Source organism: Amphiura filiformis, chromosome 19 (genome assembly GCF_039555335.1).
Source record: "Amphiura filiformis chromosome 19, Afil_fr2py, whole genome shotgun sequence".
NCBI lineage: Eukaryota > Metazoa > Echinodermata > Ophiuroidea > Amphilepidida > Amphiuridae > Amphiura > Amphiura filiformis.
This window is the reverse complement of record NC_092646.1, coordinates 27,679,817-27,751,905: the sequence shown is the minus strand read 5'-3', so window position 1 is coordinate 27,751,905 and position 72,089 is coordinate 27,679,817. Positions and strand designations below refer to the sequence as shown.

Below are 72,089 nucleotides of genomic sequence, written 5' to 3'. Positions count from 1 at the left end.
GGTCATTAAGGGGTCACTTCCGGTATAAAACCAAATTCCTTCAAAAATATTTATTAGCTAAGAAAAACATAGGAGAGTAACGGTATGTTCACATGAATTATGTTTACCTAATGTATATGTGGTATTTTTTTGTTTGAGGTCGAAGGTCATTAAGGGGTCACTTCCGGTATAAAACGAAATTCCTTCAAAAAATTTTATGAGCTAAGAAACATAGGAGAGTGACGGTATGTGCACATATGAATTATGTTTACTTAATGTATATGTGGTATTTTGTGTTTGAGGTCAAAGGTCATTAAGGGGTCACTTCCGGTATAAAACCAAATTCTTTCAAAAATTTTTATTAGCTAAGAAAAACATAGGAGAGTGACGGTATGTGCACACATGAATTATGTTTACCTATTGTATATGTGGTATTTTTTTATTTGGTTTCAACGGTCATTAAGGGATCACTTCCGGTACAGACAAAAACATTTAAAATGTCCCTTCTGTCACAAATAAAATGGCAGAGTGATATTATGTGCACACATGCATTGACATAAGCCACTGCCTATGGGGTTTTCGTAGATTTTGGGGTCAAAGGTCATTAGGGGTCACAACACGGCTGTGTTCGTGGTCTTAGACCACAGCTAAGTCTGTTACACAGCCGTGACGTTAGTCACGGCTGTGTCTTTTTTTCTTACAGGATCTTCTTCTTCTTCTTTCTTCTTCTGCCGACCATTACATTTGCTCTAGCATTTACATGCATGCATCGATTTTGACCTAACTTGGTCACTATCATCACTGACCATGCCCCTATATGTCAAATGAAATTCGTGGGGACAAAGGTCACGTAGGGGTCACAGGGGTCAAAAATGTGATTTCAACTCAAAATGCTACTTCTTCCACAAATTTCTCAGGACAGTAACGCCACTTGCACACATGCATTGTTATTACCCAGTGTCTATAAATCATACACAGATTTGAGGTCAAAGGTCATTAAGGGGTCACTTCCGGTAAAAAACCAAATTCCTTCGAAAATTTTTATTAGCTAAGAAAAACATAGGAGAGTGACGGTATGTGCACACATGAATTATGTTAACCTAATGTATACGTAGTATTTTTTTATTTGGGGTCAAAGGTCATTAAGGGGTCACTTCCGGTATAAAACGAAATAACTTCAAATGCTACTTCTCCCACAAATTACATAGGACGGTGACGCAACTTGCACACATGCATTGCTATTACCCAGTGTCTATGAATCATACACAGATTTGAGGTCAAAGGTCATTAAGGGGTCACTTCCGATATAAAACCAAATTCCTTCAAAAAATTTTATTAGCTAAGAAAAACATAGGAGAGTGACGGTATGTACACACATGAATTATGTTTACCTTATGTATATGTGGGGTTTTTTTTGTTTGAGGTCAAAGGTCATTAAGGGGTCACTTCCGGTATAAAACGAAAAACCTTCAAAAAAATTTATTTGCTAAGAAAAACATAGGACAATAACGGTATGTTCACACATGAATTGTGGTTACCCAATTCATATGTGGTATTTTTTTATTTGGAGTCAAATGTCATTAAGCGGTCACTTCCGGTCTGAGACGAAAACCTTCAAAATGCCCCTTCTGCCACAAGTAACATAGCAAAGTGGTGGCACGTGCACATATACATTGACATTAGCCAATGTCTATGGGGTTTTCATATATTTTGGGGTCAAAGGTCATTAAGGGGTCACAACACGGCTGTGTTCGTGGTCTTAGACCACAGCTAAGTCTAGTTCTTTCTTCTTCTGTCGACCTTTACATTTGCTCTAGCACTGACACGCGTACACCGATTTTGACCTAACTTGGTCACAATCATCAATGACCATGCCCCTACATGTCACATGAAATTCGTGGGGTCAAAGGTCAAGTAGGGGTCACAGGGGTCAAAAACGTGATTTCAACTCAAAATGCTACTTCTCCCACAAATTTCGTAGGACAGTAACGCCACTTGCACACATGCATTGCTATTACCCAGCGTCTATAAATTATACACAGATTTGAGGTCAAAGGTCGTTAAGGGGTCACTTCCGGTAAAAAACGAAATTGCTTCAAAAAATTTTCCTAGCTAAGAAAAACATAGGAGAGTGACGGTATGAGCACACATGAATTATGTTTACCTAATGTATATGTGGTATATTTTTATTTGGGGTCAAAGGTCATTAAGGGGTCACTTCCGGTATAAAACGAAATACTTTCAAAATGCTACTTCTCCCACAAATTACATAGGACGGTGTTGCAACTTGCACACATGCATTGCTATTACCCAGCGTCTATAAATTATACACAGATTTGAGGTCAAAGGTCGTTAAGGGGTCACTTCCGGTAAAAAACGAAATTGCTTCAAAATTTTTTCCTAGCTAAGAAAAACATAGGAGAGTGACGGTATGTGCACACATGAATTCTGTTTACCTAATGTATATGTGGTATATTTTTATTTGGGGTCAAAGGTCATTAAGGGGTCACTTCCGGTATAAAACGAAAAACCTTCAACATTTTTTATTTGCTAAGAAAAACATAGGACAGTAACGGTATGTTCACACATGAATTGTGGTTACCCAATTCATATGTGATATTTTTTTATTTGGGGTCAAATGTCATTAAGGGGTCACTTCCGGTATAAAACGAAAAACCTTCAACATTTTTTATTTGCTAAGAAAAACATAGGACAGTAACGGTATGTTCACACATGAATTGTGGTTACCCAATTCATATGTGATATTTTTTTTATTTGGGGTCAAAGGTCATTAAGGGGTCACTTCCGGTATAAAACCAAATTCTTTCAAAAATTTTTATTAGCTAAGAAAAACATAGGAGAGTGACGGTATGTGCACACATGAATTATGTTTACCTATTGTATATGTGGTTTTTTTATTTGGTTTCAACGGTCATTAAGGGATCACTTCCGGTACAGACAAAAACATTTAAAATGTCCCTTCTGTCACAAATAAAATGGCAGAGTGATATTATGTGCACACATGCATTGACATAAGCCACTGCCTATGGGGTTTTCGTAGATTTTGGGGTCAAAGGTCATTAGGGGTCACAACACGGCTGTGTTCGTGGTCTTAGACCACAGCTAAGTCTAGTTCTTTCTTCTTCTGTCGACCTTTACATTTGCTCTAGCACTGACACGCGTACACCGATTTTGACCTAACTTGGTCACAATCATCAATGACCATGCCCCTACATGTCACATGAAATTCGTGGGGTCAAAGGTCAAGTAGGGGTCACAGGGGTCAAAAACGTGATTTCAACTCAAAATGCTACTTCTCCCACAAATTTCGTAGGACAGTAACGCCACTTGCACACATGCATTGCTATTACCCAGCGTCTATAAATTATACACAGATTTGAGGTCAAAGGTCGTTAAGGGGTCACTTCCGGTAAAAAACGAAATTGCTTCAAAAAATTTTCCTAGCTAAGAAAAACATAGGAGAGTGACGGTATGAGCACACATGAATTATGTTTACCTAATGTATATGTGGTATATTTTTATTTGGGGTCAAAGGTCATTAAGGGGTCACTTCCGGTATAAAACGAAATACTTTCAAAATGCTACTTCTCCCACAAATTACATAGGACGGTGTTGCAACTTGCACACATGCATTGCTATTACCCAGCGTCTATAAATTATACACATATTTGAGGTCAAAGGTCGTTAAGGGGTCACTTCCGGTAAAAAACGAAATTGCTTCAAAATTTTTTCCTAGCTAAGAAAAACATAGGAGAGTGACGGTATGTGCACACATGAATTCTGTTTACCTAATGTATATGTGGTATATTTTTATTTGGGGTCAAAGGTCATTAAGGGGTCACTTCCGGTATAAAACGAAAAACCTTCAACATTTTTTATTTGCTAAGAAAAACATAGGACAGTAACGGTATGTTCACACATGAATTGTGGTTACCCAATTCATATGTGATATTTTTTTATTTGGGGTCAAATGTCATTAAGGGGTCACTTCCGGTCTGAGACGAAAAACCTTCAAAATTCCTCTTCTGCCACAAGTAACATAGCAAAGTGGTGCCACGTGCACCCATGCATTGACATTAGCCAATGTCTATGGGCTTTTTCATATATTTTGGGGTCAAAGGTCATATAGGGGTTATAACACGGCTGTGTTCGTGGGTTAGACCACAGCTAAGTCTAGTTCTTTCTTCTGTCGACCTTTACATTTGCTCTAGCACTGACATGCGTACACCGATTTTGACCTAACTTGGTCACAATCATCAATGACCATGCCCCTACATGTCACATAAAATTCGCGGGGTCAAAGGTCAGGTAGGGGTCACAGGGTCAAAAACGTGATTTCAACTCAAAATGCTACTTCTCCCACAAATTTCGTAGGACAGTAACGCCACTTGCACACATGCATTGTTATTACCTAGTGTCTATAAATCATACACAGATTTGAGTTCAAAGGTCATTAAGGGGTCACTTCCGGTATAAAAACCAAATTCCTTCAAAAAATTTTATTAGCTAAAAAAACATAGGAGAGTGACGGTATGTGCACACATGAATTCTGTTTACCTAATGTATATGTGGTATATTTTTATTTGGGGTCAAAGGTCATTAAGGGGTCACTTCCGGTATAAAACGAAAAACCTTCAACATTTTTTATTTGCTAAGAAAAACATAGGACAGTAACGGTATGTTCACACATGAATTGTGGTTACCCAATTCATATTCAATTCAATTCATTATGTTTACCTTATGTATATGTGGTATTTTTTTGTTTGAGGTCAAAGGTCATTAAGGAGTCACTTCCGGTATAAAACGAAATAGCTTCAAAATGCTACTTCTCCCACAAATTACGTAGGACGGTGAGGCAACTTGCGCACATGCATTGCTATTACACAGTGTCTATGAATCATACACAGATTTGAGGTCAAAGGTCATTAAGGGATCGCTTCCGGTATAAAACCAAATTCCTTTAAAAATATTTATTAGCTAAGAAAAACATAGGAGAGTGACGGTATGTGCACACATGAATTATGTTTACCTAATGCATATGTGGTATTTTTCTGTTTGAGGTCAAAGGTCATTAAGGGGTCACTTCCGGTATAAAACCAAGTTCCTTCAAAAAATTTTATTAGCTAAGAAAAACATAGGAGAGTGACGGTATGTGCACATATGAATTATGTTTACCTAATGTATATGTGGTATTTTTTTTAATTTGGGGTCAAAGGTCATTAAGGATCACTTCCGGTCCAAGACAAAAACATTCAAAATGTCCTTCTGTCACAAATAACATGGCAGAGTGATACTATGTGCACACATGCATTGACATAAGGCAATGCCTGTGGGGTTTGCGTAGATTTTGGGGTCAAAGGTCATTAAGAGGTCACAACACGGCTGTGTTCGTGGTCTTAGACCACAGCTAAGTCTAGCTTTTATTTATTTTCTATGTGGTATGTACATACAACAGTTTGTAAGCAAGGTCTACAATGAAGAGAACTGTGGTAAGAAACGCGGTAGTAAAAAAAGTTGTGTACATAACATAAAGGGTTAAAGATAACCCCCTAAAACATTTTTAAAATCTGTGAATAGAATAATTCTTTTTCTTCCCTCCAAAAGTTGTTTCATTTCCAAAAACAATTTCTTTGGTCAAAAGCAATCAAATTTTCCAAAAATGATGCCTTCAGAAAAACTTGCATTTTTCAGCATCCCATACATGTAATGTACATGTTCTCGATATCAATGTTATGATTGATTTAATATTTTCCGTTACCTTCATGTCTCTGATCCCTCAGTCACCTATGTAACCTCAATTCAATACAAAACAATGATTCGTTGAAATGAATTTTGACATGAATGAGGTTTTTAATCAGCAGTTGTTTCAAAAGAATAAAATCTCCAGGGCAGAGAAATCAGTTCTCCACGCATACATGCTTAAGCACCTTGCATCTTGATCTAAAGTTATGGTTTTTCTAGGATAAAGGCGTAACAATCATGATATGGGTTGGTAGCGCCCGGGGCAAGAAACAAAATTTGCGCTCCTATACCCCTCCCCCCGAGAATATCTTAGAGGCGGGCAATTCTTAAAACAATTGCGCGCGGAGCTTGCGAAATTTTGGACAAATAAGACCTACCACTAATTAATTTTGGTTACTAGAAGTTGAATATTGGTCTTAAAATGTTCTTTCAATTGATTTTGACTTTCATCGCTTGGAGGGGCGCAGAATCGATGCTGCATTGGTCAATTTGGCGCTAAAGGGTGGCGCCCGGGGCACGTTGCCCCCTGCCCCCTAGTTACGCCACTGGTTAAAAGGCTGGATGATGGCATCCATCCTCTTAATTTTAACGAATCTCTAATGGCCATTTCTTCTTTGACTTATTCGCCTTTTGTAAACCATGTTTAGATAAAACCCATCGCCTAACTACGGAAAATCGTATTTTGTGGACCAACTTACCCTTTTCGCTTGGTGCGAAGCATTTGCCATGTTTCCAGCAACAACTTGTAATGATGAAAATCAATACAAGGTTCAGAAAATACATAATGAATATTTAGGAGAACGACATTTCAAGAATTACATGTATGACTACAGGCACCATATTGTGAAATGAAGTTGATGACGCCTCTAACGACGTATAAAGTAAAGCGATACTTCTAGAGAGATATTTAGGACTACAGAGTCATGTATACTATAGCTGCTTGGCTAGGTGAACGTTTAGTATATTTAAAGGCTATTCACTGATCCAAACGAAAGTGTTAAAAAATTAGAATTGTGTATAAATATATATTTTTTTAAGTGAAGGATAAGTCATTAAAGTAGGTAATTTTGAAATGAAAAATTTAGGAAAAACAAGAAAAACAGCAGTATTATTTGATTTGACGAAGTCGGTGCTTCATTCAAATACCTATATGTGACCGTCCACATCGAAACGCTCGTAAAGTCGGCCCCTGGTCAATTTTGTTTTCTTGCGTATTTAGAAAATATATATCATAAGCTTTACAATGATATATCATATTTTGACTTCAAACAATATCCAGAAGCGGGGTTATGGCTTGTTAAACTTTGCTACTTCAGTAAAAAGGTACATTATTTTGGTGCTACAATATATCTCTTTTTCTACATTGCTGGTATTAAATATCAAATGGTCATAGTTGGCGGTCTCTTCAAATCATCCCCAAGTCAACGAGGTTCAGGAATGCCCTCTGATTGTTAATTGTTGGTTAACTCACCACTTGAACAGGATTTAGCCAAAGCAAACAAAGACTAAAGCTAATTTAGAGGTTTAAACCTTTGATCACAAGGGGTGTAGTATGTGACCATCCAATTTGGCATTAGGCTGTCTGAACATAAAAAGGACGTGGACAGAGCTTGTTCTAGAAAATACACCAGATCAGAACGCAAAGTTTCTGAGAGCGAACAAAATAAGTCAGCTGTTGCTGACCATGCAGCAAGAAGCAATCATTTAATTAACTGGGAGGAGTCGAGAGTTATTGATAAGGAGGAGATACGTATCAAGCGATGGATAAAGGAATCCATATGGATCAGGAGGAGAGGAATGAGCAACACCATGAACCGAGACGAGGGCACATACAACCTGAGCAATCTCTACAACCCTCTGCTACAAAGCGACTCAAGAACTGGCAACACCAGGTCGTACAGTAGCAGAGCTTCATCACAACTCTGAAGAAATCCGACTGAACAAGACGGATGAAACGTCAGCTGGTGAGTTATTACCATCTATTCAACCCAATCTATTGGTTTTGTAAAAACAATCTGTAATTATTTGAATCACTGAAATTTCAGTTGAGTAATTGGATTCCTTGCCCCTATAATATACATAAACTTTTGTCACCAGTGTTTAGTTATTTTTTGAGAAAAATACAAAATTAGTCACAAAATTTAGCGAAATTACAGATTCATGTAAAATGTGTTATTTTGTCTTTAATAGGCTACACGGCTTTTGACTTCAACACTAACAGGCTATATGAGCATATCTATGACACAGACAAAGGTGCCAAAATCTGAATTTTGATGATTTCTACGATTGCTGAATATGACCCAAAAATACTATACCTCACTAAATCTAATATTATGTAGTTTCATATGAAAATAAACACTGATCCAGGTTTTGGAAAGTGGTTAAATTACCGTGGTGCTGAAAGGTTAAATTACCTGAAATAAGCTTCAAATGTCTAATTCTTGGCGAGGCTGCCACTTGACCCCTGCTATTATTCTGGTACTGTTGACTATTCTGTCCTCATGAGTATATCATCTTGCCTATACCGATGATAAATATGAGAATAATATTATATTAAACGTGGGATGCTGCACATTGTAAAAATCAAAGGATTCTTTGCATGTTTTGATACCTACGATTTGCTGCAGTCGTATAATAGTGTAGGCTATTGACGAATCCAACGAGCCAAGTCATGGTCAGGATTTGGTCGGCCATCTTTGGGTCCCCGAAACACCAAAAACCGCTTAAAATCGATGTTAGATTCTTTTGTGTTGTAAACTGTCATCATTCTTTTGTCTACGTGTAACACGGGTGATAGAATGCAGTTAAAAATACCCTCCAAGGCCGCATTATTTCACATTTTAGGTGAGATTGAGCCGACGGGGACCCAACTTTGGCAGCCATTAAGGTTTAGGAATACGTGAAATTGGATTCGTCTATAGTGGCTGTTAAAAAGTATGTTCCTCTCAATTACTTATTTCTCTCGTTCTCTACTTCTTTTCCATTTTCAGCGAACAACGGAACAAATCATATTTATACTGTAAAACAAAAGGCCTCATCTTGACAGAACGCCGTTTTATACCCCTAACAAAAGGAACAAACCCATCCCCTCTGACAATTTGTGATACAATACAAAAAAACACACACTACCATCTCTTAATTTTGAGTGTATTGTTATAAATTTGCTGTTAACGGATAAAATTACTATACCTAGAATATAAATCCATTAGTATACCTACACCAGCCATGTTCACCCGAGCGTATTTTAATTTTTTGCTAAAAGACTTCACAACAAACTGGATATACTATTCTTGTTTGTTCTTTTTTAATGCATTTTTTTATTTTAGAAATCATACAATAAAACACTATCGCGCTTCGACAGGATCGTTTATGGATTTTTTTAATTTCCAGACTTTATGTTTTCATATATCTTGCAGCAAATTTTGGAAATTGTAAACTATATTTTTGTTTGTTGTTTATTACAAAACTGAACAGAAAACAAGATTTAAAACATGACTAGATAATAATTAGACGCGCACACAAATATCACACAATCGAAGCTAATCAAGCAATACATTATTCAAATACAAAATTACCAGTATTACTGCAATGTACAAAAAATCTTGCAACAAACCTGCTAACGCGCTTTTATAAAATTGTTCAATTTTGATCTGGTCTGAGCTGGTTGAACGCTACAAAAGTAGCGCAGTTTTTATACAAAATTACGAATATACTAATTTACCATAAACTAGATTCGAATAGATTTCGAAGCCTGTCTGTGCAGCCATCTGTAGCAATGACCATCGCCATATAACTCACTTTTGCAATACGCTGTCGAAATTACGTAATAATCGGATTAACTACGAGGGCCGGTCAAAAAGTTCGTAGAACTCGGTATGCTACTTTGTCGCACGGTATTGAATTTGGTCTCATTTGAAAGCTTGTTCCTTCAAACCATTACTGCAAAGATATTATATTTTTGCATCACTGTATATGGGCAGGACACTCTTCAGAGGAAGCCTACCTCCACGAATTCACAGGTACTACCAGAAATGAATACAGGGTCATCATGGAAATTTCTCCCGACGGTGGTGAAAACTCAGATAAACTTTAACAGTGTACAGTTGTTGCAAATGGTAATGAAGTCCTTGGTATTCAACAGCAACGAAATGGTTCTTAGAGTTCAAGAATGGAATGAGCGTCCTTGAAGATCATCCAAGGTCCAAAAGACTTGCTGACGTCACCACTAATGATATACGCGCTGGTACAGTGTCATTGATAATGAATAAAGAGCCAAATAAGAAAGATGAGATAGCCACAAAATATGACAACTCTGATGAATGTGTTTTCAATATTAATCCATTAACATTTGGGTATTCCAGGGTGTCTTCTAGATGGGGTCCCGGAATCTTCATGTACAAAATTGATACCAGTTGACATATTCAGGTCTACACCTTCTATACACTTAGGATGAGGACCAAGGCAAGTTTAATCTACATGTGGCTAAAGGTGATAAGGCATACATTAATCACTGGAATTATGAGTGAATTTAGTGGAAGCACCTGGATCTCACGCCCCTAAGAAGATCATCACTCGGTCACCGTAGTGCAAGGTCTTCATCGCTGTTTCTGAGATCCAGGGAGAGTCTTGATGACAGATCATTTGCCAAATGAAAGTACAATCATAGGCATATATCATACAATTTTGATAGCAAAATTGAGGCAAGCCATCACGTGAAGAAGGTTGATGGTAGGAATGTGGCTGTTCTCGGATTTTGTCCCGTACGCTATTCTTAGTTTGTCAAGCTGCCATTCACGACAGAGGGGTCAGTTAATTAAAGTAACCATATTGTGGTTCAGGCATGGCCTCCAGGTAGTGAAACCTATTTTAGAATTTTAAGTCCTACCTTCATAATATCAGGTTTACTGGTGATCAATGCTGGTGAGCCTTCACTGAAGAGTGGCTCAAGGAGCTATCGGAAGACTTCCATTTTGTTGACATAGAAGGTTTCAAGAAAAATTGCGACGGGCACATTAAGGTATTTAGTGACCATGCTCAAGAGAGAGATAAAAAGAATTTGGCTAGTACTCTTTCAAGTACCTTGTTCTACGAACTTATTGACCGCCCCTCGTACCATAGCAATCGATGAATACAATTTTTGAATAGATCGCCCTGCACTACAGGCAGGTTGCACTCATCATCTGTGTATGTCTGCAATCATAGATTGAATACAATACCGCTCTTTTCAAAGATGCTAATCTTACAGGTGCGAATGATTAGTACTTCATCTATGGTTCAATGCATAGGTACCGCGTGAACGTTGTATTAACATATTGAAATTAGACGTTCCAAATCGGTATATTTCCGAAGAAAACGTCAAAAACTGTGGAATTAGTCTCAAATGTGATATGGTATACCATATTTTTGACTAATTCAGCAGTTTTTTGATGATATCTTCGGAAATACACCGACTTGGAACTCCTAATTTCAGTATGTTAATATGAAAAATAGGATGTTTCAGTTGATATCTATTTATTACATGATCATGATAATAATCATTAATAAAAACACTGTAGACTACCAGTTTTACGCTGTATTAAATGTCGGTAATTCCATGAAGAATTAGTCGCATTTACAATGAACATTTACATGATCTTTGCATGAATTCTTGAAAGGGACAGCAGTTTATATTATACATAAGTTCATTTACATGATCTTTGCATGAATTCTTGAAAGGGACAGCAGTTTATATTATACATAAGTTTTAAGAATTTGATTTTCCAAATATATCAGGTCATCTTCCTTTAAGATTACATAAAATGTTTGGCTGTTAGTACTTTCATGGTTTGTTATTGTATTTTATTAAACATGATGCACTTATGGTCCATGGCAAGCCCGATTCGACCTTTGTGGCATTAAACCCAGTTAACAGGAAATTAATCCAGTAAATCGATTCAATAAAGCAAATAAGCTCATGCATTCGATCACTAACGGCAACCAGCTTCGGTCGATTACCCCAGCTGCAGCGTGTGTAAACTCTAATTTGCATAGAGGCTGTACGTGAAATTATTGATTGGCTCCAAACAAAGGATTTGAACCGGTGCACGTAATCATGGCGCAGTGCAGTCCATTCAATCAAATGTTGTCATCAACCTATTTGATCGCAGTGCATTGTTATGTTATGTGTGAGACGAACTGTCGCGGTGATTGCAATCAAACAAACGATGTCTTATGTATTACTTTGTTCCGTGATGAAAATCGTGATGTTTTATTTAATCACTCTCGAAAAATGTATTTCTTTTGTAGGCCTATTACTTTGTTTTGTGATGAAAATCGTGATGTTTTATTTCATCATCACGCTCTAAAACAAACGATTTCTTGTGCATTATATTTGTTTTGTGATGAAAATCGTGATGTTTTATTTCATCACGCTCTAAACAATAATTATAGTTACATGCATTTCAAGAAAAAAATCTTATTAAAACGGTAGGCCCTATGTTGTTTAGAAAAAATGTAGAAAGTGATGATGATGATGATGTCGATGATGATGATGATGATGATGATGATGATGATGATGATGATGATGATGATGATGATGATGATGTCTCCAAAAGTGTCCCGGTTTTTTTTTTGCCCTAAATCGTGCGTATCTATTAATAAGGCACTTCAATAATCAATAATCAGTCCCGTGACGGCCTCCACTAACTAGCTACTAACTTGGGTTATGGGCCCTGATTTTCATGTTCACTGTCACTTACTCATCAGCGAAGTACGACCCTTTGTCAATTACCTACAGTACCAAATTTCGGCATACTATTTAAAAAACTCATCATGATGATCGAACAGAGAGTACTTTAAATGTAGCTTGTACCGTTTTCGTGTGGCATTCTTCAGAAGTGAGCGGTCCGCTTACCAAAATTTTCGGTCAAATCTCCATTCAATTAACACGGGATTTGGCTAGCTATGCCTTGCCCTCACTCACTGTTTTACCAAAGTACGAATATTTCTGAACATCTAACCTAGCTGTAATTTTAGGTCATGTTAGAGACATATATTTGCTAGAAGTTTTTGAGAGTACTTTTAATATTGGCCGGTTATTTTTCACACATTGACGTTAACTAGGCAAATGCCTATCCTTTTAACGTGGCACGATTTGTAGAGGTCACAGCTCAATGGTGAGAGCACTGTGTATTGTGTATAGGAAAACGGACAGTAACTGCAGTATGAAACAGAAACAATACGAGGGGGTATCAAAAAGTTTTAGAAATTGCCCAGAAGTGAAAGAGCTATATAAATGAAATTTGGTCAGTGCAATCATTGGTCCTTATGTACACTATGGTGCAAAAATGGTCTCATAAGTATGTTTACTTTTTTTACAGGCGACGCTAGATGCTAATAACCTGCTGTCCCAGTTACTGCGCATAAACTGCAAGATTGAGAAAATTGAGGCAAGCAGCGTTATTAAGATCATGCATTTGAAGGGTTGCAGTGCCTAGAAAATCGATGATGAAATGAAAGTTATCTTCGGTGGTGATTGTGATATTGTCACTGTTGCTCTTTGGAAAATGAATTTTTATTTCATCACAGATTTTTTGGGCACTGTAACCCTTAAATGGAACTGAATCATGCTACATGCATCAATTTTCTCCATTTTGTTGGTTATGCGGTTACATAGGCAGGTACTGACATCTAGCGCCTGTAAAAAAGTAAACATTCTTATGAGACCATTTCTGCGTCATAGTGTACATAAGGACCAGTGATTGCACTGACAAAATTTCATTGATATAGCTCTTTCACTTCTGGGTGATTTCTAAAACATTTTGATACCCCCTCGTATAATGCCGTGCACAATGATTTTCTCAACAGACTGTGATGTTGTTATACAAATATTGAATGTTTATGAGTACAATGGTAAGAATATTTTCATGAGGTGAAATATGGAATGTTCCATTCAACGAGGCTTTGCCGAGTTGATTGAATGGAACAATTCATATTTCACCGAATGAAAATATTCTTTTAATTAAAAAAAAAAAAAACATTCAATATTTGTTATATATAACTCATATAAAAATTCCTTTTCTTCCTCTTAATTTTCTAAATCACCAGAAAAAATTTTATAAAAATATATAAAGTGGATTTATTTTAGAAGCGACACCCACACCAACACCTATAATCGGCGAGTTGAGGTGGTCACCGTTCGCGCTATACATTGCCAAGGTAGCCATGCGTGAATGTAATGGCAAATGAACTACTGCACTCGCGCGGAGTGCAATAGTCTTTTTTTCTAAAAATTGTTCCATCAAATGATAAGAATCTTTGTATGAGTTATCAGGATAACTAACATAGCAATAGGTTAAAACAATTTTTGAATAGCTACTGTCCTAGTTATACCTCATTCCTATTCAATGGGTGCGTCTTGTAAAGAATTCACGTAATTTGATGTTTTCTGGTGTATAATATCTCACAATAGTTGATAGTGATTAGTCAGGGCGCGCGCCGCCACGCAACGGCGGCATGCTTGTTGCTCCTCAATGATCGCGCGATAATGCGTTCGCGTAATACACGTGCGAGAACTAAGATCGCGATTCCGCGGCTTAGATGTTCGTGATGGTTTCGTTCATTTAAAACAACGGGGATGTCCTCACAAAAGTAACTTTATTTTTTTCTGAAAAAAGGCAGTTTTTCTCGCAAAATTACATTCAAACTGAATAAGAATGAGAATAAAAGATAGGATTTTGTCTTTTGCCTATCCAATATCGTGTCATAATGGATGGGGTGGCCAATATTTTTTATCGTAGTGGATACCGGCTGCGCCGGCATCCACTACTCAAAATATTGGCCAGCCCATCCATTATGACACGATATTGGATAGTAAAAGACAAAATCCTATCATTTATTCTCTAAATCTACTCTAATCATTAATTTCTACTTATCAGTAATATATTTAATTTACATTCTAAAACTCGTACTGTCCATCTATTCATTTATAATCAAAGCAGACGTCTTCTGGGCTGGGTCCAGGGAAATGGCCTGCAGAGAGAAATAGTGAGGATGGAATGTAATTATTAACGTTTTAGCCATAAAGAAGGTGCTCTCACATATCTTTATAAACTCTAGAATTAAACCAACTAGCGATACACCCGCGCTTCGAGTAAATTTGGTGCATTTTCTACGTGTTCGCACGTTCATTTCGTAATTCGTAGCTGCAGAATCTTCATCCGACCTTTCTTCGTCACAGGAGAGTGATTTTGAATAAGTAGGCGGGCGCAAATTACGTCGTTTGGAAATCGCAAAGTCTCTAAAATTAAACGTATTCACTACATCTTCGGGTTTAGACCTACCGTGTTGCTCCAGCAAATCTCTGCAAATAAGTTTGTACTCGGCAGAAGCACGTAGCTTAGCAAAAGCTGGGTTCCACCATTGCCACAAAGTACTGTCTTCACGCATCATCAAAGCCCGGCCAGCAATAGCGCATTCAGCTCTAAAATCCGGAATGACGTCCACCATATCGATATTCAACCAATTCAGAACTGCATCGAATCCGGCATCTACCTGTAGTTGAAAATGATGAAATGGAAGAACTACCCATTTGTAACAGATACCATTTTTTTTTGGATAAAATGTTACTTTTTACTGTCAGATATGTCCTCTTTTAATTTTGACCCAAACAGACGAGGCAATACAAAGAAAATTGCCATTTAATACCAGTGGATTATGTCGCCAATGCGAGCCACTCATTCGAAAGTGAGTCGTGTCGGCTCTTCTGATCTTCAACTGCCCGCACGCCATATACGTACTGTGTTATGCAAATCGTGTACGCGTTCGACTAATATTTCCATCGTAATAATAAAAAGACGGTTCCTGTGGTTTATTCAAAATCTCGAATTTCGACAAAACTACAGCACCTAAAGTTTTGATTTTTGCAGGGTATTTTAGTTTACTAAAGTACATAACAGTCGTGTAAAAATAGAATTTTGAAAAATATTGAGGGAATCCTCATCAGCAAATTTCGGTAAATTACGTGTTCGGACTAGCGAACCTTCGGACTAAGGAGCCTTCGGACTAGGGAACCTTCGGACTTTGAGTTGTCACGGCGATACTTCCTCTTGCAAGCAAATCACAAGGTAAGAAAGTCGTCATGAAAAGTCTCAAATGATAACATCAGTTTATTGTAATGATTGTCTGAAATTCAAATTCAGTCATCAAATGATACAGGGTGTATCAAAATAATTGGTGCCCAATTCTACTCATATCTAGTGACTATGGACATGACTGGCCCATCACAATGCAGTCAAACAACCCCTTTGTAGATTTATGTAATGAAAGGTCATATTACTATTCATTGTATATAGTTATTTCAACAGGATCTAATGTTGAATTTGGGAGAAACAGGCGTTTCGTTAGATAACAAAGCAGATGGGCAGGGCACCAATCATTTTGATACAGCCTGTAGTTATCATCAAATGGCCAACAGATTTTCATGAAAACTGAGTTCCGCAGTCTACCCAGTTTCATACAACATGCTGAAACTCACTTCTTCACTTTGTATGCCGGCCAGGAGTTCTTCACGACCAAGATAATGGACCAAGTTCCCTGGTGGTATCGGTACACCCTAAAAAAGGAAAACAAAATTTGTGTTGTATTCGTGTTGTGACAACGTTAATTTCGACATTGAATTTTGGACGTTGATATAACGTCATTATGACGTTGTAATGACGTTGTTTCGACGTTGATGCAATGTTTGACCAGACCTGGTGAAACGTTGGAATAATACGTTCTGAAAACGTTACACAAATACATATCTGAAACGGCAGGGAATAGTTTGGATGTTGACACCATGGATGTAAATTCTACCATTTCAAAGAGATTATTATTATTATTTTTCCATCGTGTCGTCTGACGATCGCCTTTGGGTGTGAAACTCAGAGTAACATCTTCTATTCCTGAAGAATACAGGGCTCTATTAAAATGCATAACATTTGTTTACTTTTCTATTGAAAGGCATAATACATTATTGTACTTCTCTTACTTGTATATCTTGGCGGGCAACGCAAAATTCATCAAATACAAATCCGTCAATGAATCCTATCTTCTTGTTGCTAATATCTCGATAATCAAAAGCCCCTTGGTTGCCATCTTTGACGATAAAAGCAGCTTCCTCGGTAGTGGTGTATGGATCACTGAATTGGAAGGTCCGGCTTCGAACATAGGTGTGAAACCAACCTGAAGTAGTAAGAAAAATAAAGACGACAGTCCCAAATAGGTCGTCCGAAAATATTAAACACCAAGTTTAGTTGCAGTCAGATTTGAATTTTCATATGAGACCATTTAAACACATTTTTCAGCCTATTTTATAAGTTGACCTCAAATGACCTCCGTATGTGACTTAACACAATTAAGAAATGAAGGTTCCCATAGTGCATGCAGCTATGACCCGAGTAAGGTTGAAGTAGGATATGAACTGTTCATTATGGGCCCATATTTGTGATGCGATCAAGCAAAATCAGTCGGAACACGGAAATATTGATTTTGAGATATAGCCAAACAAAGGAAATATTTTCTTTTGTTTCCTCTTGATTTGGAAATTCTTTAATTGCTCATATCTTTGGAACTGGTTGTACAATTTCAGTGTGGTTTTCTTTTATTATCCTAAAAGAAACTGAAAATTCAATATTTCCGAGTTCCGACTGATTTTGCTTGATCGCATCACATTTAATCAAAAGTACTACATGATTAACAATGTTTATGAACACACCAACGCATGACTTATACTGACATGTGGTCTCTCCTCCAGACGACTAAAAATGTGGCATCAATCTGTACCACGAGCTGCTCAATGAATAAGAGGGTATTTTATTCCCACTCATTAAATTGGTCGTGTCACCATAAAATTAGTAAAGAGTGAAGTACTTACTGTTGGCCTGTACTCCGTGTATCCGCGGGTACTCATGCTCGTCAGCGAACTTTGAAAACACCCTCTTTTGCATCTCATTTTACGTTTTCAGGATAAAAAACACCCCTATTTTTAGCGATTACGCGCATTTTTTGCCTATCAACAATGCACCTATTTCACTAAAACGCGAACGATATTTCTTATATACCCTTTTCTGACAGAAACGCGTGGGATATAATATGATATAACCAGATGTTATATGCATCGTAAAATTGATGTAATGTGACGTAATGTGCACCGAAAGGAATAATGAAACTGAGCTGATTTGTGCATGGGAAGAATAATGAACCTACGTTGATTTAATTGATGTGATTCGTCAACAAAGAGCACCTTTTTGCAATTTCGCGGAATGTCGCATGAGCATGGGTACCCGCGGATACACGGAGTGCCAGAAGCGGGGACCGGTGCATGCGTCTAAAAATCTGTCAAAGAACCCGCTGAAACTCTTCGCGTGTATGGCCAATAAGAAAAAGACCCTATCTGCAACTGAGATTCTTCTATAGAGTACCATACTCACCAGTGCATGCATCATAATATCCTGAATAAAGCCCCTCGCCTCCTCGTTGTGTTTCGCCAATCTCGGAATTCCAGCATCGCGTGTAAACATCGGCAGACCAACGGCAGTTCTTGCCTGCTATTCTGCACACTGTGAAAAGGACAAAAAAGGCCCAGCTTTCAACATACAAAATATCTGTATTAACATTATGGTGGATTTGCACATGTCACTTCTGACATCGAATCCTCCTTAGCGAAAACAGACCTTCGTAATGGGGGTCGAAGAGGGCCGGATGGTGTCTATTAACATGTCAAAGGGATAACATCTGAAGACTTCCATATAGACTGTCAGATCATCTACAGGCATTAGCGCTAATCCGGCTTGAAATGGGGTGGGGGCAATCAGCATGAAATGTGGCTGAAAAGAACCAAAAAAAGTCACTTTGCCGGGATAGACGCCCATGTCTGCAAGGGGGCAAGTGCCAAGAAAATTAGTTTTTAGGCTGCAGGGCTCTTGAAATACATGTCACCATTTCTTACTATGCATTAAACTACTATTATAATTTGCCTAACGTTAACCTTTAATTTCCGAACTCTCCAATAAAACCCCCTGTGGACTGGTAGGGTTATAAATCTGCTTACCTGCGTTCGTAATGTCAACATTAAAGCCCATAATCTGTCCGCTGATTTCATCACTAGTAATGAAAAAGCAAAAATTTATTGTGCAAAAGAAGGGATAATAACGGCGATTGCGCTGAAGAGGAGACAGTGGCATAGCCAATACTATTTCATAGGGTGGGCAAAGGGGGGAGGCAAGGCAACTTTCAGTGGGGGAAATTATGACGAAAATGATAAAAAATGGAGAAACTACAAAAAACTATAAACATCTTGAATAACAGGGCGGTCAGCACTGTGGGCAGGGGGGCAAGACCTCTCGGGGTGGGGAGCTGTCCTCTTTGCTCCTGGCTACGCGCCACTGAGAGGAGAATGTTAACCAAGGCTTTTACAATAATTGTACAGGGATACCGGATGTCATTATGAATGTGCATGCAACTTTTTTTGTAAAAATAATTCGCCAAAAATAATTCAATGTTTTTCAAGATCGGAGCAAGTTAAACGCTTGACCTCTGACCTATTTGGTAATAACTCAATAACGGTACATCCTAGATAGTTTAAACTATACATTTTCTGAATCCTTATGACCAGAGGAATACATTAATAATGCTTTTGACACAATTTGATGAAGTTTGAAATTTGACCCCATGTAAAGTTTAATGACCTTTCCCCCACCCATGGGACAATATTTTATTATGGGAACAACAAAATTTGTGTACCAGGGATTTTTAGGATTACGAAGAAGTAGGTTAGGAAAAAAGCCGGTACATTAATTGTTTTGCGGACTGTATTTATACATTTAAAATATTACTTACATATATTCCGTGTTTGACGCTCCATGTCCGGTCGCCAAAACCCATATTTTGTCATCGTCATTCACTCCATCATTGCCGCTTTGGGCACCAGTACTCCCTGCATCTGAGTCTACAAATGCATAAAAACACCCCAATAAAAAACGTCCGCAGTTGTGTGCACCTCCTAAACCAAAACCTGAATTTGACTGATAAGATCGTCTGCAGAATCTTGTTAGCTCCAATTTGATACCACATTTGCTTCCAAGCACACTTTGGCAAAGATTGATACCAGTATTGGTGCAAATCAAAACGATGCGCGCGCTCGAAATTGCTAAGCGTGATCAAACGTATTTACCCGCGATGGGCCGGCTACCGAGTATCTCATGTGCCGATACAAAACGCGGTTTATGCAATTGTGAATTGAAAACGCATGGGTTAGAGATGAGAATGAGCCGTGTGCCGTGGTAAACTCCAATGGTGGACATACAAGATATTGAGTTGAACCGTTTTTACAAACAGCTGTATACAAACCAGCAGGACTCAAATGACAATTAAGCTTCTCTTTTATCATGCTTAAACTGTTTTAATAACATCTAAACACATGGTTCCACTAAGTGTTTTTTTAAATGTACGTGGTTTGTTTTTGTTATGCTGTCTTAAATTGTAGAAAGTAAATTGTTAATACCCAGTTAAAAGTTAAAACGGTTCTAGAGCTCGGGTACAATGAGTTTACGTTGGATAGAATAGGTAAGGCTGTTTAAACTTTAACCGGGTCTTTACTTTTACTGTTTTCTCCCCGTTATCATAAAAGTTCCTTTCTAGCATTGTCTGCTTTCGATATGCCAATTCTTCATTCCGACCATTCACCCATGCGTTTCAAATAAGCAAGTGAATAAAACTGGTACTGGCACTTGGGATAGTCGGAAGTGGCCCATCGCAGGCAGACAAGCTTGACCACGCTTTAGCAATTTCGACCGCGTGCGTCGTTTTCACCGAATTCCATATACTAGTATCAATCTTTGCAGTGTTTGGTTTCAAATTTGGTATCAAATTAGATCTAACAAGATTCTTGCACACGACCTTATTGATCAAATTGTCAGAACAAGGTCAGGCTTTCTTTATTTGAGGTGTTTAGTAGTCGAGAGAAAATGGTGACTTCAAAATTTCGAACTTCATGGCCTTCAAGATTACTGGATTTATGAAATAAAATAAAATTACAAAAAAAAAAAACAACAACAAAAAAAACCACGAAAAGCCAAGGCAACATTGGAACACATTGACATTACCGAAAAAGCAACACCAACAAAAAACATTTAAAAAGGATCTGAAATTCAGCTTATGTCAGGTATTGTGGCCAAAATAGCATAGAAAATTGAAAGAATGACGGCTATGTGCTTGTTATTAGTTAAAGTCACACCCAATTACCCCTTTGTGTAAGTTCGGCTACCCAATAACCCCCTAAATTCTAGATCTTTACATCAAAATGCTATAAGATAATGCAAAACTTTCAATTCTCTTATTTTTTCAATTACCGATGTCCCTTTGATCAAAATTGTATGCCCAATAGCTCCCTTTTTAAAAATGTTATACCCACGAACCCCTGTTTTCATATTGTCCATAACCCCTCCCCCCTTTAAACATATTGTCAACTTACATGTGCCGCCAATGCCCGCGCCAATGTTGAAGTTATTAGTTCCTTTCTGACTCAAACTAACACTAGCAATGATGACACCGATAACAGCCAAAACTAAAGCCAAGATACTCAGAACTAATGGCATCTGATTGCCAGAGTTTTGATTTGATTCATTGTAGATCTTTTCGGTATCCGCCATGTTGCTCCTTCGTCAATGTCTTGTGCTATGCGTCAAGTTCACTATTCAAAAATCTAGAAATGGAGTCTAAACAAGTTGCCGTTCACTGGCTTTCACTGTATTGGCAAAGTGGGCCGTTTTTCAATCGAATTTGACCTGTTATTCGCAGTTCTAATTCGTTCATTCATTCGTTTATTTGTTATTTATTCACCCATTAAAACAGTGCACTGAACCAGGAGAGGAGTGAGAGCTCATGGTCACAGCTTATGCAAGATTGAAAGGTTGGTGTCTAATATTTCAGGAACTTGATGTGGGGAAACATGTAAAATACAGACTAGACAATATGCAGGGGGGGGCAAAACCAGCAAATGTAGGCATAGGAATTAGGCAAAGTTCGAAAATTACCAGTTCCAAGGCTCACAAAAGTGCTAAACATGCAAAAACAACAAGGATCAATGATTTAAATCACTGTGCACACTCGGTAAACCACACAACCAATGTAGGTACCAAAACAGGCAAAGTTCGATGGCCAAAAATTGCCAATTTCAGAGCCCACAGAAGTGTCAGCAAAACAGTACAAAATAACCTGGAGCAGACAAACAAAACCAAACAGACAAAAAACAACCGACGTTTCGAGCAGGGACAGACAACAAAATATAAAAGCAAACAACGAAAACTACATGCTGTAGTTTAAAAACATATTCAAGTCAATTCATGTTTCAGCCCTCTACACTAATATCCCGGCACAAGAGGGTATAGATGCATGTCGTTCTATTCTTCTGACCAACTTGATGCTTTTTGTGACCTCATGGATATTGTTCTTACTTGCAATAATTTCACATTTGACGGCACAAACTACAAGCAGATATTTGGGACGAGTATGGGAACGAAAATGGCGCCCTCTATGGCTTGCCTTTTCATGGGCCGTCTAGAAGAACGTCTGCTCTCCTCTATATCCAAAGAACCCCTCATGTGGATGAGGTATATCGATGATATTTTCTTTCTGTGGTCACATGGTCCGAATGAACTTCAGCACTTTGTAACCTTGTGCAATTCTTTCCATCCCACAATTAAGTTTACCTCTGAATCATCAATCAAGGAAATACCCTTCCTGGATGTACTGGTATCCATCAGAGATGATACTCTCCATACGGAGCTGTACTCTAAACCTACTGACTCACACCAGTTTCTTCACTGGACTTCCTGTCATCCCACGCATACCAAGTCGAGTCTTCCGTATAGCTTGGCTTTCCGGTTGAATCGCATCTGCTCCTCTCCCGAGGCGCTTCAGAAGAGAAAAGATGAACTTGAAGGCTTTCTTAAGGCCAGAGGTTATCCTGGCTCTGTTATTAACAGGCAAATCAGCAAAGCTCTAGAGATTCCTAGATCTGACGCTCTAGAGCCTAGAACGCCAGACTCTGATAATCCAGAACGCATTCCTCTGGTCATCACTTACCATCCATCGCTTCCTAAACTTTCTCAGATACTTCACAAACACTTGCGTATCTTGCATTCTTCTGATAGATGTAAGAAGGCTATTCCCAACCTACCCATGGTCGCTTATCGCAGAAGTACTAACATCAAGGACATGATTGTACGTTCATCCCTGCCTCCAGACCAACCTCCTCCTAGAGGCTCTATTGCATGTGGATCTTGTAAGTCATGTGAACATGACATCCACCCGGGCCCAACAGTTAAGCATACTAAGGAAGGATCGTCTTTCACTAGTTCTTCCACGGGTGAAAGTCATGTCATCCACAAACACATCAGTTGTCAGAGTGAGAATGTGATCTATCACTTGTGCTAATTGCCAAGTTCAGTATGTGGGAGAGACTGGTCGTAGCCTGTCAACCAGACTGAGTGAGCATTGTGCAGATGCTCGCCTTAACAGAAATACACCAGTAGCCAAACATTTCAACCTCCCAGGACATTCTGCTAGTCACATATATGTCATGGGTATTGACAAACCCCCAAAGACTGACACGTTCATGCGAAAGAAACTTGAGAAAGACTGGATCTCTAAACTTAAGACAACCCAACCACTTGGCTTAAATGTTAAAGATTAACATGCCAGTGTATCCTTATTAGGCCTATAACTACCTATTTTGGCATATTTCATGTCAAGTTGTTACGGTATTTCACTGTTCTTTGGTTTTAGTGATTCATTGGCTTTCCACATTCATCTAAAGGTCTATACATGCACTGAGAATTAGTTTTATCATGCACGGTCCATATGAGCTTATATGCATTTACTTTATCTGTTTTTCTACTTTCTACCTACCCCCTTGTTTTTTTCTGCATGCATATACTGCCATTTTATTTTATATCACTCATACATAAATTCTAGACAGTTCATTGGTTGATTACCATTTGCCATTTTTACCATCACCCTCTCCGTGTGATAGTCTTTACTATCATAGTGCTCTGCCGTAGTGCGCCGGCGCTAAGCCGTGCGCTGACTCTTGGACTCGCCGATTTAGTTATGGGGTAGACCCCAAAATGTGAAGTATATCACGGCAAAGCATGGTGTTATGTTGATGAAAAAATGTATTTCCTACCTTAAATAGTATTTTAGTAATAGAATTTATGCATGAGTGATATAAAACAAATATTAACTGTCTTAAATTCGTGTAATGGTCGAAATATAATCACTCGGTGAAAGATGTATTGTTCCATTCCACTCGCCGTTCCGGCTCGTGGAATGGAACAATCCATCTTTCACCTCGTGATTATATTTCGACCATCACACTCATAGACAGTTAATATTTGTATAATATGTGACCCGGCAGCACAAACGAGCCGTAAATTCCCTAAATTGTATTCTGAGTTATGGTGTAAAATGTGTACGAAGGTCGTATTCATCGGTTACTTAAGCTGGCGCGACATATGTCTTATTTGGATAGTCACCACACCAATCAATAATCCTATTATTGAAGTGGATAATAAGCTTCTACCTTAGATGGCTATAGAACTTTTAATAGCTCTGGTCTTTGTTTGCTTTTGCTAAATCCTTTTCAAGTGGTGGGTTATTTGTATAGGTATGCATGGCTTGGGGATGATTTGAAATGACCGCCAATTATGACTGTTTGATATTTATTGCCAGCAATGTGGAAAAAGAGACACACATAGAAACCAAAAAAGCTATAATTTTGTTGAAGGAGCAAAGTTTAACTAACCATAACTCCGCTTCAGGATATCGTTTGAAGTCAAATGATATACCATTTTTAAGTTTATGATGTTAATTTTTAAACACGAAATAAAACAAAATTGACCGGGGAGGAATTTACGGCTCATTCGCCGTGGACGGTCACATATGCGACCTTCCTCAACTTGTGTTTTGATTCAGCAATTTTTGGCTTTTCACTTTTCTTAACACATGTATTATGCAGGCCTATAATATTTATTGCACCATGCATATCTTTTCTAATTACTTTTTCATTTACTACTGGATCTACATGTATTGTACATGCTTGATATTTTAATTCACATTTGGCTTCTCTCATTGTAGGCCTCCTTGTTTGCCTATGCTTTTCCATCTTTCAGTAGACCTTGTATCACTACCTATTTTAGCATATTTCATGCTAATTTGTAACAGTATTTTACTGTGCTTTGGTTTTAGTGATTTTTTGGCCTTACCACTTGACTGCAGGCCTATCTATATGCACTGTAGTTAATTTTGGTCATGCATGGACCATTTGCATTGTTACTTTATCTATTTCTCTACTCCCCACCCACTCTTTCTGTATGCATACTGCACTTTAATATTTTTGACTCTCCTTTACTTGTGTTTTATTCAGCTATTTTTGCTTGATTTTTTTGTCTCTTTTTTAACATATGTATTTAAAATAATTATTTTGTAATATGCATGACTCTTCTCTTTCAAATTTGAGTGACATTGGCCCACTAATCTCCCTCTATTCATTCTGTTCCTCTTCTATTGACTACGACCCCTCTTGACATCTACTTCCTGTCAATTAGGACAATACCCTTTTGTCCTGTGGTCTTGCTTATTTACATAATGCTTTCCAGTTTCTCACTGTAGTAAACTGTGCTTCATTGAAGTAAGACATGCTTATTTTGCTCTGAGCTTATCTTGTTTGCTACTGAGTTCTATTTGAAGTGAGTTATATTTCAGTTTTTGACTTGAATTTGTTTTTAAATTACAGCATGTAGTTTTCGTTGTTTGCTTTTATATTTTGTTGTCTGTCCCTGAAGAAGAGCAGTTTATCTGCTCGAAACGTCGGTTGTTTTTTGTCTGTTTGGTTTTGTTTGTCTGCTCCAGGTTATTTTGTACTGTTTTGCTGACACTTCTGTGGGCTCTGAAATTGGCAATTTTTGGCCATCGAACTTTGCCTGTTTTGGTACCTACATTGGTTGTTTGGTTTACCGAGTGTGTACAGTGATTTACATCATTGATCCTTGTTGTTTTTGCAGGTTTAGCACTTTTGTTTAGCCTTGGAACTGGTAATTTTTGGCTATCGAACTTTGCCTAATTCCTATACCTACATTTGCTGGTTTTGCCCCCCCTGCATATTGTCTAGTCTGTATTTTACATGTTTCCCCACATCAAGTTGGTGTACCTTGCTCGTTTTCTTTTCTGTTGTTCATATTCAAGGTATCCTCTTGTATCATTTATTGATCCTTGATGTGTTTTGTGTCCTCGTCCGTTGGATTCACCATTACCCACTATTTCAGGAACTGTTAAAATTCCAATATTGTCACAGTTTAACGTATTTTTATTAGAGTTAGTGTCAATGTCTTAGTCAAAAGTTTAAAGGGGTATTCTGGTGGAAAAAAAGTAATGTGTACCCATGGTGTCAACTATCCATGGTAATAGTGGTACTTCGCTCCACCCCACCCCGACAAGTGGCCCCACCCCTATTTGAAGGGGTGACCTGGCGTAGGAATGTGCAGATGGGGATGAACAGGTAACCCTAGTAAGCTTACTGGAGGGTAAACTAAACTACTGGATGGTTGAAAGACTTGTGATTTCCCTCCTCTGCTGAAGTTTGTTCCATTTTGAGCTCTTTAACATTTCTGTTATACTTGTTCTGCGATTGTAGTAACCTTTACCAAAACATATGGAGCTCCTCTGCACTGTTTGCAGCTGATAAATTTGATCTACAGCGTAGTGTCCCAAACCGCCGAGCTGTACTTCAATGAGAACCTGACTAGTAAGTTTCAGGTGCATGTAAGCTTGTTCTCTGATGTCTTTTTTGATCTGTCGCCAAATTGGGCGACAAATCGAAAAGTTGGTGCCTGCCATGTGAGAGCCCTTGTTATAGATTTTTCTTGTAATTGGCACCTTTTTGCCGTGGGGGAGGGGGGCACACCAACATTACGCTTCCCATTGAAAAACATGCCAAAAAAGCCTTTCGGAAATCACTTACGAGTATGATTAATTCCATTTAAAACAAAGATCAACGAGACCGCGTAATGTCATAAGAAGATCAGTTAGCTTTTTAGCTTTAATATATCTTATTTTGAACATGGAATCGAACTAATGCCTGATTGTATCAATGAATTAAACAACAATCAAACACACTTTTTATGATGTTTACGTTCCATTTTGTTTATTTTACTACTTTAAAATAATACTACGTGCGTCCTGTATCAATCAACTTACACGAACTAATTTTATTGTTACTGGGAGTGAAATTTCCCAACGTCCTATCAAAATGGTGGACTTTGTAGGAAAACAATCGAGATACTAGTTTCATGTTAAGCAGCATTTCATCAGTATTACTTAGTTTGAGCCGCAGTGACAAAATTTATCAAACCATTGTCATTTTAGAAGTCAAAATAAGGCATAATTACATCCATATCGTGAAAAGCAGTGGATCTATTGTGGAATAAGTCTGACAGGGATTCTGAATTCTAATGTATTTAGTTTTATTTAATATGCCTCTCGCTAATTGACCCGTTGCTATAGTTTCGTCGCTGTTTTGACAAAATGAGTTATATAAACTTTCAAAATCTATTAATGAAACTCTATATATTCACAAAGTTTTGAGACCTAAATGTAATTAGTTAATGAGATATGGCACTAATTAGTATGATACGACATAGTTTTTATGTAACACCCCCCTAAATCTTCATTCTGTGTTTTGGCATACAGTCGTATCATAGTCGTATCATGATACGTCGCCATAGTCCATCGTGTATTTGCAGTTTCCTATTGTTTTGGCATACTGTCGTATCACATGGCGTATCATATATTTTTACATATGTTGTCAAACTGTGCATATTTTGGCATACTGCCGTATGAGTTTGCAGATTAATTACTTCTAATTAGTGAATGAATAACAAGTTTTTATTATGTTGAGAACAAAGACAAATATTATTGACTATATCCTTTGATAATAATAAACATATTTTACTTTGGTGCTCTCCAGTGGGTCTTCAAAAATTGGAAAAACTTTAAATGAGATTTTCTCAAAACGGCACGACAGTATGCCAAAACAGCGACAGTTTATATCAACAAGCACAATGCTTCTTTGAAAAACATCTTTTGTTTTTATTTGTTTCATATAAGTTGTCTTAGTTATCATTATGAAGAGAATTGATCAAAAAATGAATTCCCTCCTGAGGTTGGTATCTGTCAATGAGTTGACCAGATCAACATGCTGTCATTATAGCTAGAGGCAGTATATGGCACACATGGGTCAATGAGTTACATAAAAATGACCTTGTGTGGTATTTAGTTCCCAGGATGTGAGTTTTGCTTGTTGCACTTTGTGGTTAAATGTTGATCCCTCGCTACAAGAGTTATTACCGTCGATTTGTTTGAAAAAGGAGGTGAGACATGATCAAATCTCTCCAGGTAACAAAACGTAATGTACCCGAATCTACTCTAATCATTAATTTCCACTTATCAGTACTATATCGAGGGCTCAGAATCAGAAAGCTTTAACTAACTATGACCAGCTCTCACAAAATGAGCGTAAAGTTGGCTCCTTGCTTTGGACTTCAAAAATCAATATTCCTCAACAATGTCTTTTGTTTTCAATTGAATTTTGTCATGATTATTGGACTGTATCTTTTATACATGTAGTGTCCTGGCGACTTTATGCTCATTTCGTGGGAGCATGTGATTGTAAGTTGATGCTTTCTGGCTCTCAACCCTCGATGTTGATTTTACATTCTATAAAATTCGTACTGTCCATCAATTCATTTATAATCAAAGCAGATGTCTTCTGGGCTGGGTCCAGGCAAATGGCCTGCAGACAGAAAAAAATGAGGATGGAATGTAATTATTAGCGTTTTAGCCACAAAAGATGGTGTTCACAATTACCTTTTATAACTCCAGAAATAACCCATATCTTTTATAATAACTCATTCAAAGATTCTTATTATATGATTGGTTAAGATTGCTATTTATAGAAATTGCAACAGTGCAATAATCCATTTTCCATTGCACTGGCAACGTTGACAGACGTGGGCGTATAGGTGTGGGTGTCTCTTCTGAAACAAATACAGTTTGTTAATTTTTTTCTGTAAATTATTTTGTTTTCCTGGTGATTTATAAAGTTAAGAATTTTTGTACGAGTTTATATAAAACAAATATTGAATGTTTTTATTCAATGGAAAGAATATTATTCGGTGAAATATGAACTATACCATTAAAGCCGAGTTGAATGAAACAGACTCCAGTCCATATTTCACCCCATGAAAATATTCTTACCATTGTACTCATTCAATATCATCAAAATTCAGATTTTGGCACCTTTGTTTTTTACTGGCCATTAACAGCAGAGACAAAAAATATAATTTTGAAGCTGCTGACGAAGAAGCATCCAGAAAGCGATTAACCTCCCTGCTGAAACTGACCCTTGATCTATATAGTGGCTGTAATTTGGGCAGGAAGAGAATTCTATAATTGGACTGTAGATCGTAGAAATAATCTTTCATGGCTGACATGGTTTGATCTTGGGATTTCCACTGCTAGGTCATGGGATCTCACAGACCGTCGCAACCTGGGCCCATACGGGGACGTGCCGCAAATATGGGTAGCATTTTCGGCTTTTTGGTATATCATTGGCCCCTTTTTCAAAGCCTATTTTGGTATATGAATGGGTCCTTTTTTCAAAATTTTCTCAATTTTTTTCGGAAAATAGCCCAATTTTTCCTTAATCTAGCCAAAATTTCCCCAAAATTTGGGGAAAATTTGTAAAAACTAAGACAATGTGGGTTAAATTTGGCCGAAAATTGTGACTTTTGGTATATCAATGGGTCCTAATTTCTTGAAATATTGGTATATTTATGAGTCCACTTCCAAATTATCAGCGGCACGTCCCTACCAAAACCAAACTTGAGTACCCCCCCCCGGGACCTGGGTTCATGGATTTGTAATGTCTCTACTTAGGTAGAGAAATTACCTACATGTGTTTTATTTTAATGACCTTTTCTTTACTTGTAGGCAGTTACACTGGGTTTCAAAGAAGAACGGCAGTCCCTTGCTCAGATTGACGCGAGCGCCCTGTTAATGAGCGACATACGCGGAGCTTTGTGTTCACCTTTAAGGGCGCCGATCTGCGCCGAACAACGATTTGACGCACAAATCAGATTATCGGTCTGTTGCTATGATTGTCAGACGATTGATTCAGTCAATCAGAACCCCACTTCCGTATTTACGCTCTGCACGCTCTCAAAATGTAAACAAGTGCGTTTGTATCAAAAATATAAACCACAATCTTTCTTTATTCAGCCGATCTCATTCTTCTTTCAATGGACAGATGGACAGATATAACCGCACGTATGAATGAAGCCAAATTTTCACACCTCACTGAGCGTGTTTATAGTGGGAGCAGATGTGGGGTACATTGCGGTATAATTTCTATCCGGTCAGAAATTATCCCACTATAAACACTAGCAGTATATGTATGTACGGTACATCGATATCCTTCTCAAACGATGGATATTGTCACGAGATATTTGCACTATAAACACACCAGTATAAATTGTTTGCGGCCCGGTATTACCGGAAGTAGGAGCTTCTTCATGATGCTTAGGATGCGCGCAGGACATTCGGAACGATTATCACCCCAAGAGTTATCAAAACAGAAGCTACATGTTCACCGCCATGATCATATTGTTGAATGGGCTGTTTATAGCTCGCGGTAACTGTGTCCCACTATAAACAGCATTTTCACACCGAAAATTACGGTGTTTGGAAATCGCAAAGTCTCAAAAATTAAACGTATTCACCACATCTTCGGGTTTAGACCTACCGTGTTGCTCCAGCAAATCTCTGCAAATAATTTTATAATCGGCAGAGGCTCGTAGCTTAGCAAAAGCTGGGTTCCACCATTGCCACAACGTTTATAGCTCGCGGTAACTGTGTCCCACTATAAACAGCATTTTCACACCGAAAATTACGGTGTTTGGAAATCGCAAAGTCTCAAAAATTAAACGTATTCACCACATCTTCGGGTTTAGACCTACCGTGTTGCTCCAGCAAATCTCTGCAAATAATTTTGTAATCGGCAGAGGCTCGTAGCTTAGCAAAAGCTGGGTTCCACCATTGCCACAACGTACTGTCTTCACGCATCATTAAGGCCCGGCCAGCAACAGCGCATTCAGCTCTAAAATCCGGAATGACGTCCACCATATCGACATTCAACCAATTCAGAAGTGCATCGAATCCGGCATCTACCTGTAGTTGAAAACGATGAAATCGGAGAACTACCCATTTGTAACAGATATGTTTGTTTTGGAATAAAATGTTAAATTTTACTGTCAGATATGTCCTTTTTAATTTGGACCCAAACAGACGAGGCAATACAAAGAAAATCGCTGTTTAATACCAGTACATGTCGCCAAATTATGCGAGCCACTCATTCGAACGTGAGTCGTGTCGGCTCTTTTGATATGTCACGACTGCCCGCACGCCATGTACTGTGTTATGCACATCGTGTTCGTGTTCGACTAATCAATCGTAATAATAAAATATTAAAAAATATCGAATTTCGACAAAACTACAGCACCTAAAGTCTTGATTTTTGCAGGGTATGTTAGTTTACTAAAGTATATAACAGTCATGTAAAAACAGAATTTCGAAAAATATTGAGGATGTCCTCATCAGTGAATTTCATTGAAATCTTAACGCTCCTTCGGTAAACTACGTGTTCGGACTAGAAACCTTCGGACTAAGGAGCCTTCGGACTAGGGAACCTTCGGACTAGAGCGTTGTCATGGCGAGACTTCCTCTTGCAATTAAATCCCAAGGTAAGAAAGTCGTTATGAAAAGACTCAAATGATAACATCAGTTTCTTGTAATGATTGTCTGAAATTCAAATTCAGTCATCAAATACAGGGTGTATTAAATTATTGGTAGGCAATTCTACCCATCAATATCTAGTGACTATATGGACAAGGCTGCCCTCATCAAAATGCAGGTAAACATCCACCTTTGTAGAATTTGGGAGAAACAGGCGTTTCATTAGATAACAAAACTGATGGGTACCAATCATTTTGATACAGCCTGTAGTCATCATCAAATGGCCAACTGATAAATAGTTCTATATAAATGATTGACTTTCATTGAAGACTGATTTCCGTAGTCTACCAAGATACATACAACATGAAACTCACTTCTTCGCTTTGTATGCCGGCAAGGAGTTCTTCACGACCAGGATAATGGAGCAAGTTCCCTGGTGGTATCGGTACACCCTGAAAAAAAATACAGAAAACAAAATTTGTGTTTTGTGTTTGCACCTGAACGATATCAGTAAGAAACTATGCAATGACCATATACACCAGGCACAAAAAGAAACTCGTCAGTTATATTCATCCTTGCTATTCAATAACTTGATAATTTTGGATTATTCTAAAATATACATTTTGTTAATTGGACTTTGCTTTCTCATTTGACTCCCTGTTCGTGAAAAACGAACAAGAATTGACCAAGATATGCGCCTCCAAAGCCTCAAACCCCAAAATCAAAAGTTGCATTTTCAACGATTTTCAATGGGAACGCATCGCTGTATTGCACACAAGCACCACGGGTCAATCAATAAAGCACACAGTGTAACAGGCACAATTGAATCGTTAAAATTGCAACTTTTCATTTTGGGGTTTGAGAGTTTGGAGGCGCATATCTTGGTCAATTCTTGCTCAATGTTCACGAACAGGATGTCAAATGAGAATGAAAAGTCCAATTAACAAAATGTATATTTCAGAATAATCCAAAATTATCAAGTTATTGAACAGCAAGGATGAATATAACTGACGAGTTTCTTTTTGTGCCTGGTGTATATTATTATGTGTTTATAATGGGCTAATCTATTTGAAAGTCACACACTAGGAAGATTTTGGAATTCCAACCAGATTAGCAGTTAACAACAATATGAATGGTATCTTTTTTTTTATCATGGTGGTGGTGTGAAGGGCACCACATACCGCGGAATGTGGGCATGTTGCCTTTGGCGATCGACGCTAAGTCAGTTTTGCGTGAGCGAACTCACAAATAGCACAGATAGCGCTAGCGATAGCGCCAGGTCTGAACGCTGTACCGGCGTCATCTGAATTCAAGTACGCTTAGAGGGCACAGGCATAGAACATATCTTTGTTTATTAATCACATGAACTCAACTTTCACTTGATATCAACTTGAAAGCTCAGAATGTTCCAGAAGCAAGCGAGACTAATGGTTCGAGAACCGCCTTTGTGTAAAATTGCCGACTTTGCCGTCATATATAGAACTCACGAAAAGTTTCCTGATGAATTTAATCAATTTATGTGTTCCTTTATATAGCCCTGGTGAGTGCGTACACCCAAAATGAGGTCCGAGTTGTGATTAATTTAATCATGTCTTAAAAGGGTAAAAGGGTTTATTACAAATAAAAACCAAATTTTAATAATTTTCCTGAAGTGCTCTCCCAGCAAACACAAAACGTTTTCGACATCATTCGCAAAAGGTTATAAAAGGTTGTCAGAAAACGTTTAAATGTCGGGTTATATAAAGGGTATATTAAGAGTATAAAACGTCTTCATAACCTTAAAAAACATTTTTTGATAATCTACTGCTCAGCAAGCAAAAATGTTCTACAGAAAACGTTTAAATGTCGGGTTATATAAAGGGTATAAAACGTTTTAATAACATTCCAAAAACATTCTTGAAAACTTGATACAAAACATTCTAAACAGAATGTTATTTTGGGGTTGAAAAAATATTTTGCGAAAAATGTTTGCCCAAAATATTTTCAATAACGTTTTAAAAATGTTTTCATGACCTTTATATAACCCGACATTTAAATGTTATTTAAAGGTTTTGAAAAAAAAATTTAAGAACATTTCTGTGTTTGCTGTGTTCAAACATTTTAACATAATGTTATTTAAGTATTGACACAATATTTGGCAAAATGTTTGCAAAAATAGTTTACAATAACATTTTTTGAAAACATTTAAAAATATTGTTGTAGTGTGTTTTCATACAAAACGTTTTATAACGTTATCATGACCTTTATATAACCCGACATTTTAATGTTATTAAAACGTTTTTACCTAAACCAAAAGCCAAAATATACCTTATTTAAAACGTTTTAAAAACGTTTTTGTGTTTGCTGGGCTCATACTGTACAAACGTTGCTATCCATTTCCCAAACACCAGCTAATAAGATTGTGCATGGAATGCACAGGTGTCATTAATTATATACACGCACAGGTGTCATTAATTATATACACGCACAGGTGTCATTAATTATATACACACACAGGTGTCATTAATTATATACACACACAGGTGTCATTAAATATATACACGCACAGGTGTCATTAATTATATACACACACAGGTGTTATTAATTATATACACGCACAGGTGTCATTAATTATATACACGCACAGGTGTCATTAAATATATACACGCACAGGTGTCATTAATTATATACACACACAGGTGTCATTAAATATATACACGCACAGGTGTCATTAATTATATACACGCACAGGTGTCATTAATTATATACACGCACAGGTGTCATTAATTATATACACGCACAGGTGTCATTAATTATATACACGCACAGGTGTCATTAATTATATACACGCACAGGTGTCATTAATTATATACACACACAGGTGTCATTAATTATATACACGCACAGGTGTCATTAATTATATACACGCACAGGTGTCATTAATTATATACACGCACAGGTGTCATTAATTATATACACGCACATGTGTCATTAATTACATACACGCACAGGTGTCATTAATTATATACACGCACAGGTGTCATTAATTACATACACGCACAGGTGTCATTAATTATATACACGCACAGGTGTCATTAATTATATACACGCACAGGTGTCATTAATTATATACACACACAGGTGTCATTAATTATATACACGCACAGGTGTCATTAATTATATACACGCACAGGTGTCATTAATTATATACACGCACAGGTGTCATTAATTATATACACGCACAGGTGTTATTAATTATATACACGCACAGGTGTCATTAATTATATACACGCACAGGTGTCATTAATTATATACACGCACAGGTGTCATTAATTATATACACGCACAGGTGTCATTAATTATATACACGCACAGGTGTCATTAATTATATACACACCCAGGTGTCATTAATTATATACACACACAGGTGTCATTAATTATATACACACACAGGTGTTATTAATTATATACACACACAGGTGTCATTAATTATATACACGCACAGGTGTCATTAATTATATAGACGCACAGGTGTCATTAATTATATACACGCACAGGTGTCATTAATTATATACACGCACAGGTGTCATTAATTATATACACGCACAGGTGTCATTAATTATATACACACACAGGTGTCATTAAATATATACACGCACAGGTGTTATTAATTATATACACGCACAGGTGTCATTAATTATATACACGCACAGGTGTCATTAATTATATACACACACAGGTGTTATTAATTATATACACGCACAGGTGTCATTAAATATATACACGCACAGGTGTCATTAATTATATACACACACAGGTGTTATTAATTATATACACGCACAGGTGTCATTAATTATATACACGCACAGGTGTCATTAATTATATACACGCACAGGTGTCATTAATTATATACACGCACAGGTGTCATTAATTATATACACGCACAGGTGTCATTAATTATATACACGCACAGGTGTCATTAATTATATACACACACAGGTGTTATTAATTATATACACGCACAGTTGTCATTAATTATATACACGCACAGGTGTCATTAATTATATACACGCACAGGTGTCATTAATTATATACACGCACAGGTGTTATTAATTATATACACGCACAGGTGTTATTAATTATATACACGCACAGGTGTCATTAATTATATACACGCACAGGTGTCATTAATTATATACACGCACAGGTGTCATTAATTATATACACACACAGGTGTCATTAATTATATACACGCACAGGTGTCATTAATTATATACACGCACAGGTGTCATTAATTATATACACGCACAGGTGTCATTAATTATATACACGCACAGGTGTCATTAATTATATACACGCACAGGTGTCATTAATTATATACACGCACAGGTGTCATTAATTATATACACGCACAGGTGTCATTAATTATATACACGCACAGGTGTTATTAATTATATACACGCACAGGTGTCATTAATTATATACACACAGGTGTCATTAATTATATACACGCACAGGTGTCATTAATTATATACACGCACAGGTGTCATTAATTATATACACGCACAGGTGTCATTAATTATATACGCACAGATGTTATTAATTATATACACGCACAGGTGTCATTAATTATATACACGCACAGGTGTCATTAATTATATACACACACAGGTGTCATTAATTATATACACGCACAGGTGTCATTAATTATATACACGCACAGGTGTCATTAATTATATACACGCACAGGTGTCATTAATTATATACACGCACAGGTGTCATTAATTATATACACACACAGGTGTCATTAATTATATACACGCACAGGTGTCATTAATTATATACACGCACAGGTGTCATTAATTATATACACGCACAGGTGTCATTAATTATATACACGCACAGGTGTCATTAATTATATACACGCACAGGTGTCATTAATTATATACACACACAGGTGTTATTAATTATATACACGCACAGGTGTCATTAATTATATACACGCACAGGTGTCATTAATTATATACACGCACAGGTGTCATTAATTATATACACGCACAGGTGTCATTAATTATATACACGCACAGGTGTTATTAATTATATACACGCACAGGTGTCATTAATTATATACACGCACAGGTGTCATTAATTATATACACGCACAGGTGTCATTAATTATATACACACACAGGTGTCATTAATTATATACACGCACAGGTGTCATTAATTATATACACGCACAGGTGTCATTAATTATATACACGCACAGGTGTCATTAAATATATACACGCACAGGTGTTATTAATTATATACACGCACAGGTGTTATTAATTATATACACGCACAGGTGTTATTAATCATATACACGCACAGGTGTCATTAATTATATACACGCACAGGTGTTATTAATTATATACACGCACAGGTGTCATTAATTACATACACGCACAGGTGTCATTAATTATATACACGCACAGGTGTCATTAATTATATACACACACAGGTGTCATTAATTATATACACACACAGGTGTCATTAATTATATACACGCACAGGTGTCATTAATTATATACACGCACAGGTGTCATTAATTATATACACGCACAGGTGTCATTAATTATATACACGCACAGGTGTCATTATTTATATACACGCACAGGTGTCATTAAATATATACACGCACAGGTGTTATTAATTATATACACGCACAGGTGTTATTAATTATATACACGCACAGGTGTTATTAATTATATACGCACAGGTGTTATTAATTATATACTGTTATTAATTATATACACGCACAGGTGTCATTAATTATATACACGCACAGGTGTTATTAATTATATACACGCACAGGTGTTATTAATTATATACACGCACAGGTGTCATTAATTATATACACGCACAGGTGTCATTAATTATATACACGCACAGGTGTTATTAATTATATACACGCACAGGTGTCATTAATTATATACACGCACAGGTGTCATTAATTATATACACACACAGGTGTTATTAATTATATACACGCACAGGTGTCATTAATTATATACACGCACAGGTGTCATTAATTATATACACGCACAGGTGTCATTAATTATATACACGCACAGGTGTCATTAATTATATACACGCACAGGTGTTATTAATTATATACACGCACAGGTGTCATTAATTATATACACGCACAGGTGTCATTAATTATATACACGCACAGGTGTCATTAATTATATACACACACAGGTGTCATTAATTATATACACGCACAGGTGTCATTAATTATATACACGCACAGGTGTCATTAATTATATACACGCACAGGTGTCATTAAATATATACACGCACAGGTGTCATTAATTATATACACGCACAGGTGTCATTAATTATATACACGCACAGGTGTTATTAATTATATGCACGCACAGGTGTCATTAATTATATACACGCACAGGTGTCATTAATTATATACACACACAGGTGTCATTAAATATATACACGCACAGGTGTCATTAATTATATACACGCACAGGTGTCATTAATTATATACACGCACAGGTGTTATTAATTATATGCACGCACAGGTGTCATTAATTATATACACACACAGGTGTCATTAATTATATACACGCACAGGTGTCATTAATTATATACACGCACAGGTGTCATTAATTATATACACGCACAGGTGTCATAATACACGCACAGGTGTCATTAATTATATACACGCACAGGTGTTATTAATTATATACACGCACAGGTGTCACGCACAGGTATTATTATATACACGCACAGGTGTCATTAATTATATACACGCACAGGTGTCATTAATTATATACACGCACAGGTGTTATTAATTATATACACGCACAGGTGTCATTAATTATATACACGCACAGGTGTCACAGGTGTATTATATACACGCACAGGTGTCATTAATTATATACACAGGTGTCATTAATTATATACACACACAGGTGTCATTAAATATATACACGCACAGGTGTCATTAATTATATACACGCACAGGTGTCATTAATTATACACGCACAGGTGTTATTAATTATATACACGCACAGGTGTCATTAATTATATACACGCACAGGTGTCATTAATTATATACACACACAGGTGTCATTAATTATATACACGCACAGGTGTCATTAATTATATACACGCACAGGTGTCATTAATTATATACACGCACAGGTGTCATTAATTATATACACGCACAGGTGTCATTAATTATATACACACACAGGTGTCATTAATTATATACACACACAGGTGTTATTAATTATATACACACACAGGTGTCATTAATTATATACACGCACAGGTGTCATTATTTATATAGACGCACAGGTGTCATTAATTATATACACGCACAGGTGTCATTAATTATATACACGCACAGGTGTCATTAATTATATACACGCACAGGTGTCATTAATTATATACACACACAGGTGTCATTAAATATATACACGCACAGGTGTTATTAATTATATACACGCACAGGTGTCATTAATTATATACACGCACAGGTGTCATTAATTATATACACACACAGGTGTTATTAATTATATACACGCACAGGTGTCATTAATTATATACACGCACAGGTGTCATTAATTATATACACACACAGGTGTTATTAATTATATACACGCACAGGTGTCATTAATTATATACACGCACAGGTGTCATTAATTATATACACGCACAGGTGTCATTAATTATATACACGCACAGGTGTCATTAATTATATACACGCACAGGTGTCATTAATTATATACACGCACAGGTGTCATTAATTATATACACGCACAGGTGTCATTAATTATATACACGCACAGGTGTCATTAATTATATACACGCACAGGTGCACAGGTGTCATTAATTATATACACGCACAGGTGTCATTAATTATATACACGCACAGGTGTTATTAATTATATACACGCACAGGTGTCATTAATTATATACACGCACAGGTGTCATTAATTATATACACGCACAGGTGTCATTAATTATATACACACACAGGTGTCATTAATTATATACACGCACAGGTGTCATTAATTATATACACGCACAGGTGTAATTATATACACGCACAGGTGTCATTAATTATATACACGCACAGGTGTCATTAATTATATACACGCACAGGTGTCATTAATTATATTATATACACGCACAGGTGTCATTAATTATATACACGCACAGGTGTCATTAATTATATACACGCACAGGTGTTATTAATTATATACACGCACAGGTGTCATTAATTATATACACGCACAGGTGTCATTAATTATATACACGCACAGGTGTCATTAATTATATACACGCACAGGTGTCATTAATTATATACACGCACAGGTGTCATTAATTATATACACGCACAGGTGTTATTAATTATATACACGCACAGGTGTCATTAATTATATACACGCACAGGTGTCATTAATTATATACACGCACAGGTATTAATTACACGCACAGGTGTCATTAATTATATACACACAGCACAGCACAGGTGTCATTAATTATATACACGCACAGGTGTCATTAATTATATACACGCACAGGTGTCATTAATTATATACACGCACAGGTGTCATTAATTATATACACGCACAGGTGTCATTAATTATATACACGCACAGGTGTCATTAATTATATATTATATACACACACGCACAGGTGTTATTAATTATATACACGCACAGGTGTCATTAATTATATACACGCACAGGTGTCATTAATTATATACACGCACAGGTGTCATTAATTATATACACGCACAGGTGTCATTAATATATACACGCACAGGTGTTATTAATTATATACACGCACAGGTGTCATTAATTATATACACGCACAGGTGTCATTAATTATATACACACACAGGTGTCATTAATTATATACACGCACAGGTGTCAATTATATACACGCACAGGTGTATTATTATATACACGCACAGGTGTCATTAATTATATACACGCACAGGTGTCATTAATTATATACACGCACAGGTGTCATTAATTATATACACGCACAGGTGTTATTAATTATATACACGCACAGGTGTTATTAATTATATACACGCACAGGTGTTATTAATTATATACACGCACAGGTGTCATTAATTATATACACGCACAGGTGTTATTAATTATATACACGCACAGGTGTCATTAATTATATACACGCACAGGTGTCATTAATTATATACACACAGGTGTCATTAATTATATACACACACAGGTGTCATTAATTATATACACGCACACAGGTGTCATTAATTATATACACGCACAGGTGTCATTAATTATATACACGCACAGGTGTCATTAATTATATACACGCACAGGTGTCATTAATTATATACACGCACAGGTGTCATTATTTATATACACGCACAGGTGTCATTAAATATATACACGCACAGGTGTTATTAATTATATACACGCACAGGTGTTATTAATTATATACACGCACAGGTGTTATTAATTATATACACGCACAGGTGTTATTAATTATATACACGCACAGGTGTAATTAATATATACACGCACAGGTGTCATTAATTATATACACGCACAGGTGTTATTAATTATATACACGCACAGGTGTTATTAATTATATACACACAGCACAGGTGTCATTAATTATATACACGCACAGGTGTCATTAATTATATACACGCACAGGTGTCATTAATTATATACACGCACAGGTGTCATTAATTATATACACGCACAGGTGTCATTAATTATATACACACACAGGTGTTATTAATTATATACACGCACAGGTGTCATTAATTATATACACGCACAGGTGTCATTAATTATATACACGCACAGGTGTCATTAATTATATACACGCACAGGTGTCATTAATTATACACGCACAGGTGTTATTAATTATATACACGCACAGGTGTCATTAATTATATACACGCACAGGTGTCATTAATTATATACACGCACAGGTGTCATTAATTATATACACACACAGGTGTCATTAATTATATACACGCACAGGTGTTATTAATTATATACACGTACAGGTGTTATTAATTATATACACACACAGGTGTCATTAATTATATACACGCACAGGTGTCATTAATTATATACACACACAGGTGTCATTAATTATATACACGCACAGGTGTCATTAATTATATACACGCACAGGTGTTATTAATTATATACACGCACAGGTGTCATTAATTATATACACGCACAGGTGTCATTAATTATATACACGCACAGGTGTCATTAATTATATACACGCACAGGTGTTATTAATTATATACACGCACAGGTGTCATTAATTATATACACACACAGGTGTCATTAAATATATACACGCACAGGTGTCATTAATTATATACACGCACAGGTGTCATTAATTATATACACGCACAGGTGTCATTAATTATATACACGCACAGGTGTTATTATATATATATACGCACAGGTGTCATTAATTATATACACACACAGGTGTCATTAATTATATACACGCACAGGTGTCATTAATTATATACACGCACAGGTGTCATTAATTATATACACGCACAGGTGTCATTAATTATATACACGCACAGGTGTCATTAATTATATACACGCACAGGTGTCATTAATTATATACACGCACAGGTGTCATTAATTATATACACGCACAGGTGTCATTAATTATATACACAGGTGTCATTAATTATATACACGCACAGGTGTCATTAATTATATACACGCACAGGTGTCATTAATTATATACACGCACAGGTGTCATTAATTATATACACGCACAGGTGTCATTAATTATATACACGCACAGGTGTCATTAATTATATACACGCACAGGTGTCATTAATTATATACACGCACAGGTGTCATTAATTATATACACGCACAGGTGTCATTAATTATATACACGCACAGGTGTTATTAATTATATACACGCACAGGTGTCATTAATTATATACACACAGGTGTCATTAATTATATACACGCACAGGTGTCATTAATTATATACACGCACAGGTGTCATTAATTATACACGCACAGGTATACACGCACAGGTGTCATTAATTATATACACGCACAGGTGTCATTAATTATATACACGCACAGGTGTTATTAATTATATACACGCACAGGTGTCATTAATTATATACACGCACAGGTGTCATTAATTATATACACGCACAGGTGTCATTAATTATATACACGCACAGGTGTTATTAATTATATACACGCACAGGTGTCATTAATTATATACACGCACAGGTGTCATTAATTATATACACGCACAGGTGTCATTAATTATATACACGCACAGGTGTCATTAATTATATACACGCACAGGTGTTGTTAAGAGCGTCGTGTACGGAAAGAGTGTCATTAATTATATACACGCACAGGTGTCATTAATTATATACACGCACAGGTGTCATTAATTATATACACGCACAGGTGTCATTAATTATATACACGCACAGGTGTCATTAATTATATACACGCACAGGTGTCATTAATTATACACGCACAGGTGTTATTAATTATATACACGCACAGGTGTCATTAATTATATACACGCACAGGTGTCATTAATTATATACACGCACAGGTGTCATTAATTATATACACGCACAGGTGTCATTAATTATATACACGCACAGGTGTCATTAATTATATACACGCACAGGTGTCATTAATTATATACACGCACAGGTGTCATTAATTATATACACGCACAGGTGTCATTAATTATATACACGCACAGGTGTCATTAATTATACACGCACAGGTGTCATTAATTATATACACGCACAGGTGTTATAATTATATACACGCACAGGTGTTATTAATATATACACGCACAGGTGTCATTAATTATATACACGCACAGGTGTCATTAATTATATACACGCACAGGTGTCATTAATTATATACACGCACAGGTGTCATTAATTATATACACGCACAGGTGTCATTAATTATATACACGCACAGGTGTCATTAATTATATACACGCACAGGTGTCATTAATTATATACACGCACAGGTGTCATTAATTATATACACGCACAGGTGTCATATATATACACGCACAGGTGTTATTAATTATATACACGCACAGGTGTTATTAATTATATACACGCACAGGTGTCATTAATTATATACACGCACAGGTGTCATTAATTATATACACGCACAGGTGTCATTAATTATATACACGCACAGGTGTCATTAATACACGCACAGGTGTCATTAATATATACACGCACAGGTGTCATTAATTATATACACGCACAGGTGTCATTAATTATATACACGCACAGGTGTTATTAATTATATACACGCACAGGTGTCATTAATTATATACACGCACAGGTGTTATTAATTATATACACGCACAGGTGTCATTAATTATATACACGCACAGGTGTCATTAATTATATACACGCACAGGTGTCATTAATTATATACACGCACAGGTGTTATTAATTATATACACGCACAGGTGTCATTCATTATATACACGCACAGGTGTCATTAATTATATACACGCACAGGTGTCATTAATTATATACACGCACAGGTGTCATTAATTATATACACGCACAGGTGTCATTAATTATATACACGCACAGGTGTTATTAATTATATACACGCACAGGTGTCATTAATTATATACACACACAGGTGTCATTAATTATATACACGCACAGGTGTCATTAATTATATACACGCACAGGTGTCATTAATTATATACACGCACAGGTGTATAATTATATACACGCACAGGTGTCATTAATTATATACACGCACAGGTGTCATTAATTATATACACGCACAGGTGTCATTAATTATATACACGCACAGGTGTCATTAATTATATACACGCACAGGTGTCATTAATTATATACACGCACAGGTGTCATTAATTATATACACGCACAGGTGTCATTAATTATATACACGCACAGGTGTCATTAATTATATACACGCACAGGTGTCATTAATTATATACACGCACAGGTGTCATTAATTATATACACGCACAGGTGTCATTAATTATATACACGCACAGGTGTCATTAATTATATACACGCACAGGTGTCATTAATTATATACACGTGTCACACGCACAGGTGTTATTAATTATATACACGCACAGGTGTCATTAATTATATACACGCACAGGTGTCATTAATTATATACACGCACAGGTGTCATTAATTATATACACGCACAGGTGTCATTAATTATATACACGCACAGGTGTCATTAATTATATACACGCACAGGTGTTATTAATTATATACACGCACAGGTGTCATTAATTATATACACGCACAGGTGTCATTAATTATATATACACGCACAGGTGTCATTAATTATATACACGCACAGGTGTCATTAATTATATACACGCACAGGTGTCATTAATTATATACACACACAGGTGTCATTAATTATATACACGCACAGGTGTCATTAATTATATACACGCACAGGTGTCATTAATTATATACACGCACAGGTGTCATTAATTATATACACGCACAGGTGTCATTAATTATATACACGCACAGGTGTCATTAATTATATACACGCACAGGTGTCATTAATTATATACACGCACAGGTGTTATTAATTATATACACGCACAGGTGTTATTAATTATATACACAGGTGTTATTAATTATATACACGCACAGGTGTTATTAATTATATACACGCACAGGTGTCATTAATTATATACACGCACAGGTGTTATTAATTATATACACGCACAGGTGTTATTAATTATATACACGCACAGGTGTCATTAATTATATACACGCACAGGTGTCATTAATTATATACACGCACAGGTGTTATTAATTATATACACGCACAGGTGTCATTAATTATATACACGCACAGGTGTCATTAATTATATACACGCACAGGTGTCATTAATTATATACACACACAGGTGTCATTAAATATATACAGGTGTCATTAATTATATACACGCACAGGTGTCATTAAATATATACACGCACAGGTGTCATTAATTATATACACGCACAGGTGTCATTAATTATATACACGCACAGGTGTTATTAATTATATACACGCACAGGTGTCATTAATTATATACACGCACAGGTGTCATTAATTATATACACGCACAGGTGTCATTAATTATATACACACACAGGTGTCATTAATTATATACACGCACAGGTGTTATTAATTATATACACGCACAGGTGTTATTAATTATATACACACACAGGTGTCATTAATTATATACACGCACAGGTGTCATTAATTATATACACACACAGGTGTCATTAATTATATACACGCACAGGTGTCATTAATTATATACACGCACAGGTGTCATTAATTATATACACGCACAGGTGTCATTAATTATACACGCACAGGTGTCATTAATTATATACACGCACAGGTGTCATTAATTATATACACGCACAGGTGTCATTAATTATATACACGCACAGGTGTCATTAATTATATACACACACAGGTGTCATTAATTATACGCACAGGTACACGCACAGGTGTCATTAATTATATACACGCACAGGTGTCATTAATTATATACACGCACAGGTGTCATTAATTATACACGCACACGTGTTATTAATTATATACACGCACAGGTGTCATTATATATACACGCACAGGTGTCATTAATTATATACACGCACAGGTGTCATTAATTATATACACGCACAGGTGTCATTAATTATATACACGCACAGGTGTCATTAATTATATACACGCACAGGTGTCATTAATTATATACACGCACAGGTGTCATTAATTATATACACGCACAGGTGTCATTAATTATATACACGCACAGGTGTCATTAATTATATACACAGGTACACACAGGTGTCATTAATTATATACACGCACAGGTGTCATTAATTATATACACGCACAGGTGTCATTAATTATATACACGCACAGGTGTCATTAATTATATACACGCACAGGTGTCATTAATTATATACACGCACAGGTGTCATTAATTATATACACGCACAGGTGTCATTAATTATACACGCACAGGTGTTATTAATTATATACACACACAGGTGTTATTAATTATATACACGCACTGGTTATATACACGCACAGGTGTCATTAATTATATACACGCACAGGTGTCATTAATTATATACACGCACAGGTGTCATTAATTATATACACGCACAGGTGTCATTAATTATATACACGCACAGGTGTCATTAATTATATACACGCACAGGTGTCATTAATTATATACACGCACAGGTGTCATTAATTATATACACGCACAGGTGTCATTAATTATATACACGCACAGGTGTCATTAATTATATACACGCACAGGTGTCATTAATTATATACACGCACAGGTGTCATTAATTATATACACGCACAGGTGTCATTAATTATATACACGCACAGGTGTCATTAATTATATACACGCACAGGTGTTATTAATTATATACACGCACAGGTGTCATTAATTATATACACGCACAGGTGTCATTAATTATATACACGCACAGGTGTCATTAATTATATACACGCACAGGTGTCATTAATTATATACACGCACAGGTGTCATTAATTATATACACGCACAGGTGTCATTAATTATATACACGCACAGGTGTCATTAATTATATACACGCACAGGTGTTATTAATTATATACACGCACAGGTGTCATTAATTATATACACGCACAGGTGTTATTAATTATATACACGCACAGGTGTCATTAATTATATACACGCACAGGTGTCATTAATTATATACACGCACAGGTGTCATTAATTATATACACGCACAGGTGTCATTAATTATATACACGCACAGGTGTCATTAATTATATACACGCACAGGTGTCATGTCATTAATTATATACACGCACAGGTGTCATTAATTATATACACGCACAGGTGTCATTTCATTATATACACGCACAGGTGTCATTATATACACGCACAGGTGTCATTAATTATATACACGCACAGGTGTCATTAATTATATACACGCACAGGTGTTATTAATTATATACACGCACAGGTGTTATTAATTATATACACGCACAGGTGTCATTAATTATATACACGCACAGGTGTCATTAATTATATACACGCACAGGTGTCATTAATTATATACACGCACAGGTGTCATTAATTATATACACGCACAGGTGTCATTAATTATATACACGCACAGGTGTCATTAATTATATACACACACAGGTGTCATTAATTATATACACGCACAGGTGTCATTAATTATATACACGCACAGGTGTCATTAATTATATACACGCACAGGTGTTATTAATTATATACACGCACAGGTGTCATTAATTATATACACGCACAGGTGTTATTAATTATATACACGCACATGTGTCATTAATTATATACACGCACAGGTGTCATTAATTATATACACGCACAGGTGTCATTAATTATATACACGCACAGGTGTCATTAATTATATACACGCACAGGTGTCATTAATTATATACACACACAGGTGTCATTAATTATATACACGCACAGGTGTCATTAATTATACACGCACAGGTGTGCACAGGTGTCATTAATTATATACACGCACAGGTGTCATTAATTATATACACGCACAGGTGTCATTAAATATATACACGCACAGGTGTAATTAATTATTAATTATATACACGCACAGGTGTCATTAATTATATACACGCACAGGTGTCATTAATTATATACACGCACAGGTGTCATTAATTATATACACGCACAGGTGATCATTAATTATATACACGCACAGGTATATATACACGCACAGGTGTCATTAATTATATACACGCACAGGTGTCATTAATTATATACACGCACAGGTGTCATTAATTATATACACGCACAGGTGTCATTAATTATATACACGCACAGGTGTCATTAATTATATTGTCATTAATTATATACACGCACAGGTGTCATTAATTATATACACGCACAGGTGTCATTAATTATATACACGCACAGGTGTCATTAATTATATACACGCACAGGTGTCATTAATTATATACACGCACAGGTGTCATTAATTATATACACGCACAGGTGTCATTAATTATATACACGCACAGGTGTCATTAATTATATACACGCACAGGTGTCATTAATTATATACACGCACAGGTGTCATTAATTATATACACGCACAGGTGTCATTAATTATTATACACGCACAGGTGTCATTAATTATATACACGCACAGGTGTCATTAATTATATACACGCACAGGTGTCATTAATTATATACACGCACAGGTGTCATTAATTATATACACGCACAGGTGTCATTAATTATATACACGCACAGGTGTCATTAATTATATACACGCACAGGTGTCATTAATTATATACACGCACAGGTGTTATTAATTATATACACACACAGGTGTCATTAATTATATACACGCACAGGTGTCATTAATTATATACACGCACAGGTGTCATTAATTATTACACACAGGTGTCATTAATTATATACACGCACAGGTGTCATTAATTATATACACGCACAGGTGTTATTAATTATATACACGCACAGGTGTCATTAATTATATACACACACAGGTGTCATTAATTATATACACGCACAGGTGTCATTAATTATATACACGCACAGGTGTCATTAATTATATACACGCACAGGTGTCATTAATTATATACACGCACAGGTGTCATTAATTATATACACGCACAGGTGTTATTAATTATATACACACACAGGTGTCATTAATTATATACACGCACAGGTGTCATTAATTATATACACACACAGGTGTCATTAATTATATACACGCACAGGTGTTATTAATTATATACACACACAGGTGTCATTAATTATATACACGCACAGGTGTCATTAATTATATACACGCACAGGTGTCATTAATTATATACACGCACAGGTGTCATTAATTATATACACACACAGGTGTTATTAATTATATACACGCACAGGTGTTATTAATCATATACACGCACAGGTGTCATTAATTATATACACGCACAGGTGTCATTAATTATATACACGCACAGGTGTCATTAATTATATACACACACAGGTGTTATTAATTATATATACGCACAGGTGTCATTAATTATATACACGCACAGGTGTCATTAATTATATACACGCACAGGTGTCATTAATTATATACACACACAGGTGTCATTAATTATATACGCGCACAGGTGTCATTAATTATATACACGCACAGGTGTTATTAATTATATACACACACAGGTGTCATTAATTATATACACGCACAGGTGTCATTAATTATATACACGCACAGGTGTCATTAATTATATACACGGACAGGTGTCATTAATTATATACACGCACAGGTGTTATTAATTATATACACACACAGGTGTCATTAATTATATACACACACAGGTGTCATTAATTATATACACGCACAGGTGTCATTAATTATATACACGCACAGGTGTCATTAATTATATACACGCACAGGTGTCATTAATTATATACACGCACAGGTGTCATTAATTATATACACGCACAGGTGTTATTAATTATATACACGCACAGGTGTCATTAATTATATACACGCACAGGTGTCATTAATTATATACACGCACAGGTGTCATTAATTATATAGACCACTTTACATAATTGTTTATCAACAAAGGCGAGGGATTGGTCTGTCGATATGCCCGAACGAACCGCTTCACTGTTCAATGGCTTTCTTGCACTATATGAAATGTGGTGGGAGATTTAAAATACACATGCCCTGAGCATACTACGATGCGCACGCACACTGCAGGGCAAAGAACAATGGAAAGTACCATAATGCGTGCGAATACTGCCGGGCAATGACGTCACATGTCAAGTGGTCTATATACGCACAGGTGTCATTAATTATATACACGCACAGGCGAAAAAACGCATGAAAAACATCGAACGATAATGGTCCTAACAAAGCCCCGAGAACGCTAATTAATTGAGCGGAGAACCGGAAATCGCAGTGTTTGTCGCAACGGAAAACGCTATGGGGGTGGGGGGGGGGGGGCAAGGGGGCATTTTCCCAAATATTTTTCTTGCCCTCCCCAGTTTGCCCCTCCCCACACTTTCAAGGTAAAAACCCAAAATTACACAAATGTCCCCTTTTTTTTGAAAAATAAATAAATTTTGCCCCCCCCCCACCTTCCACTGAAATTCACTCCCCAAATGCCCCTCGAAAAAATTACATGGTGCCGCCACTGTGCGTATATACTGGGCTTTATTAAAAAGCATAATATTTGTGTACTTTTCTTACTTGTATATCTTGGCGAGCAACGCAAAATTCATCAAATACAAATCCGTCAATGAATCCGATCTTCTTGTTGCTAATATCTTGATAATCAAAATTCCCTGGGTTGCTATCTTTGACGATAAAAGCAGCTTCCTCAGTAGTGGTGTATGGGTCACTGAATTGGAAGGTCCGGCTTCGAACATAGGTGTGAAACCAACCTGAAGTAGTGAGAAAAATAGGGACGACGGTCTCAAATAGGTCGTCACCAAGTTTAGTTGCAGTCGGATTTGAATTTTCATATGAGACCTCAAATGACCTCCGTATGTGACTTTGAACACAACAGTTACTAACAAGTGAAGATTCCCTTAGTACATTCAGCTATGACCCGAACCTAGTTGCAGTCGTATATGAACTCTTCATATCAGACCACATTTTAAACAAAAGTATTACATGATTGACAATGTTAATGGACACACCCACGCATAACTATACTGACATGTGGTCTCTCCTTCAGAAAACTAAAAAATGTGGGATCAGGATGGTCTGCCGAGGGTTAGTCCAATCTGTACCACGAGCTGCTCAATGAAGAAGATACTGATCCTGAAGGGTATATTATTCCCACTCATCAAATTGGTCGTGTCACCTTAGTAAAGAGTGAGTATTGGTGCATGCGTCTGAAAATCTGTCAAAGAACCCGCTGAAACTCTTCGCGTGTATATGGCACGTAAGAGAAATACCCCATCTGCTACTGAGATACTTCAGAGACCGGGTAATTTAGATTTCTTCTATAGAGTACCATACTCACCGGTACATGCATCATAATATCCTGAATAAAGCCCCTCGCCTCCTCGTTGTGATTCGCCAATCTTGGAATCCCAGCATCGCGTGTAAACATCGGCAGACCAACGGCAGTTCTTGCCTGCTATTCTGCACACTGTGAAAAGGACAAAAAGGCCCAGCTTTCAACATACAAAATATCTGTATTAACAATAACATTATGGTTGCACCATGTCAAATCCATTCATCTAACTCCCGGCATCGAATCCCCCTTGGCGAAAATAGACCTTCGTAATGGAGGGTCTAAGAGGGCTGGAGGGTGTCTATGTCTAATGTCCGGTTCATAGTCCAATTCACGGACGCGAATTTTTTGCCGCGATAAACCTTGAGGCGGAATTTTACGATCTTAGGGATAACATTTGAACACTCTCCGTAGACATCCGTATAGACTGTCAAATCATAAGCAGATGCCAAGTTTTTAGGCTGCAGGGGCTCTTGCCCTTTATTATGTCACCATTTCTTACTCCTTAGTCCTTACCTACTATTACAATATGCCTACCGTTAACCGCTAACTACCGCACACTCCAATAAAACCTCCTGTGCATGCAGTGGCGTAGCGTGCATCCAATTGGGGAGGGGGGGGGCACCGACCATGATTGGGGGCACCGGGTCTGATGGGGGGGGGGGGGCACAAGCCGTTTTTGGCAATTTTCCTATGCGATTTTCTAAATTTTGCAATCGATTGGGGGTACGCCACTGCTCCTGTGGACTGGTAGGGTTATAAATCTGCTTACCTGCGTTCGTAATGTCAACATTAAATCCCATAATCTGTCCGCTGATTTCATCACTAGTAATGAAAAAGCAAAAATTTATTGTTAGACGTGCAAAAGGGAGAGTAACGCCGATTGCGCTGAAGTGGCGTAGCCAGCACTATTTCATAGGGTGGGCAAAGGAGGAAGACAAGGCAACTGTCAGGGAGGGCAAACTTTGAAGAAAATGGTAAAAAATGGGCTATAAGTATAAAAAAAAGCCCGACAATCTTAAATATCAGGGCGGGGGCAAGGAAGGAGGGGGGGGTAATACTTCTCACGGGGGGCATCTACCCCTCCCCTTGGTTACGCTACTGAGAGTAGAATGCTAACCAAGGCTCTTACAATAACTGTACAGGGATACCGGATGTCATTATTTGTATGCAATTATCGTGGAGCTTTTTGGGGGGTCAACGTTTTTGCTTTTCAAAGTAACATTATTCGCTAACGAAATATATTTCCCAACTTTCTAAAGCACATCATATCAAGATAGTTTTGTCAGAATTTCGGTTTTGATTGCACCGTTTTTTAATTCCGAGTACCAATTTTGTATGAATCAACTCGAGAATGTACCCCGGGAATGTACCCATGTACCCATATGTAAGCCACAATAGAAATATCATTATAATATTATTTCTGCTGGTTATATTAGAAATGAAGTACTGGTTGGACATTTTGGCAGTGCAAGTGAAAAAAGGTGAAATCAAAACATAAATTCTGACCAAACTATAATATATAGACCCACACAATGTGCCTTACAGAGGTGGGAAATATTTTCTTTAGCGAACTATATTAGTTTGAAACGCTAAAAAATTAATTCCGAAAAAAGCTTGCGGGCGAGTTTAAGGCCTATACAAATCAGAATCTTACACTAAAAGAAACAATTTTAACACCATGATTTTTTTAAATGTATATCCAAGCCCTATGTTTTAACTGACATTTCTGAAGGAAAAAACATTGCTTTATATTTGTCCGAAAAATTAACATCATAGCAAAAATCTCTGAATTGTGCTGATTTCAAAATGTATCAATCGACTTTTAGCGAGACTATGCATAAGGCCAATTGAAGTCAATTCCTAGTTTCCTGTTACACAATTTTTCATGACTGTGTAGGTGACCATTTCATTTTCCATTATTCATTATTTCATACCATTTCATTATTGCATCTGTTACAGGTGTAAACCAATAACTACCCATGTACAGTGTAGTTTACTTTACAAACACATGAAGGTGATTGTACATATTATCAAAAGTTTCACAATATTTTTTACGGGGTGAGATCAGAGCAGATCAAAAAGTGCGGGACAGAGAAGTGAGTAGGTATTCATTATTAATTCATTATTAACCATATACCATGCTCCTACTGCAAAGAAAATCCCTGAAAATCAAGAGAAAGAGATTTATGATATATATTTAAAACCACAATTTATATTGGTATGTTAAAGTTGGTTAGAAATCAACATTTTATTCAAAATAATGAAATATTTGGCCAGCAATTGCTTTTGAGCGGAGTAGGGTAACGGGAAACAAGGAATCGACTTTCATTAGCCTAACAATAGAAGCTGGTGACTAAAGTTCTGAGTGTATACTACATGTATAATATACATTGTATATGCAGTGCGCAAAAGAATTCAGTTACCCGTTATCTTCACCCCTGTATATAAGCATCCAGTACCTGTATCTTTTAGGTCTGGTTTAAGACCTAATTTGTTGACATTGGTTAAGAATTAAAGAAACGCCGAAACGGTGATCTAAAATCCATGGAAGTAACGAAATCAAAAGTTGTACTTTCATGTTCTTATCAATGGAAAGCACCACGCACAGCGACACCATCCCTATATTTTCGTGTCATAAATTGCCATGATAGTAGGGGGAACCACTAGTTGTTCACAACAGCACGGCATGGCAATTTTGTTCCGCCGTGATTCAATAGTTTTGAGATAAAAAAAAGCCGAGCACTCCAGGCAAAGTAAAACACACCACCTGTACCTGTACGAACACTAACTGTACGATAGATACACAACTTTTCTTTTCCACTACGCATATACACATGCTCCGCTGCGATTACCCTTTTAACGTTTCTAACTCAAGCAAATTTGATTTTTTTTGTCAGTTTATGTTTTCAAGACGCAAACGGGAATTCAATACGCAGAGTAAAGGTTATCAGATTCTTTCAACACGTATATTCATGTGCAAGCCTTACAAAGGTTTTGTTCAAATAGCAAAAATAACGAAATATATTCAAGGATTTGAGATTTTATTATATCAATAGTAAACACACCAGCATTGGCCTATAGGAGCGTGGTCGAGTCACACAAATCATATCAATCCAATTATAATGCTTCAGATTCGGACTATTCATTGAACTAACAATTCTATAGAGACCATGTAAATACATGCTTTGTTGTCCGACATTCAACAATAGAATAATCAATCTTGTCTGGATATTTTGAAAGACAGCTCAAACAGCTAAATTAATAACATGATCGCTGAGCTATAGCGATTAGTTTTTAGCCGGGGTTTTTAGCCAATGAGATACCAATACCAATGTTATTTTGTGACCCTCGGCAGCTGGCAGAGCATTTATAGACCGGTTCATTTCACTACCTATACAAAATAATTATTTACGATGTGCGATACTAGTTTTAAGAGATCTGGAATGAGCGTTTTGAGCATTTCGACATTATTTTAAGTGGGACATGAGAGGACATCAGACACATCGAATTACATTCTAAATACGAAGATTGTCTTTCGGATATCAAATAATTTTCATTTTTTGAAATTCACGATATAATACAAATTTTATGACAAATTATTAAAATTTGATATTTTTCACATTTTTGATATATAACAGTCCTCGAAGTAAATTTTATAAATCAAATGATATATTCTTAAAGTGTATGTAGCTGGGAGGAAAAGCCGACGATCAATTGAAAATTTTGACCTTTCATATTGAAGATATAGATTTTTTCCCAAAAAGACCTACTTTTTTTGGTGTTTTGGGAAAACAAATCCATATCTTCAATACGAAAGGTGAAAATTTTCAATTGATCGTCGGCTTTTCATCCCACCTACATACAATTTAAGTATAAATCATCAGATTTATAAAGTTTACTTCGAGTACTGTTAAATATCAAAAATATCAATTTTTAATCATTTGCCATAAAATGTGTATTACCCTGCGAATTTAAAAAAAATCAACATTATTTAATATCAGAAGGACATTCTTCGTATTCAGAATGCAATTCGATATGTCTAATGTGCTCTAATGTCCCACAATAAATACTGTCCAAACGTTCATACCCCATCCCTTAATGTGCTAATCAATAGAACCACGGCACTAGATTCCTTGTTCGAGAACGCTTTTTGTATATACAAATTATTGAAATCAATAGGGCATGGAATGGCACAAAACTGCAACTTTTGAATGGGCATCTTCCTTGGGTTTCTATTTCTTGACAGATTTTGACGAATGAGGTCTTAGATCCGAGCTAAAAGATGCGGCTATTTGCTGCTGGTTCTAATTATGACATATTTGCCTTTGTTTAAGATATACAGGGGTAAACAATAACTGGTACCTTAATTGTTTAGCGGACTGTATTTATACATTAAAAATATTACTTACATATATTCTGTGTTTGACGCTCCATGTCCAATTGACAAAACCCATATTTTGTCATCGTCATTCACCCCATCGTTGCCGCTTTGGGCACCAGCACTCCCTGAATCTGAGTCTACAAATGTATATAAACACCTCATTAACAAAGTCCGCAGTTAAGTAACCCCTCCTACACCAAAACGTGATCTTGTTATCACAATTTGATTGATAAGGTCGTCTGCAGAATCTTGTTAGCGCCAATTTGATACCAAATTTGCTACCAAATACTCTAAATTGACTATCCCAAGTGCCGGTACAATACGCGGTTTATTCAATTGGTAATTGGAAACGCATGGGTTAGAGATGAGAATGAGGCGGCGCTGCATGTATGCCGTGGTAAACACCAGTGATGGACATACAAGATATTGAGTTGATCCATTTTTACAAACAGCTATAAACCAGCAGGACTCAAATGACACTTTAGCTTCTTTTTTCTAAAATCTTTATGAACGAGTCATTCTTATGTTTTAACTGTTTTAATAAAATTATGAAAACATGGTTCTACTAAGTGTTTTATAATTGTATGTATACTATGCTGTTTTAAATTGTAGAAAGCATGCAACTTGTAAAAACTTGAAACAGTTCTAGAGCTCGGGTATTATGGTTTTAATTTGGCTAGCATAGGTAAGGCTGTTTAAACTTAAACCGGGAGTGGGGACTTTATTTTCTTTCTTACATTGTTGCTTTCGATGTGCCAAACCTTCATTATGATCATTCATCCATGCGTATCAAATAAACAAGTGAAAAACCTTGAACTGTACCTGTACTTGGGATAGTCGATAGGGGCCCATCGCAGGCAAACACACTTTAGTAATTTCGACCGTGTGCATCGTTTTGATTTACAACTTTTGAAAATGCACCGAAGTTCATAAAAATTATACTGGTATCAATCAGATTACTGGTTTCTTTTCAAATAAAATTTTTCAAATGTGGCATAATTACATTACTAAAAAGCAACACCAAAAAACAAACATTCAAAAAGGATCTGAAATTCAGCTTATGTCGTGTATTGTGGCCAAATAGCATAGAAAATTAAAAGAATGACGGATTGGGCCCCCTCTTTTGAAGTCGATATATCCAACCACCTTTTTGTTAAAGTCATACCCAATAACCCCTTTGTGTAAGTTCGGCTACCCATAGAATTCTCCGTAGTCCACTTGCCCATTTTGCATACTCTGGCTATTAGGGACTGATCGTTATTTACGGCAGGGGGGGGGGATGGGCATTTTGGAAACAATATCGACAAAAAAATTCGCGTTCCCCCCTCGCGTCCGCTCAAAATTTACGGATTCCCCACTTGTTTTCCCGAATTCCTCCATTTAAAACTTAACACTCCCCCCTTTTGGTTCCCCCCTCAAAATGCCCATTCCCCCTGTCGTAAATAACGATCGCTCCCTTATATTTAAGCATAAAACTCTAATTTGTATTAATTTGTGTGCAATTGATATATTTTCACATCTGACCTTTTCAGTCACCGTACTCCCTCTGTTTGTTAGCTTCCCAAGTGATTTTTTTCACTCGGCTTTTGCGATCAATAAACTGTAAATTCCAAAATCAGAATTGTTCAGTATTGAATCGAGCCATTATAACATATAGGCCTACGTATACATTACTTTTTCTGTCAGTAGATATAAAAACTCTTTATGACCATTTCACTATTGAACAATTTCATTCTAATAAACATCAGTATAATTTTATTCAACGGATTGCGTTCATCATGATTAATAATATCATATTTTCATTTTATAAATTCGACTATGGCATAGTCTGGGCTACCCGATGACCCCCTAAATGTCTTATTTTCTGATTTCGGTAAAATAATTTATAAACATTACGTTTTGTTACCTGGAGAGATTTGATCATGTCTCACCTCCTTTTCAACCATATCGACGGTTATAAATTTTGTAGTGAGGGATATTTAACCACAAAATTGCCTCATGCAAAACTCACTTCTTGAGAACCAAATACCACACAAGGTCATTTTTATGTAAATCTTTGACCCATTTGTGTTATATACTGCCTCTAGCTATAATAACATCCTTGTGATCTGGTCAACTCATTACCAGATGCAAACCTCAGGAGGGAATTCAATTTTTTGATCAATTCTCTACAGGTAGTGAAACGTAATGTTGGTAAATTTGAAACGGTAATAACTTTTGTAGTGAGGGATCAACATTTAACCACAAATTGCCTCATTTTTATGTAAATCGTTGACCCATTTGTGTTATATACTGCCTCTAGCTATAATAACATCATTGTGATCTGGTCAACTCATTGCCAGATGCAAACCTCAGGAGGGAATTCAATTTTGGATCAAAAGGTAGTGAAACGTAATGGGGGTTGGTAAATTTGAAACAAAAATTTAGAATTTTTGTTATATTTTCACTTTTTTTATTTTTATTACCGATGGCCTCTTTTTTCAAAATGGTATACCCAATGGCCCCCTTTTTCAAAATTTTACACCCATGAACCCCTGTTTTCATTTTGTTATACCCCCGGGGCACTCACATTTCCCAGCTATACGGGTATGTGCCGCGGCGACGACCCCCTTTTTCAGAGCCGCTGGCCGTTCCTTAGACCCTCTGAATTCATTGTTTGCCCGCTCTGAAGCCCCAAAACTTTTCTAGCCGTTCCATAGACCCTTAGATCATCGATTTCCGCTCTCATCGGCATCTTGAGAGGCGTGTTTTCTGTCCTACTATTTCAAGCCCAAAAGCAGACCCAAAAGCTACTTTTGCGAGCCCAAAAACTTCAAAACTTATCACCCATCCCTTTTAAAACTGTTTTTAATTATTGTCAGATTGTCAACTTACATGTGCCGCCAATGTTGAAGTTATTAGTGCCTTTTTGACTCAAACTAACACTAGCAATGATGACACCGATAACAGCCAAAACTAAAGCCAAGATGCTCAGTACTAATGGCAACTGATTACCAGAGTTTTTATTTGATTCATTATAGATCTTTTCAGTATCCGCCATTTTGGTCCTTCGTCAATGTCTTGTGTTATGCGTCAAGCTGAATATTCACGCTTACTATCCTAGAAATCTAAAAATGTCTAAGCAAGTTGCCGTTCACTGGCTTTCACTGTATTGGCAAAGTGAGCCGTTTTCAATCGAACTTGATCTGTCATTCGCAGTTCATTCATTCGTGTATTTGTTATTTATTCACCCATTAAAACAGTGCACTGAACCAGGAGAGAGCTCATGGTCACAGCTTATGCGGGATTTAAAGGTTGGTGTCTAATATTTCAAGAACTGATAAAATTCCGAAATTGTCACAGTTTAACGTATTTTTATTAGAATTAGTGTTAATGTCTTAATCAAGAGTTCAAAGGTGAAATTGGTCGATAAAGGTAACCTATACGTCTACGTAGCCATGTCCCTTGACCTGGCTTGTGGACGCCATCACTGATACACGTGAAATTGTTTCCCTCCACAGCTGTGTTTTGGGCGAAGTCTTGGGAAAACACCAATTCGGGTTCGGACAACCCAACTGTGTAACTGGGGGTGGGGATTGACAGAGGGTGGTAGCCTCTCAATAACGTGCCCCGGTCAGAATAATTTAAGTTTGGGGGCGAAAATGAATTTGCTCTGATTTTGATGAAAGTGGTCTCAAATTATGTGTCTTGTTGCAAGAATCCGGAAAAAGAATTGGTCAATTTGACGCCCCGAAGAGTGGCGCCCGGGACATGTTGCCTCCCTGCCCCACCACCCCCCACCCACTAGATACGCCACTGACGTCATGGTATCAAAGATTTAAAATATCTAGGATTTGCCGGCAATAAACACTGCATCTGAAGTTCCTCTGGTTTCTTTGAATCCGCACTGGGCCTTAGTCAGATGATCTTATTATGATGTCCTGCAATATCTTTAAGTATCATCTTGCAGAACACTTGCCAAAGATTTTAGGGGCGCACCATTAGATTTTCAGGTAGTGGAGTTGGAACTTAAAAAAATAAGCAATCGTCGACTACATGAGAAAAAAGTCTTTGCCCAATATCACCCACCGTAAAACATCGTCTACAAACATATAGTGTGTTTTTGATGAAAGCTAAATTAATACGAGGGAGCCGTAAATATGCCAATACAATAGATTGGTCTTACAACAGCACTGGTTTGTATATGCTTGTATCGTTAACTAATTTGCAAAAACTCCATAAAGTTTTTCGATGGATGGCGTCTGGATTAATTTAGCTTTCATCAAAACTACTCTATATGCTTGTAGACGATTTTTTACGGTATTTTGCATACAATAATGCATGATGTTTTAAAACTCCTGGTCAATATCTAGTGTAAAAAAATCCAATTCAACTTATGCACTCTTTCCGGAAGTCAAATGGTGTATTCCTTAAGATTTTATTGGGCCTCCACGATTGACCATTTACCATGATTTACTTTAGTAATTTACTAATTTGAAACATAATAAGTAGAATTTTCTTATTTCTAGTCCAATAAACAGTACTCACTGTGGACGTTTCGATGTCTACCAGACATCTTTTTCTACACTATTGTTGTTGTGACGATCTTCTGTGTACCACTGATGCTGATGGTTGCTTAGCAACGTGGTTGCTAGTTCTTTTTCCAAGAAGATCGTCTGGTAGACATCGAAACGTCCACAGTGAGTACTGTTTATTGGACTAGAAATAAGAAAATTCTACTGTTCCATAACAGTCCTGATGAACATGTTCAGTAATTTGAAACGGTTTGGTATTTAAAAAGAAGTCAACTCACCAATGACAAAATTATTGGTTACATTCTGAGTTAAGCTAGCAGCAGCAAGAGCAAATCCAATAACAGCCACAACAAGAGCTATAATGCTCACAACCAACGGCAGTGAGATATTGGAATCTCCGCCATCTTTTACGATCCCGGTCTTACTGCTAACACTTTCGGTATCCGCCATTTTCAGAAGGCTCCTTTGTATCCCCACTCATCCAGTTTACGCTTAATGGAATACTCGTTATATACTGCGCCAATAAAGTATCCTTACACTTGGAAAAATAATCACAATTTTAAACTGAACAATGTTGGGGAAATTTATTTTTTAATAGATGCACTATCTAATCCTGCACATTATGACACCACGTTGAATCCAATGTGACATCAAGAAGTAAAGTTACAAGCAATTGAATAGGCGAAGGTCCAGTTTTAAAAGTGACAAACTGGCCTATACAAAGCGCAAAAAGATTCCAACAAGCGCAAAGAGACAACACAGTTTCTTCAATGAAGCGTTATTTAAAGCAGTTTTTATTTTCAGTTTTACTTCTCTGTACTTTTTATAACTTTCATTTTATTTGTTAGTTCTTTTGTTTCAGTTTTCTTTTGTTCTTTTTGTTTTAAATTAAAGCTAAACGCATAAATTAGCCATTCACCACTCTCAAACCAGATGTCTAGTCTGTGGAGTTTTTAATAGGCCAGTTTGTCACTTTTAAAACTGGACCTTCGTCTAATCAAATGCTTGTAACTTTGCTTCTTGAAGTCACATTGGATTCAATGTGGTGTAATAATGTGCAGAATTAGTGCATCTGTTAAGAAACCAAATTTACCCCAATATTGTTCAGTTTGAAAATTGTGAATATTTTTCCAAGTGTAAGGATACTTTATTGGCGCAGTATGTTTTGTTGTCTCGTATATATTTCATGCCCCCCTGAGCATATGTTATGTATATATATTTGACCTGAATTCTATTTGTTTTTCTGTCTCCCTTAACTTTACTATAGAAAGGGATACGGTCCAATTATCATGCGGTATAAGGTGTAAAATCAATTTTGCGAGGTTTTGTTTAGTATGGTAAACAATGCAAATTTTCAGTTTTTTGCTCGTTATCTGTTTTTAAGTAATTATCTCATTATTATGCATTTATTTCCGACAAGTAACTAATGATATACTATACATTTCCAGGTTAAGTTATACTTATTTTGATGCCTTGCTTTTGAATTTGCTAAAACAGGCAACATTCCCTCGTTTAGTTTTGGTTTTTCTTTTGTTCAAAAATCGGGGGATTAAAAAGTGGAGCAGAACTGGTCTGCAATCATAACACATTTGTGATGCGATCAAGCAAAATCAGTCGGAACTCGGAAGTATTGATTTTGAGATATAGCCAAACAAAGGTAATATTTCCTTTTGTTTCCTGCTGTTTTGGAACCTCTTTAATTACTCATATCTTTGGAACTGGTTGTTCAATTTCGATGAGGTTTTCTGCAAAATGCAGCTTTGTAAATGTTTGTTACTATCCTATAAGAAACTGAAAATTTAATATTTCTGAGTTCCGACTGATTTTTCTTGATCGCATCACATTTGTGCTGGGAGGACACAGTGGGGTATATAACCATAACTATTATATAATGACCTATTGTGCTATGCATAATTATTATCGGATATCTATCACTGCGGGCGGTAATTTATGCTCTATCAAATCTGACTTCGGAGACGCTTTTACCGAAGTATGTCGTAGGTGGCCTACTTTAATGTCACCGTATAATTACACTCCGAGTTCCACGGCCCCGAGGCCTAGAAATCATGCGCGTATTTTGATGGGGGCTTTGTTTGTTTGTATGAAACATAAACGATGCATGATGATGGAGACGATGTGATTATTAATTAGTTTATTGTCCCGGTAAGCACAACCCATACCTCTTACCTGGGCATCTCCCCCACCAATTTATAACTTCCTGTTCCCTCTTCCCAGTGAAGTTCCCCCGCCTCCCCTACATTCGATATATTCTACATACTATTCTGTTCCACACTCGAGCTCTCCTCTCCCCATCATTCTCCCCATCATTCCCTTTCCACTTCCAATGCTCTCTCCCATCTGTTTCTCTTTCTCCCTCCCCTTTCTCCCTCCCCTTTCTCCCTCCCCTTACCCCCCCCCCCCACACACACACACCCCTACACTCTCCCCTCTCTCTCTGGGTCGTGAGGGTACTGGAATTATTCATATGTGTGTCTGATAATACTGTACACTCACTGCACTGCAATATGAATAATATACAGTATAGTGCGCAAAATAATTAAGGTACCAGTTATGTTCACCCCTGTATATCCTAAACAAAGATTAAAACAAAATTAAAACGAGGGGCCAATACCTGTACTCATTATCTAGTTTGTTGAAATTGGTTGAGAATTAAAGAAACGGTGATCTAAAAAGGAAAATAATCAAAAACTGCACTTTTATGTTCTAATTAATGAAAGCACGACGCTAGTTTTAATATGCTACTCAATGGAAAGCGCGGCGCTAGTTCTCGTGTTCGAGAACGCTTTAGGTATAAATCAACAGACAACACGGCACACCGTCGACGTCCTATACGATAAATATAAATTTAATACTCCGTTGGTGAGTGACGGGCGAGTGGTAGTGAGCGACAGGCGAGTGGTATTTCACTGAACGCAAGAAAAGGAGTTCTATCTGATTGGCTAGCAATCGATCGCTTAGGTCGCTCAGTAGTCAACTACAAACTCATGCATTCAATTCGATTGAAATCGATTATTCTATTATTGACGAAGATAAAGAGCGTGATAGTGTGTCAATAATGTACATTGTATTGCAGCTGGATTTTACATGCATTCTTTTATATAAATTTTTTCTCAAAGAGTTGAATATGATCAAAATTTTTACTCAGGATTTCAAATTTTTTACCCGCAAATTGCAGTTAAACATATCCACAGCAAAATACCGGTCCTCACTAATTAGTACATTTAATTTCCAGTTAGTACATTTAAACGAAACCTGTGATTTACGTGACAACAAATAAAATTTTCTTACAATAGAAATATCATATGGGATACTGATATGGTAGGCCGCAACCGCCACAACGTGGAGCTGCTACGCGTAGCTGACTTTTTGTTCCGTGGAGCCAAATTGACCAATCATGTTAGAGTTTTTCATTACTCGGAGGTAAAACTGACCAATCAAGTACGACTTACTCATTACGTGAAGCGAATTTAGTCATTAAGAATTTGCCAGACGAGCTTCACGTAGTTGCAAGATATCCTCGGTCACGATAGTTATGATTCAAAAAGTAATTTATGAAAAGTACGAACCGACTTATTATTAAGATGGACATGCACTCACAAGAAACTCATACAGTATTGTACACAACTATATAGCTAGGCAGAGTGGTGGTAAACCATGCACACAATTCTGCGATCTGCAGTGTATCGCCGGGAGCTGATTTGTACATCTTGCGCGGCGTGGCCTGCGGAATTCGACCTTCAGCAAACCAGTTCGGATTTACTTTATATACTAGTAGTAGGCCATACATACTGTAGTTACGGTACTGCCCGTTTTCCTATACACAATACTCAGTGCGCTCACCATTGACGCGTGACCTAGTGTATGTTAGAAGTATTATGCCATTGCCTATATGACGTCACTGTGTAAAAAATAACCAGTCAATATTTAAAGTATTCTCTGAAATTCTAGAAAATATAGTTTTGTAACATTTCCTAAATTTTTAGCTAATTTAGGTGTTTGGAAATATTGGTACTTTTGTGTTTTAGGAAGGATATGTAAACGACAGATAACACCAAAAAAAAATATGAACAAATTATTTCTAAACCGTGTTAAGTCTGCAAACCATTATGCTTCTCATTTTCAAGAACGCTGGTTAACAATAAGCAGACTATTGTCTCATTTCGTAAACAAAAGCCCAGACAGTATTGTTACCTTGCGTTCGCTTTATAATCATTCACCCAACTGAAACTATAATACCAGCTCATTGTTCATTGCACAGGTAAAACAGACACAAGTGCAGTGTGTATTTAACCAGAGAAGATCTGATGTAACATAGTTGAGCTGTTTTCATTGAGTGTTATCTTGGTTTAATAGCTTTTAATGGGGTTTAAGTCCTTCAAAGGTCGTGGTGAATTCTACTGTAGACATGACTGCATCATGATTATTTTAAAGTCAACAACATTCAACAATATGATCACCGTGATAGTATGACAGTATCAGTACCGTGGGTGTCAGTGATCCTGGCCTGATGACACAGTAGACAAACAAACAAACACGCCACACACATGGCACATGCATGCAAGGTAACATTGACTATACACTAATCAAACAATGGTATTGATCCTGTACAACTGTTGGTGGTTTATTTACATTCGATTCATTTAAAATCCACATAGTAAACATTAATTTTGGCAAGAGTTTTCTCTCTCTGGAACGATGATGCATCAACTGGCTCCGCGTAATGAAAAGATCTAACATGATTGGTCAATTTAGCTCCGCGAAGCGAAAAGTAAGCTACGCGTAGCAGCTCCACGTTGTGGCGGTTACGGCCAGCCATATACTGATCATGCGAAAATCGTAAAACATAGAATAGAAACAGTGTGGCCGGCTCTCAAAATCTCAAATTGTATGCATAGCCTGAGTCGCACGGCCTATCTCGAACAAAATCACCATGCGTAGTTGTTGAAAAACGTGAGGATTTATCGTACTACCACGGCAATTTTTAACACGAAGATATAGGGATGATGACGGTGTGCACGGCATGTAATGGAGCAAACTACAACTTGTAAATTTGCATCTTTCTTGAATTTTTGGATTGTCATGTCTTTATTTCTTCAACGATTTCAACGAATGAGGTCTTAAATCAGTGGACTTCGGTTGTATATATAAATGCGCACGTGACCAGATGGCCAGTGCCATGTTCGTGTTACCTCACTGTCAATCACTGAAATTGCGACCACAGTTCCAGGTGGTGGCCGCATTGCATTCACTAAATTCAGTAAATTTTCATCGTCAACCGTGTAATTGAATGGGATTATTTTGAAATTTTAAAACGCTTGAAATATCACAAACAAATAGGCCTATGTTGATAAGTAATATAAATACAAGCTAAAACCGTTGGGGTTCGATAATGAACCCCACAAAATTAACCGACTATATTGGAAAATGCCATACGGCCGGGTGGTTTCACAAGTTGCCGGCTCGATCATGTCATCCGCCGCCTGCACAGTTCTGACCTTAAGGATACGATACATGATTTACCGACAAGTGACTCATTTCGGAATGCGATCATGAATTTTGAAGAAAAAAGGGCTTCGTCGGGACTCGAACCAGCGATTCTAAACTTCCTTCGATTACGCGTCTAGCGCTTTACCACTCGGCCACCGTGGCAGTTGAGCGGAGGAGTGTGATGATAAAAGATAAATCTCATAATGCCATCTTTAGCCTTTTGTTTACTAAAACAAGACGCGTTTTGTAAAGATAGATTAGCCGTTTTATGCATAAATAGCACGAACGTTTGGGAAAGGTTTCAAACAAATAATAAAGACACTGATGTGATGATGAAATTGCGGGAATTATCTGCGTCGCAATGTTTTGTTTTGGTTTTAGGAATGTGACCTTAAAATTTACGACTTCATAACATTATCATTCGAAATCAACAAAAGATATTTCAACACTTTAAGTCTCCATTCTTTCTCTAGAATGTTTTGTACATGTATGTGAAATAGCTTCAACAATGGTTCGCTGCATAATGGTAAAAATAGCCTTGACCTAAAAAAGGGGCGAGAGGTACCATATTTACGGATTCAGGCTAAATTTAAAATTGATATAAAACGTTTGTTTTTTGATCGATTACAAAAATTAATTTTGTCGTATGAAGAAATTGTATCTGGTGTGAATTACACTACAGTTTTTATTTCTAGGGCTCTTTGACTTCTTCAAATAATTTTTTAATGATAGCGTGAATCCCCTGGCCCTCTATAATTACGCACAAAAGATCGACCCCCCTTAAAGCCAATCATGTCCCCTTTCATACTTTCATGCCGTTGCGACAAGAGGCATGACTTATCAGCCATTCACAAGTCTTGATTGTGTCTGTTTGTCTACAATGCGCGTATGTCACGCCGCTCGGCGGCAAGCAGCATGACAGTATGAAACCAGCACTACGTCATAGATATGGCCAATTGGCACGCCCATTTAGCACGGAAATTATGAAATATAAGTTTGTAAATCAGCTATATCTAGCTTTTCCGTAGTTTTTTTTTTTCCGTGATGGAAAACGTTAATAAAGAGTTTATCTTTCGGGTCAAGTTATTTTACCCTTTGCAATCAATGCCACTATTTTGCAAAAGCAATTTTCCTTGCGACCTGTCATTTTCCCCTATACTTTTGCACGGGGAGTTTATGTACATCCGGGTACCTTATATCGTTTAATACGGTATGACGACTTGTAGATGTCACGTGCGCATTTATATATGCGCATTTATATATACAACCGAAGTCCACTGTAAATTCGAGCCAAAAGATGCAGCTATTGGCTACTGGTTCCAATTATGACATACACGTACCTGTCTTTGTTTAGGATATACAGGGGTGAACATAACTGGTACCTTAATTCTTTTGCCCACTGTATTGCTTGATTTGCTGATTTTGGAAGATTTGTGGGTGTGAGTGTAGGAGGGGGTGGGACCGTGGGTGTGTGTACATGTTCAAGCGGCGGATTTTCAATAATGGTAAATACTAGAATTATTCATATTAGTCTGATCAGGGATATCTCTGCTCTGATATCATTGTACACGCACTACACTGCGTTATGTATGGAAAGTTTGTATTTGAATAATATATTGTTGGATTTGTTGTTTTTAGATGATTTGTGAGTGTGACTATGAGCATGGGAATGGAAGACAAAGAGGTTGGTGTACGTGTAAGTGTGTGTAATTTATTTTCTAATCATTGTTTCTTTTTGTTTTTTGTAATAAAAGTATAATGATAAACATATATATAGTTTAGATTTTTGATAATAAATGCGTTACCTATAAAATTAAATTAAAATAAGGAAAATTCCAATCTAGCTAATATTAATGTCATGATACTTTGTGCCTTTTAACTGCATTTGAAAATTAAAAAAAAAAACCCACAGTGTCAAAGCGCGATAATATTTCATCGTAGGATTTCTAAAATTAAAAGAAATCCATAAAAGAACAAGCAAAATAGTTTCCAGTTTGTTGTCAATTCTTTTAACAAAAATCAAAAATACATTTCTGTAAATACGCGCTGGTTAATATGGCGAAGGTATACTAATGGACTTTATACCGTAGTTCTATTCTAAGCAGAATTTTAGCACTGAACAATAGATATAAATAAAACAAAACAAAAATTAGAGAATAAACGATAGAAGCTTTTGTTTTTAAAAGAATAGGCAGGTACAACAGTTTAAGTAGTGGATGATGCGCCGGTATCCTCCATGACATTCTAAGCAGTTAGATATTTGTTTAATCACTAAAAACTTATTGTATTTTGCAAAACACTGATGAAAACTTCCCTTTTTCTGAAAATGAACCACATTAAAAAAAAAAAGTGCAATAGAGAAAAGAATCCAATCTTATTTAAGAACCGAATTGAACATTTGTTTAAAACATGTTATTAATAACATATCCATTAGTTTTGTGTGAAAAAATCAAGGAATTAACATTTACCGTTTTGTTTTATGACACATTTTACAGCAATAACCAATAAGGTTGATTTGGAACAACTGCCATTTTCTTAACCTAATTGGCATTGAAATAAAATGGAGCACCCAAAGTGTTATTGCCCTTGGTCTTGTTTAAGGAGAAGAAACATTTTGTTGTTATTTTCGCTTTACTTTAAAGATGTTTATTCTCTATCAAAAACATATAAATTTGTAGGTGGATTTTTCAAATGTCGAAATGAAATGCGCACAAATTGAAGTGGAGTGAATTACAAAATATCTAGTAAGTTGGACATATTGGGATTAAAAAAAAACTGGAGTTGGAGTCGGGCGAGGTATGAAGGACTTAAAGTAATGTTAGAAAGTTTGTTTAAACAGAAAAAAGAAATTAAAATAATGCAAACATCAACCTTATTTAAGTTAAAGTCAGTTTCAGAGCTGGAGCCTTTATCGTGCATTGTGTGTTCTCATTCAAAACATATGGTACCTCGTGGACAAATAATGGGTATCGCAGCAAAAGGACTCATAAAAATTAAACGGCGAGTCACTTCATTTTTTGACAGAAGGTGACTATTGAGTGTGGCATTTATAGAAACTTTCAATAATCATATAATGGGAACGTTCAACTTAATTCTTACATAAACATCGATTCTTTGCTCATTCCACTTTTTTGACTCATCCTGTATGTAGTGCGATCGTGTGCGAGTGTTCTCTCCACGTCTACGTCTACTATGTGCTATAATACACACGAGTATCTAGACAAGCGTATCACCTGACAAGTCGGCATCACATCCTTGGGCTGTATGACAACAAAAGATACCTCTCGCTCAAGTGGGCGCTTTCACATTAGGCTGACTGGTGAAGCGTTCATATGCTGTCAGGTCAGTTATCGATTTAATGGTGGAACCCCTTTCTCTTGAACAAAAGGTACCTCTCGATGAATAGCTTGTCGGCAAATCAAATCGGCACAAAGAAACAATGCGTTACGTAATCTATTGCCCCTCCATTATTATTAAATCCTCCTTGCCCACAAGCCTTTGTGTTTGGACTCCTACATACGTCACGCCGATTAAAGACCCTCCCTTGTGTCCGTGGAGAACGACTGGTAATATAGACAATGCCATTATTAATCAACCCAATTCACGGATCCTCCGAGTCTGATAGATGATGTCAGAGCGATAGTAAATTTTCGCATTAAAACGAATAGATTAATTGAGTCCTCGTCAACACACAGTGCTCCAGACGCATTGGGGTGCGGGTCATGTTGAGAGCAAGGCCGTGGTTTTAGCTCTGAGTATTCAGAAGCGGATTTTCAAGTGAACTGAGAGGTCACATTATTTGTAGTAGTCCTATGTATTGCTCCGTTACCCAGAGACGGAATCGAGGCTGTGGGACAGACTACATCGATGCGTACATCGTTAGCGAACATTTTTACTGCGCATTTCAATGCCGTGAAGGGCACAGTAACGATGTGCACATCGACGTGAGGACATTGCGGGTACAAACGCAAATAATTAAGTTATGAATTTTATTAAAATTGTATGATCTGAATAATTCCACAAAAAGTATGATCTGATGTTTTTTTGAAAATTCATGCAAAATCAGCATATTTTTGGCACATACACCCTTGAAGCTCACTTGGTGCACTTCGAGCCCCATGTGTAGCCGGTGTCTGGTTACGCCTATTAAAGTGATTGTAAAACAACGTAAAACTGCAAGGTAGTTTGTAAATAATGCATAAGCACTAATCTCGGTTTTACGCTTATTCTTAGTTTTACGCTCGAAATGTTAGTTCCATCATACCAATCAGCTATTACACTATTTTATGGACTGCAATGGCCTCAACCCAATGGCATAGTTCAATAACATGAATTAAACAATCACAGTGCAAAATTTGACCACAAGTTGCAGAGTATGAGTTTTTGTACTCAAATATTCAAAGGACATTCAATGAATGTACAAATGTATGGGGGTTAAAGAACTGTGCTCCTGATAGATGAGAATGTTGTGGATCCTAGTGTTAGTTCCCAAAATATCTTTACAGGAGTTTTTGCTTTGCGTCGTCAGAGGCGTCAGTAACTTAATTTCACAGTTTGGTGCAAGTACTCGTATAGATTCAGCATGTAGTGAAATGTTGTTCTCTTAAACATTCATTATGTATTTTCTCAATCTTGTATGGGTTTTGATCATTATAAGTTGTTTCTGGGAACATGGAAAATGTTTCACACCAAGCTATGAGGGTAAGTTTACTTTAATATCCACCAAATGGGATATTCCTTGGCTAGGCGAGGGGTTTTGGCTAAACATGGTTTAATAATAAAAATTTCCTTCTAAAAGTTAAATTCGATCTCAGCTGAGGATGAATCTTTACATATCTTTAAATATTTTTAGTAATTTTGAGGGTTGACCCTTATTAACATGTTCGACTACTATACAAGCGTTCTGAACTTCGTGAGTGCAATATTTGGGGGAGAAATATAGCTGTCAATGTTGACTGTTGTTATTCCGGTAAAGAGACCAATTATGACACAGGAGTTGTTTTTTCAAATAATTATTTTGCTCCTGGTTTGGAGTACATGTTGACAATTTTGTTATCTGTTTTATCGCATGATGTAAATTTTGTCCATAAAGTAGTGCGAGACGATCAGCGACTATAAGCAATTTTCCCGAACATTTTGATCATAGGCGTGGCTCAAAAGGTATACTAAGTGACTAAAGTGAGTTAAAGGGGGCTTTACATCATATAAAATATTACCAGCAAAAGCGGTCTATGCACTTCCCTGGTCTAAGAATTTACCTCATAATCGCGAGGTTACTCGAGGTCGTGGGTTCAAATCCCAGCGATGTCAACGTGTTCTATACTTAGGCAAGGCTCTTCACCCTTGTCTCTCTTCACCAAGATATACAAATGTGTACCGGCTTTATTCAATGCCGGGAAGGTAACAGACTCGCTGTGGTCGAGGTGTGTCGATTCCGCACACCGACATCGCCTGGCTAATAATTATTTGGTGCAGCAGAGATACTAAAATAAATACCCGGGATCGACACACGTGAATTGCTATGCACGATTTTGATATCAGACGAAAATCTTCGGATACTGGGGTGGAAAATGATGAATATCTCCCGTAAATGATTTCGTCTCAAGAAACCAGATCTGGTCTCATACACTTGAAAATACGTGTTGAACAGATATGATAGTCGTTAGTTTGCGTCTTGAGAAAAGGCCGTGCGTCTTGAACTCAAAATCTGACCAAAATTCTAATTTTATATTGTGTTGGTCCTGTATGAACTACAGCGCGCAGGCTATAGCTGCACTCACTACTCCAGTGGAGGCAGTATGACCATTGACCGCAATGTCGTATACAAGCTTACTCACACAGCGAGCAATTAATTACCCCGGCTATTGTCAGTAGCCTTAGTCAGGTCACTTGGCTACTGCGTCTCATATTAAAGGT

General features: G+C 36.9%; 1 protein-coding gene across 3 annotated transcripts; it reads right to left on the bottom strand.

The window, feature by feature from the left end:
- Nucleotides 1–14,639: 14,639 nt before the first annotated feature.
- Nucleotides 14,640–59,457, bottom strand: LOC140141130 (uncharacterized). Of its 3 annotated transcripts, none has more exons than XM_072162917.1 (8): nt 21,233–21,643; nt 19,600–19,708; nt 18,812–18,864; nt 18,192–18,320; nt 16,751–16,944; nt 16,256–16,333; nt 15,063–15,273; nt 14,640–14,751 (listed from the first exon to the last, which is right to left on the bottom strand). In XM_072162917.1, the coding sequence occupies exons 1-8, from the start codon at nt 21,408–21,410 to the stop codon at nt 14,702–14,704; spliced, it is 1,002 nt and encodes a 333-aa protein (XP_072019018.1). In that variant the 5' UTR covers nt 21,411–21,643; the 3' UTR covers nt 14,640–14,701. The 3 variants fall into 3 exon arrangements, with proteins under 3 accessions (XP_072019018.1, XP_072019021.1, XP_072019019.1); XM_072162920.1 differs by lacking the exon at nt 21,233–21,643 and adding an exon at nt 59,026–59,457 and having other exon boundaries at nt 14,641–14,751; XM_072162918.1 differs by lacking the exons at nt 14,640–14,751; nt 15,063–15,273; nt 16,256–16,333; ... (3 more) ...; nt 19,600–19,708; nt 21,233–21,643 and adding exons at nt 26,832–28,609; nt 30,834–31,044; nt 31,983–32,060; ... (3 more) ...; nt 56,180–56,288; nt 59,026–59,372.
- Between the last annotated feature and the right edge of the window lie 12,632 nt (nt 59,458–72,089).

What these genes read in the sequence shown, in the direction of transcription:
- LOC140141130 (XM_072162917.1), bottom strand. Translation starts at nt 21,410, where the DNA reads ATGGCGGATACCGAAAAGATCTACAATGAATCAAATCAAAACTCTGGC. An exon ending in TTGCCCGCCAAGATATACAA is followed by an intron (nt 16,334 to 16,750) that starts GTAAGAGAAGTA and finishes TTCCTTTTTTAG; the next exon opens with GGTGTACCGATACCACCAGG. An exon ending in AGATTTGCTGGAGCAACACG is followed by an intron (nt 14,752 to 15,062) that starts GTAGGTCTAAAC and finishes TTCTCTCTGCAG; the next exon opens with GCCATTTCCCTGGACCCAGC.